The sequence below is a fragment of the Cryptomeria japonica genome, chromosome 3 (genome assembly GCF_030272615.1).
Source record: "Cryptomeria japonica chromosome 3, Sugi_1.0, whole genome shotgun sequence".
Lineage (NCBI taxonomy): Eukaryota > Viridiplantae > Streptophyta > Pinopsida > Cupressales > Cupressaceae > Cryptomeria > Cryptomeria japonica.
Window position 1 is genome coordinate 601,775,281 of NC_081407.1, and position 72,089 is coordinate 601,847,369.

Sequence of the window (72,089 nt, forward strand, 5' to 3'; positions counted from 1 at the left end):
TCTGAGTTTGGAAGATTAAGTGATTTGAGAAGGGATCACTTTGTCTTTTTCCACAAGCACACAAAAACAAGGTTACAATAGAAATTTCTTGAGTTAGTGAGCTCTAATCAGTAATAAATTATTGCCCAAATATATTGGCAATAAGCATGTAAACCTCTTCATCCAAAAACTTGAAAGTAAGAACTACAAAACTAACCCAAATAGGGAACTTAAAGGAGTCATTGATCATTAAAAGGATTAATCCCCAAATACCAGATTTTTAAACAAAGGCCATTTGACCCCATGAACCAAGGACCATCTCGAAGGATTCTAGAGAAATATTTAAGAGAGGAAGAGGAAAACAAGAAAAAAATATTCAACATAGGTAAAACCTCTACCTGATCCTTAAGTTCCTAAATTTAAGAAACTCATCTTTGAATAATATCAATGTTGATTCAATTATTGCAAAATCTCCCAACCAATGAGTTTTAAAATTGCACAATTGTATTAACCAAGAGAGAATCAAGGAAAAAAAGGATATTCCCCTCTTCCATGGTTTTGGCAGGGGAAGCAATTCCAAGTCTACTAAAACTCTCATGCTAGAAGCTCTTGAATTTGTCTGAATATTAACAAACCCATTAGAAGGAGGATTATTAGGATCCAAACGAACCCTTGGAGCCTGATCAAGAGTAGAAAAAACAAGGAATGAAGCCTCCATATTGGGCACTAAAGGACAACCAGGGGTGGGATGCAAATATGCATTACCCATTTATAATAGAAGCCTCAAACACACTAACCTCAACAACAACCCTTAAACAAAATGCCACATTAGGAATCGATGTCACATCATTAGAAAGACTAACATGTAAGAAGGATCACCAAGATTATAACTAGAAAGATGAGATTATTCTCTTTGACATTACTCCTCATGCAAACATTTAACATCCACATCACAAGAAGAACACAGGATGGTGTTGTAAACAAGGGAAGAACCAAGGGCATCTACCATTGTCATAGGAGAACTAGGGGAATTCATATGGAAAACCATCTTAAGAAAAAGTCCTAACTCACCATTTCTAGACCTACAAAGAAATGTCTTGTCCAACAACTTGTGTACCATAGAGCTTAAACTAGTAGCAATGAAGATACCTTCCCAATGCCCCTCTTACATGCTAGAGAAACATTTCTTTGTGCCTCCCTCCACGAATCAAGGAGACAAACATCTTCCTTATTAGAATTTGAGAAGAACCTCTAAGTTGAATCATCCTCCTCAAAAGCACAAGACCATTCCCTAATAGGTTCTCCATCACGATTTTCTCTTCCCTAGGTTCCTCTAAACTAGGATCACCTTCACCTACTCTTCATCCATCACATTCATCCCTACAACCTACCCTACACACATCATATTCATTACCATCTATTGCACTCTGCATCATTATTTCTTTAAATTGTTTAACCTTGGTTGTTTTGATTATCTCTTTAGGCAAGAAGTCCCACTATTTCACCATGAGTCAAGGTAAGAAACTCTCCATTGTTGACATGATAGAGAGTAAACTTGTGAGGTTTAAACCTTGGTTGTCATCTCTATAGGCAAGAAAACCCACCATTTAACCAAGGGGTATCACCTTACACTTTTGAACCTTGGTTGTTAACTCTACATAAAAGAAGCCTCACTGTTTCACCAAGGGTCCAGGTAAGCAACTCTCATTGTTGACATGATAGAGACCGATCCCATGAGGTTTGAACCTTGGTTGTTGGATCTACATGCAAGAAGCTCCAACATTTCACCAAGAGGTCTCCCCTAAATGTAATTAACTTGTTAGTAGAAGCTAGAATATGAATTAGTTTATAATTATTTGGTTTTTATTAAGAGAAATCAAATTTAGAAAAGTTTACACTTAATTTGTTGCAAGTTATGTTTTGAGAATGCAATTTTGTTTGTAAATGGTTATATATTTCTATATTATTGCTTCAAGTATTAAAGATGGTGATTTATGTTTGGACATTAGTTTTATTTTTATTTAAAAAATAGTTAAGTCCCTTACAATTATATGTGGCAGCCCCATTTTTGTACACTTACACCGTACTATTTACTTGACCCTCTTCACAAATGATTTTTTATTCTATGTATATCCTCCACAACATCTCAAAACTACAATTAGGTTGGCCCTAAGATGTTCTTTTAGATGAAACGTGTGACACCACATAGGTTGGCTTCAAACATATAATCCATGAAGTAAAGTGAGTTCCAAATCAACCCAAGACATAACTAGGCCTGAAAATCACAACACTGTTCGGTTAACCAGTGAACAACTAAGAGGGGGGGTGAATCAGTTGTTAACAGATTATAACTTTTTGTCCACAATACAACCTTAAAAAAATCAAGTACCGGTAAAACACATACAGATGCAAGTAGGAACAAATACCGGTAAACAATACAACTTAACAATTAACCAAATAATCAATGCAAAGAAACCATACCACATAACACCATTATTTGTATGTGGAAAACCCAAAAAGGGAAAAACCACGGTGGGAAGCCTACCCACAGTCAGATGATAATTCTGGAAAAAGTAAGTGATACAATGAGAGGCCTATACATGCAGGAAGGCACATTGCTTAGAGCGTACTACTCATTAAAAAAGAGTCTCACTGACTACAAAGAGGCTACAACCATCTCAAGATAAATGGACAACAGTTCAATAGAGTGAACTGCCAGAAATAACATCTACCATGCCTGACTATAGTCCTAGTTTAGCTCAGTGCTAGAGGACTAAATCCTGTTTTGAATCCAATCCAATCACCAATGATCGACCAAATCCTCTTCCTGAATGATAGAACAATATTCGCACATTACATTCCTTGACCATGACCTTTTCATAACCATGATACATTACAAAGAGTTTCTACCTCTTATTTACACAAACCCTAAGGCTTAAACCAATTAGGTTGGCCACCTAAAAGATAATAAGATCATTATATAATTCCATACTACAATGATATGCCATGTCAGAATAATAACAAATCCATAAATCCTCCTGAAACATCCTGATAACGTGTAGAATACATGTTAGCATGATACCAGTCCATAACCTAGATAGGTACCAAACTTATTCTGGGTCTACCACACCAAAGCAATATCTTCAAGCAGCTGAAGCACGATCAAAGAATATCTTCAACATCCTAAAATCCATGAATAAACTACACCAACACCAATTATGTATCTTGTCACGATTCCTAAATGAAAGCTCTGTCAGTAAAGCCTTAAACCAGTGCCGGTAAGGGTTTACCAGAGTGTATGATAGCATCTCATTACCAAGCCAATATCAACTGACCAAAAAATGCTCATGGAGCATATAACACATGAAATCAAACATGCTTCACTAATCCAAACATGTCAGAAGTGTTCAACAAATAGTCTCGTCTGCCGGTAACACTAGATCATCTACCGGTAACCCAAACTTGTTTGTTGGTAATCAACCATAACAACTAGTGTTGACATCAATGACAAAACATCAATGCAACACATAATCAATTCATCCATAATGCCAATAATCTCCCCCTTTGGCATTGATGACAACACTAGATGTGAAAAACAACTAAGTACTAAGAAGTCCCAAACAAGTCTCCCCTTGTGGAAGACAACCAACAATCTCCTGAGTATCAATAGCTCTCCCCATGTGAATGATATCTCTGTAAGGTTCTGAATGGTTTTTCACATTACTATCACTCCCCTTTTGACATCAATGCCAGAAATCTTACAAAAATATCAAAGAAATAATGTAAACCTCTGAATCTCAAAGCTGACTACTCCCTCTAAGTAGTAGCATCACTCATCAATGCCGAAATGAATAATGTCTCTAATAATGCATGTCAAACTGGTGACAAACTTCATCAATCAAGTCTCTTCCAGAGGGGCAAAAACCCCTAACCTGTCTCTCAAATACTCAAATGATTCCTTAGACAGTGGTTTAGTGAATATATATGCAATCTTTTCTTTAGTGTTCACATAAACCAATTTGACTTCCTTTGCTTCTACCTTGTGATGAGTTGAGACATTAGCATATTTTTATCCCTAGAACTCTTAAGGTTTTCTAATATTTTGATTTACATAATAGTAATGATGTATCAAAAAGTTGACTATATGTATTTCAGACGTTAGCCTGAACCTATTAAAACATGTTTTGCCTTTGCCAATTTGTTCCTACAACCATGTTATTAATTCCTATTGCCATGCAGATTGCCTTAGGCAATATCATGTTTGAAATTAATAGATGTTTTGATTAAATAAAGTAGTTGTATATGTTCTTGTATGTTCTTTCTTTTTGAAATTACAGGAATAAATTGATGTTGTTGGGAAGGCTCTCTTGTCACGCCAGTTGCAGTAGGAGATATTTAAGGAAGAGACTAAAAGATCAAATCAGCAAAAATGGTGATGAGCGTAAGGAACGCCAAAGAGAAAGTAATTGCTCAATGCTTACTGATGTCTTACTCAAGTAGACATTAGTGTTGAAAATACTGCCATGATGTGTTATGACTATGGTTGGGTTTAGATCCACATTATCAGTGACTTAACTCTGGTTGTTTCCTTTCTTGATTAGTTATCCGCCTCTTCTTATCAGCATGATCTGTGTACTAGGAATTAATTGTTTTCTTTTAAATAAAGGTCTTTATCTCTTTTTGTAGGTTAGATAGAAAAGAGAAGAAGCAAAGAAAAGGATTTTAGAAATAAAGTTACAAGTGTTTTGAGTCTCTTTTGATTCTGAATCATGTAATGAGTTCCAAAGAACAATGAATAAAGACATGTTATTCTGAGCACTTAGAGTTGTTTTTGGGAAGCCTGGAATCACTCATCTAAGGGGGCTCACTTGGTGAGTGTTCCTGTGCCTTTGTTAAAATTAGTTTTCTTCTTTAGCTACAGTAGACATTCTTGCATTGACTATTCCTGTAGTCATTGGAAACAGATCCATTGACTGTTCCTACAACCAAACCAAAATAGAGTAATTCCAGTTTGGCAACATTGAATTTAGCTAGTATTGCTTGAATGAATTTATGTTAATGCAAAAGTTTTTCCTATACCCTTTCAATAGTTTCAATTCTTACTTATCTTTTCCGCATAGATGTTAGTTGTTGCAGTAATGTAGGGTAGCTATTGCAGGAACTTAGTGCATATATAGTGCAAACCCATTTCAAGTATTACGTCCCTGGGTTGACAATCAAATGAACACTAGCTATGGAAATAGTGACTTTACAAAGTGAATGCCCAAACTTCAGGTTGAAACTTCAACTAGAGTTGTTATTCTTATTGTTGGGTTGAACATTTTTGGTGCCGTTGCCAGAGATGGTGTCAAACTAAGAACCTGTTATGGTTATTATCTCTTCATTTTTCAGTTAATTGTTTTTTTGGCATAGCTGATTGTTTGAAAAAAAACTATGAACCTACATGCATAGGCGAAGAAGAGATTTTCTAGGTATATTTCTACCCAGTCATCCTAATCATGCAGAAATTGATTCCCCAGATATAAATCCTTTTGCTAAACTTTATCAAACCCTAGAGAACTTGAACCACCCTAAATCTGAATTTCCTAAAGACAACCTTCATTTCCTTTTTGGACCACTAGAAGAAGAATTTCATTTCGTAACTCCCCTCATGAGTCCAATGCAAGGAAATCCACCTCCTGGTGGGAATAATCCACCCCCACCTTTGGACCCAACATTTGAGTTTCTCATATCTGATCAGCATGATAATGCTAATCTCAAGAACATTCCAGCTTCTTCCCTCCCTAAATTCTTGGATTAGAGATGGAGGATCCAGACACATTCCTGTTTGAGTTTGATGTTCTGTGTAGGATTTTTTTATTATACTACAGATGCCCATAGACTCAAAATATTTCCTACCACTTTGAAAGAATCATCTTTAAGATGGTTTATGAGCTTGGGTAGTAGCATGATCAATACATGGGATGAGATGAAACGATTGTTTCTTGCAAATTATAAAGACTATTGTAGAGGCACTGATCGCCATGGGGATGATACTTTTAGGATGACACAAAAAGAAGATGAGAGTCTTGAGGATTACCTAGAAAGGTTTATGTTTAGTGTCAAAAAGTACAAGCATAGCACTCTAAATTAAGATTCCCTCAAGCTGATATTTTTAGGGGGAATCAGTGATGAATGCACTGATGCTTTGGATCTTATGGGAGGAGGTGACATTACACATTCTACATGGAATGAAATAGGATAAATTTGTAAGAATTATTCTAGGTCATCTTCTAAAAAAATAGTCATTTGAAGCTAGGAGTTCCTTCATCAACATCTAGTACTGGAGTTTCTAGAATGGAACTTAGCCATTTGTTGAAGGACTTTAAGGAGGATATCATAAAAAATATGGCTACTCAGTTGGATACACTCTCAGCTAAGAAGAAGCATGAAGAAGCTGATGCATTTCTTGCAAAATTTTGCCCTCATTGTAGACAAAGAAAAAAGGACTGCAGATGTAAAATGATTGCAAATCTTGAGGTTCCTTACTTCAAGCCAATACAAGGTGAGGATGAACAAGTTTTCTATGTTTCTCAAAGAAGGACAAATTTCCAAAGAAAAGGTATGCCACCAAATCCACTTTCTTTTTTTGGTTATAGTGGAAATTCTTATGTACCAAATGATCAATGGCAATCACCATAGCTCAAAATTTTGGTAGTTATCCAAACTAGTATGGTCCTCAAGGCCAAAGGTAGTATTTTGCTAGTCAAATTCCACAATGGAAGCAGCCACAAGGAAATTGGTCTCCATCTCAAGAACAAGGGCACCAATTTCAAGGGAATTGGCAACCTACTCCTCAATGGAGGGGGAGTCAACCATGGACTAATCAATCTTCTAGATATCAATAGCCTAGTCAATAACCACAACCACCTGCAATAATGCCTCCCCCTGTAGCCACTGTTGTTCCACCTAAACCTACACAGTTACCCACTTAGCCAATGCCAAATCCTAGTATTAAATCTTAGCAACAACAACAAGTTTATTCAGCTGATCCTAATCAATACACAACCTATTCTTTATCTATAAGTGATATTCACCTCAAATCTGGGACAACTTTGTTGGTATTTTGGTATGGTTTTGTCATTGATGTCAACACCTACTAAACACTTATAAACTCTGGCACTTTGGAGAATCAGCAACATTCACCGGCAAGTGACTTATGCATAGTTACCGGTATCTAGTACACCGGTAGGATATAATGATCACCGGCACTTGAAAGGGCATGGAAAACACTTGGTTATGTTGAAGACATTGTGTGGACACCTTGTCTTGGAGTTTTGTTAATTGGCATATTCGTATTTGCATATTTGTTGTTACCGGCAAATAGGTCCAAATTACACTGGCAGGTTTATCTTTTCCAGATCAGCATGGCACACTATGGAGATGACTTATTATTGTTGTAAATGCATTGAGCTAACATATTGAATCAGTTATTGCATCGAATATTGTTTTGTTTATAAAATGATTTTATTGTAATATATCTTGTAGAGCCGACCTACTAAAATTGGTCCTAGGTTATGGTATAAATGTAAGATCTTATTTGTAAGATCATGTGTGGAATGCGAAAAAGGATTGTGTGAAGGTATATGCGAAAATAAGCATAGCTATACATGCAGACATCATTTGAAGATTGAAGGAAGGTTTTTTGTGAAGACAATCAGAACTACACTAACTCTGAATCCAGCATATGAAGATGCTATTTTGAGCAGTACATTCTTATTAGATTTAACCATCCAATTGTAATTAGTGTGACTCCCATTTTGTGTTTGAGCAGTGAGCTCTAGGCACTTGGCCTTTCTGCATGTGCAGACCCCATTTGTATACACTTACTATCTGCAGTAGTATAATCTGATTGTGGGTAAGGTTTCCCACCATGGTTTTTCCCCTTATAGGGTTTCCACGTACAAATATTGGTGTTATGTGTTTTGGATGAATTTGTCTTTTTGTTTCATACATTAATCCTTACCAGTATTGCAATTATCTAATTAAACTGTCCACCGGTATAATAGACTGTTTCACTGGTATTAAGTAGAAATTTGTTTAAGTTGTTTTTGGTTTAAATTCATTTGTCAACTGATTCATCCCCCCCTCTCAGTTGTCTCCAGGACCTAACAATTGGTATCAGAGCTTAGTCCTCTTTCGCAGAAGTTTAATAGCTTGAGGAGATCCAATGTCTACTAACTATTTTAGGAAGGATAGTCCTAAACTTGATGGAACCAACTATGGCATATGGAAGATCAAAATGGAGACACATCTAAATTGCATTGGAAAGGACATCTAGGATTTTACAAAGAATGGTTATACTTCTCCTACTCCTGGTCAGCCTAATCCACCTACCTTGGGAAAGGATGAAGAAAATGATTGCAAAGCAAGAGAAGCACTTTTGAGAGCATTATCAGATCAACAAATCATGGGATTATCAGATAGGTCTACTACTAAAGCTATCTGGGATCATTTGGAAACACTGAATGAAGGAGATTCCACAGTCAAAATTGCAAAACTTGAAAGCTTTCGGGTCAGGTATGTCATGCCCAAAATTTAGGGCAAGAACGGGATAATTTTTTTTTTAAAACATAACTTTAAAACATTAAATCAACAAATATAAAATATTATAACATGTTTCATCTTAACTATGTGTATAGTTAATCTTTTCTACTAGCTTCAAGTACACAAATTTTTAATTAAATTAAATACAGAATCCTAAAATAAACAAATGCTATTTTAACTTTTCAATTTATCCCCAAAGATTATTCCGAATCCAAAAATCTAAATTCGGTAGACAAGGATACTATTAATTTCCAATAGTTCTTATTTGCTTTTAAGAAGCAATTATATTAGTCTTGGCACTTAGATTTTTAAGTGTATTTATTTTTCCTAACAATAATTAAGTATTAGGCTGAGCTAAAATAACTACATTTATTTAATTAAAATTTAAATGTCACTTCATTGATCTTTAAACTCGAAAATAACACAATCTATTCAAATTTAAAAATTAAATATGAACTTCATTAAAATATAATTATGTAAACGTCTCAATCCATTTAACATAAATAATACTTCATTAATAATTAAATTCGTAAAGAAAATATGTTCTATAAAGTAAATACCTATACTTAGGTTCATCTTCAACTAAAATTAAATGATTTAATCTAAGGTTTGTTTTTTTCTTAATATCCTCAACTCTTTATATAGATATATTCTTATACATATCTATATAATTATATATATATATATATATATATATATATATATATATATATATATATATATATATATATATATATATATATATATATATATATATATATATATATATATATATATATATATATATATATATATATATATATATATATATATATAAAACTATATTTCTAATTAATATAACGATTTTTTTTTTTTTCCAAATTATAAGAGTAAAATCATGCAAACCCTAACTAGGAATTCACATTATAAAATACCCTTATTTTATAATTTCACCATTTTTTTATTATTGCCCTAGCCCTACTGGGCTAGGGTTTCATATTTTATTTTTTTGAGTTAGGTTTTTTTGTGTGCAGGGCCGAATGGATAGACCCAGCGGCGGCCATGGTAGGAGGGCGAAGCACTTGTTTGGGGGACGACATGGCCGAGGCTCCCACTATGCAATGCACAGTGGTTTCGCCCACGTCGTCCAATGTGCATTTGCATAGTGGGCTCGGCTCCACCGGCCACTATGCAATGCATAGTGGGCGGCATCGTCAGCCACTGTGCAGTGCACAGTGGGCTCGACTGCCGACAACTGCGCAGGGCACAGTGGGTTTGGCCCTGGCCGATCCCCCCTGCCCCCGATAAAGCATGCCAATATAATTTTTTTTTTTTAAGTTTATTTAATTATTATTATTATTATTATTTATTTATAATACTATATATATATATATACACATCTATATATATATATTATTATCAGATAGGTCTACTACTAAAGCTATTTGGGATCATTTGGAAACACTAAATGAAGGAGATTCCACAGTCAAAATTGCAAAACTTGAAAGCTTCTAGGTCAAGTATGAACATCTGAAAATGGAAGAAGATGAAAGGATTTCTGTTTTTATGGAAAGAGTAAATGAGATTGTTTTGGGTATTAAATGTTGTGGAGGAACCTTAAGTGAGGATGAAATTATTTCAAAAGTCTTAAGAGGATTGCCACCAGAAAATAAAATGAAATTCACTGCTATAAATGAGTTAAGAACAATGCCTAATACATCAGTAACTAGGGATACATTGATTTGAAAACTTTTAGCTTTTGAAATTGAAGAATTTGGTCATGTTGCTACTATAAAGACATATTTAGCTTTTAAAGCATCAACATCTGCACCATCATTTGATAAATTAGATTGGAAAGCCTTTTATGCAAGAGAAATTGAAGAAAGCAGGAAAGAAAATGAAGAACTTGAAGAACTTGAAGCACTATTTGCAAGGAAAATGTCTAAAGGTCTAGTTGGAAGTAAGTATGAAGGTAAAGCACCCTTTAAATGTTTTAGCTACAATAAGATTGGTCATATGGCTTCAAGATGCCCTGATAGACACGCTACACTAAGAGAAGAAGCTAGAAGAACATATAAGCCTAACCCTGAATATCAAAGATACAGATTTAAAAGAATAAAGACAAATCTTGTTACATTGCTGATGAAGGTGTGACTGATGATTCTGAGGAGGATCTGATAGACAATGGATGGGTTTTTGTTGCTATAACAGAAGATTAACTGGCACCTACTACTCAACTGATAGAACATGCCTTGGCAGCTAAAGTTGAAGTAAAGGATGAGTGGATCATTGATTCAGGATGCTCACATCATATGACAGGAGATAAAGGTAAATTCTTGAACTTTCAAGAATACAATGGAGGCTTAGTAAGATTTGGAGATGATAAAGCTTGTTTGATAAAAGGTAAGGGTACAATATCTCTTGATGGTAAGCATAATACTAACAATGTTTACTATGTTGAAGTTTTAAAGCATAATCTTTTGAGTGTTGGTCAATTAGTTGAGAAAGGATTTCAGTTACAATTCAAAAATGGAAAATGCAAAATCATGAATAGAACTGGTTTGGAAATTGCAACCGATAATCAGACTAGAGGTAATATATTTAATTTGAATAACAATGAAAAGACATTCTTAATTGCACATATTGATGAAAGTTGGCTATGGCATAAGAGACTCTGTTATGTAAACTTTGATTGCATGGTGAAAATCAGTACTACTAAGGTAGTTAGAGATTTACCTAAAATTGTCAAACCTTACAATACAATATGTAAGGAATGTCAATTTAGAAAACAAGTTAGAGCTAGTTCCAAAAGTATTCCAAAAAAATCCAATAATGCTCTTGATTTAATTCATACTGATTTATGTGGTCTAGCTAGAACTAAAAGCTTACAAGGTGATAGATATTTCATGCTAATCATTGCTGACTATTCTAGAATGTGTTGGGTTACTTTTCTTAGAGAAAAATCAAAAGCACTTGGAAAGTTCAAACTATTCAAAGCTATGGTAGAAAATAAAACTAGTAAGAAAATCAAATGTCTAAGATCAGATCAAGGAGGAGAATTTACATCTAAGGAATTTAATACATTCTGTGAAGTAAATGGAATCACAAGACAACTATCAGCACCTTGGACACCACACCAGAATGGAGTTGTTGAAAGGAAAAATAGAACTATCTTGGATGCAGCAAGAAGTATGTTATCAGAAGAAAACCTACCACATGCATATTGGAGAGAGGTAGTCAGTACAATGGTCTATACATTCAATAAAATTCACATCAAAGGTGAAACCAGTAAGAACCCTCATGAACTATGGTTTGGTATTACTCCTACTCTTAAATATTTCAGAATATTTGGAAGAAAATATTATATCAAAAAAGATGAGTATATTGGCAAATTTGATCCTAGAAGTGATGAAGGAATATTTCTTGGTTATTCATCTAAGAGCAAGGCATATAGATGTTTTAACAAAAGATTGCAGAAAATTGTTCAAAGTATAAATGTAAAGATTGATGAACAATTTAGAGGAACTTCAAGGTATATAGACTCTAAACCGGCAACAAAATTTTTGACAAATGAACCTACACTGAATCCACCGGTACAGAATGAAGATCCAGTTACACCGGTATCATCTAAAAATTCCACACTAATTGAAGAATAGCAGCAAACAAAGACACCCCGATATGTAAGACTAAATCATTCTGAAGATAAGATAATTGGAAACAAGTATAAAGGAGTTATGACAAGAGGAATATTGGCAAATGAAGAGGTATGTCTTATTTCTCAAATTGAACCATCATCTGTTAATGAGGCATGTGAAGATAAATATTGGACTAAAGCTATGGAAGAAGAATTGGAACAAATTGAGAAAAATAACACTTAGACATTAGTTCCCCAGCCTAAAGATAAAAATGTAATTGGAACCAAATGGGTATTTAGAAACAAACTTAATGAAGATGGTAAGGTTATTAGAAATAAAGAAAGACTGGTGTGTAAGGGATATTCTCAGAAAGAAGGAATTGATTACAATGAAACCTTTGCACCGGTAGCTAGAATTGAGGCAGTTAGATTATTTTTGGCTTTAACAACGCATAAGAACTACAAAGTATATCAAATAGATATTAAATGTGCATTTTTTAATGAAGATCTTGAAGAAGAAGTTTACATTGAACAACTTGATGCATTTTCTTTGACAGATAACAAAGATATGGTTTGCAGGTTAAGAAAAGCTTTGTATGGATTGAAGCAAGCTCCAAGAGCTTGGTATGCAAGATTGGATAAGTATCTTTTAAAGATTGGTTTTTCTAAAGGTAATACTGACAGCAACTTATACTATAAAGTGACTAATGATGACATCTTGGTTATAAAAATTTTTGTTGATGATATAATCTTTGGAGGAGAAGATGGATTATGTAAAGAATTTTCTATTAAAATGCAGCAAGAATTTGAAATGTCTATGATTGGAGAAATAAAATTCTTTTTAGGATTACAGATTTCATAGACTGATCAAGGTATATTCTTGAGTCAATCCAAGTACTTAAAAGACTTACTAAAGAAATTTGGGATGGAGAACTCTAAACCGGTAAGCACACCTATGACTACAAATGACAAACTATCACTAAGGGATGAATCTACACCTATAAATCCAACTAGATACAAATCTATGATAGGAGGTTTACTGTATTTGACACAAACCAGACCTGATATTATGAATGCAGTATGTATTGTTTCAAGATTTCAGAGTAATCCTAGAGAAAATCATGAATCAACAGTAAAAAGGATTTTCCAGTACTTACAAGGCACTATAAATCTTGGATTATGGTATCCTAGAGATGAAAACTTTGAATTATCTGCATACACAGATGCAAATTGGGCAAGAGATGTGGATGATAGAAAAAGAACCACCAGAGGAGCATTCTTTCTTGGAAACAGACTAGTTTCTTGGTTGAGTAAGAAACAAAGTTGTACATCTTTATCAACAACAGAATCAGAATATGTTGCAGTAGCAACTAATTGTACACAGGTACTATGGCTTAAGCAAATGTTGAAAGACATAAAGGTAAAATGAAAGGAACCTATTACTATCTATTGTGATAACATTGTAGGAATTGATATATCTAATAATTCGGTATTTCATTCTAAAACCAAACATGTTTCTATCAAACTAAATTTTGTAAGGGAAAATGTTGAAGCAAAGGAAATAAAACTGGTTTATGTGAATACTAAAGAGCAGATTGTAGATGTCTTCACTAAACCTCTGCCTAAGGAGACTTTTGAATATCTCAGAGACTAGCTTGGGGTCATACCCCCATCGGTAGAGACTTAGGAAGTTGATGTTTGTCATCAACCAACAGTTAATAGAGAAATCTTTTACTCTAGCTTTGATGAGGAAGCTACTTCTCAGGGGGAGTAGTTGGTATACTAAATTGGTTGGTATTTTGTATATGAACTTGGTTTTGTAATAAATTTGGCATTTGATGTCAAAGGGGGAGAGATTGGTATGGAAAAACACAAGGAAAACACATGTTGCTCCCAGGGGGAGAGATTGTTATCTGGGAGAGATTATTACTCTCTGTATCTGTATTTTGATTTTTGGTTATGATCTCTTTTTGGAAAATTGTTGGCTTTTGGTATTTGGCATTTCTGTTTTGGCACTTTGATGGTTTTTCCATCTTGTGTTGCCATCAATGCCAAAGGGGGAGATTGTTGGTATTTTGGTATGGTTTTGTCATTGATGTCAACACCTACTAAACACTTATCAACTATGGCACTTTGGAGAATCAGCAACATTCACCGACAAACAAGTGACTTATGCACAGTCACTGGTATCTGGTACACTGGCAGGATATAATGATCACCAGCACTAGAAAGGGCATGGAAAACACTTGGTTATGTCAAAGACATCATGTGGACACCTTGTCTTGGAGTTTTGTTAATTGGCATATTCGTATTTACATATTTGCTGTTATCGACAAATAGGTCCAGATTACGCCGACAGATTTATCTTTTCCAGATCAACATGGCACGCTATGGAGATGACTTATTATTGTTGTAAATGCATTGAGCTGACATATTGAATCAGTTACTGCATTGGATATTATTTTTTTTATAAAATGATTTTATTGTAATATATCTTGTAGAGTCGACCTACTAAAATTGGTCCTAGGTTATGGTATAAATGTAAGATCTTATTTGTAAGATCATATGTGGAATGCGAAAAAGGATTGTGTGAAGGTATATACAAAAATAAGCATAGCTATACATGCAGACATCATTTGAAGATTGAAGGAAGGTTTTTTGTGAAGACAATCAAAACTACACTAACTCTGAATCTAGCATATGAAGATGCTATTTTGAGCAGTACATTCTTATTGGATTTAACCATCCAATTGTAATTAGTGTGACTCCCATTTTGTGTTTGAGCAGTGAGCTCTAGGCACTTGGCCTTTCTGCATGTGCAGACCCCATTTGTATACACTTACTATCTATAGTAGTATCATCTGATTGTGGGTAAGGTTTCCCACCGTGGTTTTTCCCCTTACAGGGTTTCCACGTACAAATATTGGTGTTATGTGTTTTGGATGACTTTGTCTTTTTGTTTCATACATTAATCCTTACCGGTATTGCAATTATCTAATAAAACTATCCACTGGTATAACAAACTGTTTCACCAGTATTAAGCAAAAAGTTGTTTAAGTTGTTTTTGGTTTAAATTCATTTGACAACTGATTCACCCCCCCCTCTCAATTGTCTCCGGGACCTAACAAACTCTGCCTAATCCATCTCCTCTAGTTATAACTGAAATGCCCGAAGAACAAGAAATCTCTAGCCCAATAACCACAATACCTTAGAAATAGAGACTACCCCCATTTCCTCACAGATTGCAAGAAAAAGAAGTTCTTACAGAACAGGAGCAAGGTTTTGATATCATAGATCAACTGAAACATGTATGTATTGAAATCCTAATGTTACAAGCAATAAAAGATGTGCCTATGTATAGTAAGGCACTTTGGGAAGCATGTCTAAACAAGCCTTGCAGGAAGAAGAAAGATCCACAAATAGTGCATGTGATGGGTCAACTGGCAGATATTATGCTAGGAAAAGTTTCAATTCCTAAGTATTTTGATCTTGGTAGTCCTGTTGTGAATATAGTCATTAATGGCACTCAAATAAAGAATGTTTTGGTTGATTTAGGGGTAGCCATTAATGTGATGACAAGAGAAGTAATGCAGGGGCTTGAAAACAATAGTCTTAGACCTACACATATAGTCCTACAGCTTGCTGAGAACTCTACAAGTCGACCTGATGGTATGATTGAAGATGTGGTTGTTAATTTGGATTCCTGGGAATATCCTGCAGACATTATGATCTTGTCTCCAAAGGTGACATTAGGAGGATATCCAGTGACTTTGGGAAGACCTTGGCTTGCCATGGTTGATGCATATATTGGATGTAGATCAGGGGATATGACTATTTCAGATGGGAACTCTACAAAAACATTACCTTTGTATTCTCCTGCTCAGCCCCAGTTTGAACAACAACAAACTGTTTGGCCTACTTTGGGAGAATAATTTGAAGGAGTTGACTCTATTAATCACTTTATGATGATTAATAGAGGATCATTCATGCAATTCCATGATGAAGACTCAATTATTTATAAAATTCTGACAATGAGTTAAAACAAGAACAACAAATGCAAGAGTTGGTACCAAATATTGCAGATTTAGACTTTCCCGTAGCCACTAATATATTGCATACTCTGTTGCTGCAGGAAGTTTGTACTTCTCATTTTTCTGATATATCCCAGATTGATCTTACTATCAAAATAGAAGTTGATTTGAATAAATATTTGAATATCAACAATGATCCTATAAATACTCATAAAGTAGCACTCATGGACTTGCTTAAATGTCATAAACATGCCTTTGCATGGGATTACAAGGATATGCATGGAATCGATCCAATAGTTTCTACCCACTGTATCTACATAAAAGAAGATTGTAGCCCACTTAGATAGCCACAAAGAAAAATCAATCATGTATTAAAAGAAATAGTTAAAGATGAATTGCAAAAGTTGTTAAAAGCTGGGTTTATCTATCCTATCTCTAGTAGTCAATGGGTATCATCTTTGGTAATAGTTCCTAAGAAAGGAGGAAAATGGAGAGTATGTGTTGATTATAGAGATTTGAACTTAGCAACCAGAAAAAATCATTTTTCATTGCCATTTGTGGATCAGGTATTGGACTCTTTGGCTAGGAAGAGATACTTTTCTTTTCTTGATGGATTCAGTGGCTACAACCAGATTCAAATTGCCCTAGAGGATCAAGAGAAGACCACATTTACTTGTCCTTGGGGAACATATGCATATTCTATTCTTCCTTTTGGATTATGTAATACTCTAGCCACTTTTCAAAGAGCAGTGATAAGCATATTTTCAGATATTTCCCAAGACACCATGGAAATTTATATGGATGACTTTACAACTTATGATTCTGAATTTGAAGAAGCATTAGAGAACTTGAAGAAAGTTTTGCAATGGTGTGAAGACTATAGTTTGTCATTAAACAGTGAGAAGTACTTCATTATGATGCAGGAAGGTATAGTCCTTGGTCATCATATCTCTATAAAAGGAATACAGGTTGACCCAACAAAAATTGAAGTTATTCAAAATATCAATGCACCGGTAAAGAAAAAAGATGGTAAAAGTTTTCTTGGTCATGCTAGATATTATAGAAGGTTTATCAAAGATTTCAGCAAAATTGCAAGTCCCTTATATTCTCTACTTACCAAGGATATGGAATTTAAATGGACTTCTGCATGCAATGAAGCTTTCTTAAAGCTCAAGCATGCTTTAACCCAAGCACCCATTCTTAAAGGTCCAAATTGGTCTTTACCATTTCAAATTCATACAGATGCATCTAATCATGCAATAGAAGCAGTCTTAGGACAAAAGGTTGATAACTTGGAGAGTGCAATATATTATATTAGCAAGAATTTGTAGGGGCCTGTGTTAAATTAAAGTCACTAAAAAAGAAATGTTAGCAGTCATCTATGCACTCAACAAATTCAAGTACTATATAACAAGATATCCCATATTTGTGCATACTAATCATACTGCAATTAGATATCGGATGAATAAGCCTTCAATTACCATTAGATTAGCTCGCTGGTTATTGTTGATGCAGGAATTTGATATCATAGTTATTGGTAAACTAGGAAAGTCCAATGTGGTTGCAGATTATCTTTCAAGGCTTTAGTTGCAGGAAGATCCTACAACCATAGATGATGCTTTTCCAAATGAACATCTATTCCTTATACAAGCCCACACTCCCTGGCATGCTGATGTTGCTAATTATTTAGCGAATGCTAAAATTCCAATTCATTTCTCTCCTAAAGAAAGAAGGTTGCTAGTTGAAAAAAGCTTTAACTTATCATGGATTGTTGATTGTTTGTTTTATACTGGACCTGACCAAGTCATGAGAAGATGTGTAAGAGAAGATGAAACATATGATATCCTGCATACATGTCATGATGAGCCGTGTGGAGGATATTTTGCTACTAAAAGAACCACACTCAAAATACTGAACACGGGATATTATTGGCCAATAGTAGATAAGGATGCAACACAATATACAAGGAAATGTGACAGATGCCAATGCATGGGGAGACCTACTAAGTCTGATGAGATGCCATTGTATCTACAAATATTGGTTGCATCATTTGATAAACAGGAATTGGATTTTGTTGGCCCAATTGATCCCCCTTCTAATGGAAAATCTTACATTTTGGTATGTACTAATTATGTAACCAAATGGGTGGAAGCTCATGCCATGACACATGCAAGAGATAATAAGGTGGTTGAGTTCCTTTATGAGGAGATATTTACAATATATGGAATACCAAGGGAAATAGTATCAGACCAAGGACCGCAATTTACTTCAACATTGATTGTAGCCTTGGTCAATGAATACAATATAAGGCACATGAAATCTACTCCATATCATCCACAAACTAATGGATAAGTAGAGGTCACAAATAGGGAGCTAGAGGCTATTCTTACCAAGACAGTGACTGTTCATAAAAAAGACTGGTCTCACAAACTTTCAGAAGCAATTTGGGCATACAAAACAACTTGGAAGACACTGATTGGTTTTAAACCTTTTGAGATAGTGTATGGAAAAGTAGTAATGATGCCTATTGAGTTTGAGCATAAAACTCTAAGGATAGCTTTGCAATTAAATATTACACTTTCTGAAGCACAAAAAGATCATATTCAACAATTGAATGTTTTGGATGAAGGAGAAAAATGGTCGTCCAATAGACAAAATTGATTCAAAATCAGAGAGCCAAGTAGCATGATAAATACATCAAAGAGAAAAAGTTCAAAGCAGGTGACTGGGCACTATTATATGACTCAAGATATAAAGATACTATGGGAAAGCTACAAACCAGATGGTTAGGTCCATATGAGATAGAGGAAGTTTTCAACAATGGAGTTGTTCGTTTGACCATAATTGACCCAACTTGGTTCAAGCTTTTAGTAAATGGTCACAAATTGTATCTTTATCATAAGCTTGCCAGCAAAGCGGAGTTCCTGCAGCAATTTTATAAAAAGGATCAAACACAAGTTCCTACAGCAACTGGGCAAGCTCCTTCTGCAATTGAACAAAGTATTAGAGGTAAGGTTCCTGCAGCCTCTGCAATGAACATACCTGCCACTTCATAATTATCCACGTGTCATTTCACAATAGTATTTCCATGTCTTATGAAAATATTATTCTCCATAAATAAATTTTTCCATCCACGTCATCCCATCTCATTTCTTTATCTGTCATTTCATTTTATTTTGCCATTCTTTTCGCATGACTACAGCATGTGTGAACATGTGCCAAAATAAGTTGGGGCGGTGTTTTATGGTCAGGTTTCCAAAATTAGTAATTACTCATCCTTTTTGGTACCTTGATTTTATTGCTTGCCATCATTCCTTTAATGAGATATTCTTTGGCATAAGAAAGTAATGAATTCTACTACTAAATTTGGAAATAGGTAAGGAAGTTTCAATTTTCAATCTATAGAGTATTTTGGTTCTTCATTTCTTAGTTGCAGAGATTGTTACATTAACAGATTAAGAAATGGGTGGAGATCCTATCCGCCATGAACCAATAATCTATGACGCGTTGTGTAGACACCTAAAAATGTCTCATTGATCATGTACTAATTATTCCTCTAATTGATTAAATAATCTTTATTATTTAATTGATTTAATTAATCTATTTCTTCTAAATTCATATTTCCTCATCATCTTATTAATTATTCTATTTTCCTATTCTATCATCATTTTAATCATTTTCTAAATATTAATTAAATATTTATTATTTAATTAATTATGGTTAACTCCCCAATTTAAATAATCTTTATTATTTAAATAAGTTACTAATTATTCAATTTCTATCTCCAATCATCTAATCATTCAACCCTCTTCTAAATATTAATTAAATATTTATTATTTAATTAATTGTGATTTAATCCTTTAAATTAAATAATCTTTATTATTTAATTAAATTCCATTTTTAAATAATTAAATAGTTTCTTTAAATTATTTAATTAACTAATTAATTCTTCAATTCCAAATCCCCAAATTCTAATTTCATTTAATTTCATATTCTTCTAATTTCTTCCAAATTCAATTACATGTGCATGATTTCAAAAACCAAATTGAAAATCAAAGTTAAGTTCTAAATATATTCAAATACTAAATTGAATTAATAAATTCAATTATTTGAATTAATATCTCATGCAAAGATTAAATTAAAAATCTAAATCTAAATGCAAGCACATGCTAAATTAATTAATTCAATCAATTAATTAATTAAATCATTTATCTCTCCAATCTCTATTTCCATCTTTCGGTTAGCTTTTTCTAAATTAAGCTCTCTATGTCATCTTCTTTATTTCCTCCGATCATTCTTTTTCTTCTTTCAGTCAACTTTTTCTCAATTAGTTAACTCAATTAATCTATTCAATCTATTGAGTTTTACTCCTACAATCAGCAGTTCAACTATCAATTTTTATTTGAGCTCACCTGAGTTCACACCTCTTGATCAATTCGTTCCACCTTTCAATCAATCTTCTCCGATTTTCTATAAATTGAGCATCCAATCTCCATTTTCAATAATCACGAACTTTGAATCTTTGTGTCACTTGCAGGTTACCAGCGCAATATCTGAGAGCCATCATACCATGAAGAGGAGAAGATCAATGGAAGTTCTACGCAGTCACGAAATAGAGAGTTTTTATTGATTATTTGATTTATAATTCCTATTTCTTAATTGCGTTATTCCATTGTATTGTTTGTTAAATTCTGATTAGGACAGGGATTCGTGATTTCCCTTGTTTCTAATTGATTACTTTGTTAATAAAAGATGAATTTTGCATCCCACATTTTAGTGAACCCAACGTGAACTAATAACAATTTAACTTTTTCTGTGTTCTGTGTGATTTTTGTAAATTGTGCGGATTTTTCATTTTTTTCAGATTGCACGAATTTCAAGAAAATATTTTCCGTCACGTAATCGAGCTTACATCGTCATGCAATCACATAGATGGGATCACACATTCGTTCAGACAGGGTCACACAATCACCCTTTTGGGATCACGCATTCACAGGAATTTGTTCTGTTTAATTTTTTTTCTTCCATCTGTTATCTATTCTATTTAATTCTGTCTTAAAATCGGTTAATTTGGGATCAAATTGATTTTTATTTCATAATTTTATTAACACTATTTATGGCAAGAAAAGTTCAGTTCAAGATTTCAGGTGCAAGAAGGACGAAACAACAAAGGAGAGAAGCCAAACAATATCAAAAAGTTCTCGAGGCAGAAAAATTGATATAGGATTCAAAGGAACAACTGGCCATAGATAGATATAATAGCCTAGTTCTTTCTTATATAGTTAAATATTATCTAATCAATATTGAATGGATGATGAGGGATTTGGCTAGGGCTTCACAATTGGTTTCGCAGGTTCCTGATCGGGTTTAGTTTTTCTTATTTTTTTTGTTGTCTCCATTTTGTCATGCAATTGAGTTGTTAGTGCTACGCAATCGACCAGATAATGTCACACATTCAGTCTGTTAGATTTATGCATTCAGTCTGTAAGTATCACACAATTGCTCAGGTAGTATTACGCAATTGCCTCTGTCAAGTTTTGAGTTTCTATTTTTTGTTAGTTTAATTTTACTACTAATCTTCTGTTTATAGCCTGTGGTGGATTCAGAGAGAGGATTAGATTAGTAATTTTGCATGTACACTTCACACTTTAATTTTTAGTGCTTAAAATCAATAACAGTTAAAATGGACATGCATGGATAATCTCACACTTCAATTTTTCAGTGCTTAAAATCAACAACAATTAAAAAGGACATGCATGAATAATCTCACACTTCGTTGTTGGTGTTTAAAATGAACATGGGCTAAAATTGACATGCGTGTATCTCACACTTGGTTTTTAGTGCTTAAAAATCAAACAAATGGTTAAAATTGACATGTATGCCTTCATTCTTGGATTTGGTGTTTAAAATTGACATGCACATGCAGATCTAACACCTAAATTTGGGCTATAAAATGAACGTGAATCAGGCTGCATTAGATTAAATCATTTTCTATTTTTTTAAGGTAAAGAACTTTTCATTGTGTCTGGGGTGGACCTACAATTGCACTAACTGACTTTCTACCCGCCATCGGGCTCTTGGGAGAAAGAAGGAAGGTGACAACGACATCCAAATTTTCTTTTGTTCTACATAGTGAGGGGTATCTTTGACTAGGGATTTCATCACCCCACAGAGGTACTTCTAATTGGGATGCGTTGGGGATATCATCTCTCCCAACATACTCTCGAGTGGGTTTTCTGAGCCGCTATATAAATATACTGGTCAGGCGGCTAGAGTGTTGAGTGAATTTGATGTATGTGGGGGCCTTTCCTACACCGATAAGCTCAACTAAAGCCTTAAGTGGCTTTCTCGTTGGATCGGGACCCCTCGAAACCTAATACTAAGAACCAATTTAGTTGCTAAAAATCCTACATTCAGTGGTTTCGGGAGTACGGATCGTACCCCATAGATACCCTTAATGTACCTTACATTATGATATAGGAATCCCTTAGTTAAAAGATCCTCAGATCTTCAGGGTAAGAGAGACTAGCATGCCCGAGAAGTGTGTGCCGTGGAGTGGAGCCAGTGCTACCAGACTCTCTATCTATTCATTTTCTCTCGGTATTTCGTAAGGGCCTCACTGAATGGTGTCCACTATCCAGCCTAAGATTGTATTGCATTCTTTTTTATGTATCATTGTGCTACACCATTATTGAGTCAGTCCCTTGGGCTATTTTAGGCCCTATCCCATGTATCTCCAAATTTTCTAAGATTGTTTGAAAATTGAGTCAGTCAGCTATACATACCTACTAGCAATTGTTCTCAGATTTGGAAAACTACAAAACATTATCCTACACACAAAGTTATAGAAAACAAAGTCTATTTTGAAACTGATTCTCAAAGTCCTTTCATACTCGTGACCCTAGGTAGTCTTTTACATAGTCCTTGCATAGTCCCACTTATGTCCTCATTATCGTCCTACATCTTTTGCATGGTCACAATTACATCCTCATTATCGTCCTAAGTCTTTTTGCATTATCATCCATATTAGTTACATTATCATATACGTCTTCATCTAGACCTCATATACATCTAAGTCTATTGTCAGTTATAGGTTCATAGCATGTGCATTCATGGGTCTCCCAAGTGATGGTTTGATCCCCTTTGAGCAACCTAATCTAGTTCCAAATGGTGGTCAACGAGAAATCATTGATGGTCTAGCTAACTTAGCTTGGGATTTAAGAAGAAGTGCACCTCAATATATAGGAGTCATACACGAGATAAACATTGAGTCTAGGATTTCCCATATAATTGATAGAGAGATTGAGGCTGAACAACTTCGTCAACAAATGGAAAGACTTGCATTAGAGAAAACTAGAAATGCTAAAAGGTCACACATCAACCTCCTCAATAGAGTCTAGTATAGTCTTTCATACCTCATATTTACGTCTACAGTCTAGTGTTAGGCCATCGTCTTGCATAGAACTACCTTCATATAGGCAATTTTAGATGCCCGTCACAAGGTCCCAAAAAGGTTAAGGAATAATGGACCCAAACAACACAAAGTCTATAAACCCTACTTGGAACATGGACATGTCAATAGTTCAACACTCAGGTACACAGACAATGTCCACCATAAATGAATTACAACAACATTTGAAAAAGGAAGAAATTGAGTCTGCACAACAAGACCCACATGTCCTCATGATCCTAGATGCACTTATACATAACGATAGGGACAAGTATCATTCGCTGTTAATACAAAATGGGGCAAAACTACCTGAGGATTTTGATGTCACAAAGATTTTACCACTAGGAAAAACTTTAGGTCAAGATAATAGTCAAACACCACCCTTGACACAAATACAAGCAACAACCTCTAGTTTTCCTCAAAACGTACCTATCCAAACAAATGTCAACACAAATACAAACTTTCAAACAAGTCTGTCATCCTCAGTGATCAATGCTAGTATACCATCACAGAGCATACCAATAATATCAAGTGCCTCAGTACCTAGTGCAACCCAACCTCCAGTTTCTTATTCTATGGGATCCACATATAGTCAACAAAATGCAAATCTAGGTATTGCCAATACAACAAATACAACTCAACCAAACATGGGTTCGCATATCAGCTATTTCACAGTACCTAGTGGAATGCACAACACACAAAGTTATAATCTTGGTACCTTCCAACAACCTCCTAGTTATGCAACCACGAATCCTTTTGTGGGACATACACAAACACAAGGTATACCTTTGACACAAACAGATATTCTGACACAACAAATACATAATTTGCAACAACAAATGATGACAATGCAAACTGGTAATGATAAAAAGAGATACATAATGTAGGACCTACGTCCTTATCCATTCGATCACACATTATACATGCCACCTTTCCCACAACATTTTGAAACACCCAAATTTGATAGATATCAAGGGAAGGGTGATCCTAGAGACCATATCAGAGAATTTTTTATGGCATGTATAGAAGTTGCCTCAGAAGATACTTATCTAATGAGACTATTTCCTAAAAGTCTGGGAGATCTGACTTTAGAGTGGTTTTCACATTTACCACCAACCATCACATCATGGGGAGAATTAGATGAACAATTTATAGAAAACTTCTTGCACAACATTGACACCCTAGTTACTTTGATGGACTTATGTGCCGCTAAACAATACGAGAATGAAACATTTGCATCCTTCATACAATGATGGAGGGCTCTCTATAGGAGGTGCAAGACCGTTATCCCAGAAACATAGCAAGTGGATATGTTTACAAAAAAATTGATTCCTAAGATTAAATATCTGATACAAATGCAATGTCTAACCACATTCAAACAAATCATAGAAAAGGCTCTCAAATGTGAGAAGGGATTAGTAGAACAAGGTCTTATTAAGTATGGCAACACCAACAACAATGACAAATCTAAGTTTTGGTCGAAAAACAAAAATGTGACCAATGATGGTATTGTAGACGCGAGAACGATAAATAGAACTCAACCCGTTTTATCTTTGGGAACGAGTCAGTCAACAAATCCATATATAGGGAATGACACAACATCAGCAAATGTAAATGCTATGCAAAACACGAACACAAGATACCCCAGGGTAAACGCTCCAAGAAGAAATTACACACCTTTAGGAGAACCAATTGAGTCAACACTCAAAAAGTTAATATAGACAAACATGATCACTTTACCTGAAGTAAGAGTGTATGAACCAGGTCCTTTCAAACCCACATGGTGGAATGATAATGAATTATGTGATTATCATAGGACTAAAGGTCACAAAATGGCAAGTTGCTACAAATTGAAAAACTTGGTCCAAGATATGATAGACCAAGGGGACATCACAATTGATACCGATAAGACCTCAGCAAACACAAATCATATGATTTTTAAGGATCCTTTATTAAGTATGACAAGGGAAAAGCTACCACATCAGGTACCCAAGACAATATGACTAACTACACAAAGGTCTCATATGACTACACTATTCATGCCATTAGCTCAGGAGATACAACAAACAATTATTCACAAGAAACAGCTGATCAAGAGGACCAATATCAAGATACTCATAGAGATGATCACCAAATTTTCATGATATCTGAAGCACCAAAGTATGATGATGATACAAATATTTGTCTCAGAGATTGGGGGCATGATCAACCATCTCACTCAGGTTGGTTTGAAGATGAATTCATTGGACATATTATGGATGTCAAACATACACATCAAAACTATGAAGAGAGATTTAACATAAATCTTGATAAAATAGCCTATGATATAAATGATACAATTGCTACAATCACAATTACTCCCAAAGAGAGAGACTGTGCAGTAGTTACTCATAGGTCAAAGGTAACTTTACAAGGGATACCACAAAATCAACCACCAGCAGTAGGGACTTACAATGTAGTTGAGCAACTTAAGAAAACTTTGGCACATATATCATTATTTGAACTATTGCATATTTCACCCAATCATAGAGCTATACTAGACAAAGCACTTCAAGATTCAATAGTGGAAAAAGATATAGATGAAAATGCCTTCCAGTCTATGGTAGGAAATCTGACACAAGGCACACGTATTGCATTCACAGAACAAGATATTTCTAGTGATAAATTGCTTCATAATGACCCACTACATCTGGAAGCTTACATTCATAAGAAAAGAATCAGAAGAGTACTCATAGATGGGGGAGCCGGTCTCAACATTTGTACTTTAAAGCTAGTCAAAGCACTGGGATATTCTAAACTTCACATTGATTCTTCCAAAAGGATAAATATCAAGGCTTACGATGATGAAGAACATCCATCTAAAGGCATTGTAACATTACCTTTACAAGTAGGACCAATAACAACAGAGGTCACTTTTCAAGTCTTTGAGAGAGAATTGGGATACAACATGTTATTAGGTCGCCCATGGATCCACACCATGCAAGCAGTACCATCCACATTTCATCAGTGTGTCAAATTCCCATACAATGGTATTGAAATCACCATAAAGGGCGATCCAAATCCATTCCAACATTGCAATTATCTGAAAAGGTAGTGTGGAAAATCAGATACCTATCAATTAGGTTGCACCTCTCACTACATAGTTGGAAGCATTAAAGGTCATAGAAACAAAAAAAGATATGCCTACAATGTCCTCCTTACAAATAAAGGATATGGGTTGTGGAGAATACTTTATTGCAAATACTTTAAGTGGGAAATTGTTGTCTCTTTCTCCTGAGTCCTTTGGGAAACCTCACACTACAGTGCAAAAGCGAGACAAAGGAAAATAAATTGTCAGATACACAGATTCATGCTCTTTCATTAGATGGGGTGACTTACAAGAAGAATCCCTGAATGAAGATGTTAACCATTGGATATATAGAGAAGAAGATCATATAACAATACCCAGAATACACATAGATTAGTATGGCAATGGATTCAAAATACTCCAAAGATGTGGATATGATGGTACCACAGGCCTGGGGTTACAGAAACAAGGAAGACTAGAACCTATTATTCCTAATGATAATCTAGGGAATCAAGGATTGGGATACAAGCATGTACAACATATTACCAAAGCAAGACAACATACTCTTGATATACTAAATCGACCAAGCAAAACAACAGATTACATATCACAGAGGAATTTGTCCACACAAGTGCTTCCATCTTCATCTCAAATGCATAATCAAGTACCTACATCACCAAGTGCAGAATCAGATGGGGAAGACATGAGACAACTCTTGCAAGAACCTATCACTAAGTTACAAAATGATGTAGTTATTGACACAACAATACAGGCTAATGCAGCAATAGACGTAGGATTACCCCCACCACTTGAATCCCACCCATGGTTATTGTCGCTACTTTTACCATGAGAAGCAACTTAGGCTCAACCTAACAAAATAGATGAAGAAAGATTGCAAAGGTTTATACCAGGCTTAAGAAGGGTCACTAATGTACAAAGAAGACTAGTCAATCTACAATAGAATCAGGAACAAGAACAAGAAGAAATAAGTGATGATAACTCATATGATGAAACATATATTTAAAGTCTAACAAACTCTCATGATTATGAATTCTTATCACTCCATGATTCTAGCCCACTAGAAAGTGTAATATTAAGGAGTCAAATAAGGCTTATACAGGATGAAGATACACAAAGCCAATCAAACGATCAAGTCTTCATGTTATCTAAGTCTACTAAAGATGGGAGTAATGATTTACCCCTAGTACATTCACACTTGACTGATTGGGGGCAAGAAGGAATACCAATGCTGAATTGGTTTGAAAATGACAAAGCAATTTCAGAATTTCTAGGAGTCAGAGAGGGATTTTCACAAGGTGATCATAAAGTAGGGTTTGTTATAGACCTAAATAGAATGCCATACTTTGGAGAAGAAAGTATGTCTCCAACAGAAGATAAGGATCAAACTACCCATAATGACAAAAGTGACTTGGGTAATCTTCCTATGGAAAGAGAAAGTTTAGCATTAATTATAGAGGAAACAGAAGAAGTAAACATAGTAGAAGGGGAGGTTGTACATAACATCCATTTGGAAAAATCACTGAGCAAAGAAGAAAAAGACAGATTCATTCATTTTTTCAAGCAACAACCTATCAACTTTGCTTGGTCCTATTCAGACATGTTGGGGTTAGACTATGAATTAGTGTTACATCACTTACCATTGATACCAGGAGTTAAACCGTACAAGCAAAAATTGAGAAAAATGCATCCAAGTATCGCATTATTGGTTAAAATAGAACTACAAAAATTGTTGGATGTAGGTTTTATTAGACCTATTGACTACGTAGAATGGATATCCAACCTCGTACTCGTGACTAAACCCAAGGGAGGCATAAGAATCTGTACTGATTTTTGAGATCTAAATAAAGCTTGTCCTAAGGATGACTTCCCACTACCCAATATCGACATGATAGTTGACCTAACAGCTGGAAATGAGATGCTATCCTTAATGGATGGTTTTTCAGGATACAATCAGATTAAAATTGCACCAGAAGATCAACATAAAATGACCTTTACATGCCCATGGGGAACGTACTATTGGAATGTGATGCCATTTGGTCTTAAAAATGTCGGAGCAACATACCAAAGAGCCATGACAACGTTGTTTCATGACATGATCCATAACATAATGGAAGATTACGTGGATGACATATTGGCTAAATCACAAACCAGGGAAAGTCACCTTGCAGTTCTTACACATATATTTGATTGGTTGGAAGAGTATAATGTTAGATTAAACCCAAAGAAATGTGCGTTTGGTGTAATGGCAGGTAAACTGTTAGGGTTTATAGTATCAAATAGAGGAATTGAAATAGACCTTGCCAAGGTCAAGGCAATCATTGATAGGCAACCTCCATCAACACTTAAATAGATCAGAGGGTTACAAGGAAGATTGCAATCCATAAGGAGATTCATAGCACAATTGGCAGATAAGTGTCATCCATTCCAGCATTTACTGAGGAAAGGAGTTACTTTTAAATGGACAGAACAATGCCAGGAAGCTTTCCAAGCTCTGAAAGATTATCTTTTGAACACACCAGTAGTAATATCTCCTACTCTAGGACAACCTCTATTGTTATACATATCAACAATGAACTTAGCTCTAGGATCTCTATTGGCACAACATGACAAAAATGGAAAAGAAAGAGCCATTTACTATATAAGAAGGACTTTGATCAACTATGAGCTTAATTATACCCCCATAGAGAGAGCATGCTTAGCAATAGTCTTTGCATCAAAAAAGCTCAGACATTACATGTTGAGTCATAAGGTACAACTCATTGCACGCTTTGACCCACTCAAGTATCTATTGAGCAGAGCAACATTGATCGGGCGATTGGCTATGTGGGTTATGATCTTGAGCGAGTTTGATATAGAATACATAGACAAAAAATCCATCAAAGGACAAATCATAGCAGATCAATTAGCAGAGGCTCCTATACAGGACAATCATCTGTTACTGATAGACTTTCCAAACAAATCCATGTTTACATTAACTGCCTCAGTGATGTGGAAATTATACTTTAATGGGTTATATACAAATCATGGATTTGGAGCAGGCATTCTCTTCATTACTCCTCAGGGGGATGTTATACCTAAGTCATTTAGGATCAATTTCCCATGCACCAACAATATGGTTGAATATGAAGCTCTCCTCATAGGGCTTTGTACAGCTATATAATGGAAAATACAAGAGTTACAGGTCTATGGTGATTCGCAGTTGATTGTAAACCATGTCAATGATGATTACAATATGAAGGATGACAAAATCATGCCTTATAAGGAGTTGGTCAAAGATTACAAGGAACACTTTAGCAAAATTACCTTTGAACAAATCCCAAGAATACAAAACAAGGCAGCAGATACAATGGTTACAGAACATCATATTAGAGGAAGACTACAGGGTAGCAAGGTTACAAGAACTAGAAACCCTTGATGAAAAAAGATAAACAACATTTATCCATCTACAAGGATATCAAAATAGACTAAGACAAAGTTATAATAAATGGGTCCGCCCATGAAATTTTCAAGTGGGAGATCTAGTACTTAAAGAGAATCAAAGGAACCTAGCGAAATGAGAAAGGCCAGGGAAATTTGAACCTAACTGGCTAGGTCCTTTCATTATAACAAGGGTCATAGGCAATGGAGCCTATAATTTGGCTACCATGGAGGGAGATCCAATCTCTGACCCTATGAACAGCATGCACCTTAAGCGATATTATACCTAAGGGCTATTTAGTTTAGGTTTTATTTTCTGCATTGCATATCATATCATTTAAAACACAACATTACATGTAGTTTCTTTTTTAGATGCATCGCATTCTTAAATTTTTTCATATTTTCATATAGAAGCATCAATAAAACAAGGCAACTATTCAAATTTATCATCTTATTGCATCTAAGGAAAACAAGGGTCATCTTCTTTCAGAGATATTCAGACATGAAGTCTTTGAGGTTCTAAGGTCATTCATTCTCAACATTACCTATGACGACGCTTTACTTATGGTTGGATAGCAATTTCACTATTTGAGACTTGTTAACCCACAATCTATCAATTGTTATATCTCAAACACAATAAATCTCTAATTCATTCTAGACACCTAGTTGATCATATGACTAGTGAAAAATCTAAACTTCTACTTTAACGCCACTATAATTGTCACACCCAAGTAGGTTTTCATTGCTTACAAGTGAAGAAAAGAAAAGAAAAAAGAGAAAAAGAGCTATGCCAAATATCCATCTAAAGGCAAAAAGAGAAATGATATATAATTGAAATATCATGTATACAAATGCGATAAAAAGCTTGACTATGGGAACATGCAAGTAACTCCATCAAGGCTATGAACGTCTACTGGCAATGGAGCAATATTTGAGAAATTACAGTCTATAACCTCGTCGGAGCTCTCAAGGCTTGCTGGCAGTGAGGCTCTATTCGGGATGCTTTTGAAGTTAGAAAAATCATGTAGCTAGTCATATAATATGCTAAGGATCTTTAGTGAACATAAGAGCGAGAATTAACGCATTTTGCACACACATGGGCAAAAGAAGATCAAAGTTTCAAGAACCAAAGGGGGAGTTTTCTGCATCTCCATTTGTAAATCCTAGTCACTAAGTGTGTTGAGATGAATGTTCTGAAGGGCCTTAGAGATCGATTGACTGCTTATCTATGAAATGTTTTGCACCTCCATTTCAATTGGTGTATTCAAATGCAAAAACAAACACAATCAACCTTGTTCGAATAGGAAATGCATCTTCATCCTGCACGTTGCATTCACATAAGTCATGTCAAAAATTCATTTGTCTCCATATACATTTTGCAGATCATCATGTCATACAGGTCTGCACATTGGGGGCATAACTGAAAAAATCCAAAAAATCAGATAATGTCCTGAAAAAATCCAAAAAATCAGATAAAGTCCTGAAAAAATCCAAAAAATTAGATAAAGTCCTAAAAAAAATCCAAAAAATCAAATCAAGTCCCAAAAAAATCCAAAAAAATATATAAAGTCCTGAAAAAATCCAAAAAATCATATAAAGTCCTGAAAAAATCCAAAAAAAATCAGATAAAGTCCTGAAAAAATCCAAAAAATCATATAAAGTCCTAAAAAAATCCAAAAAATCAGATAAAGTCCTAAAAAAATCCAAAAAAATCAGATAAAGTCCTGAAAAAATATCCAAAAACATTGAAAAACTCAAAATTCAAAAACAATGAAAAACTCAAAATTCAAAAACATTGGAAAACTTAAAATTCAAAAACAATGAAAAACTCAAAATTCAAAAACATTGAAAAACTCAAAATCCACAAAAATCAAAAACCACAAAATCCAAAAACATTGGAAAACTAAAAAACCCAAAAACATCCATATAATGTCTTGAAAAAATACCAAAAACATTCATATACGATCCTGAAAAAAATCAACCAAAAACATTCAAATATCGATCTACATAACCCAAAAACATCGCAAAAGCTCTTGGAAAAGAACTAAAAATCGAAAATCAATCAATCAGAAAAACTTGTAATAAAATGTTTTGTGAGAAACAAATACCCTATTAGATATCTAGCAAACACTTCGCATGAAGTTAACAAAGGATATGACTATCCAGTCAAACATCTGCAACCAACTGATCAAACTGTCTTATCAATCGTATCATATCCATATCAAGGTGATCATTATCTTGTCTTAAACAGAAGAGGATACACTCGAAATTAGACAAGTCAGTCTTAAACGGGGTCCGCAACTTTCTGAGATCAAACATTATCAACCATCACATCAAACAACTGAGAATGAAGGCACAAGGTCAGTATAGCTACTGAATTTTGTCTGGGTCAGTCTTTATCTTTTATCATTTGGCAACAGATTATGTTCCTATAATACTCAAGGATGTCCACAAGTGACTAGAGGAGCCAAGATGGGCAATATCTTTTTCTTTGTTTGCTGCTTGCCTGCTATGTGTTTGTTTCTTCAATGAGATATCTTTACATCTTGGTTCCTTATCCCCTAATGTGCTAAGCTTCATTGTTCAATAATAAGGCTCAGTGATGAATATATATTGACACAATAAAATATGTGACACAGGTTCGTGATTCATTCAATTTCATTCTCATTTCATCTCATTTGCTTATTGCTAGTTTGTTGATTCTTTTATCATTGTCTCTTTCTAAACCATATCAATCATCTTCAATTGCTTCTAATTCTCATCTAACATTACTCTATTTCATCAATCTATTCTCTCATATTCTATCTCAATATCATCTTCACATCACCTATCTCTATCTCTAATCAACTAACTATTCTTTCATCTCACATTCATTTTTTTTTCTAGAGATCATTCATGTCTTTAATGCACAAACAATCTCTCAAGGGGGCATTACACCCTAAGTATCACCAAGGCATACTGGGGTAGAATTTTTCATTTTCTTTGAAACAATGTTGTTCCGACTTTGTCTCAAAGAGGGGCAAATGTAGACACCTAAAAATGTCTCATTGATCATGTACTAATTATTCCTCTAATTGATTAAATAATTTTTATTATTTAATTAATTTAATTAATCGATTTCTTCTAAATTCATATTTCCTCATCATCTTATTAATTATTCTATTTTCCTATTCTATCATCATTTCATCATTTTAATCATTTTCTAAATATTAATTAAATATTTATTATTTAATTAATTATGGTTAATTCCCCAATTTAAATAATCTTTATTATTTAAATAAGTTACTAATTATTCAATTTCTATCTCCAATCATCTAATCATTCAACCCTCTTCTAAATATTAATTAAATATTTATTATTTAATTAATTGTGATTTAATCCTTTAAATTAAATAATCTTTATTATTTAATTAAATTCCATTTCTAAATAATTAAATAGTTTCTTTAAATTATTTAATTAACTAATTGATTCTTCAATTCTAAATCCCCAAATTCTAATTTCATATTCTTCTAATTTCCTCCAAATTCAATTATATGTGCATGATTTCAAAAACCAAATTGAAAATCATAGTTAAGTTCTAAATATATTCAAATACTAAATTGAATTAATAAATTCAATTATTTGAATTAATATCTCATGCAAAGATTAAATTAAAAATCTAAATCTAAATGCAAGCACATGCTAAATTAATTAATTCAATCAATTAATTAATTAAATCATTTATCTCTCCAATCTCTATTTCCATCGTTCGGTTAGCTTTTTCTAAATTAAGCTCTCCGTGTCATCTTCTTTATTTTCCCCAATCATTCTTTTTCTTCTTTCAGTCAGCGTTTTCTCAATCAGTTAACTCAATTAATCTATTCAATCTATTGAGTTTCACTCCTACAATCAGCAGTTCAACTATCAATTTTCATTTGAGCTCACTTGAGTTCACACCTCTTGATCAATCTGTTCCACCTTTCAATCAATCTTCTCTAATTTTCTACAAATTGAGTATCCAATCTCCATTTTCAACAATCATGAACTTTGAATCTTTGTGTCACTTGTAGGTTACTAGCACAATATCTAAGAGTCATCATACCATGAAGAGGAGAAGAGTAATGGAAGTTCTACGTAGTCACGGAATAGGGAGTTTTTATTGATTATTTGATTTATAATTCCTATTTCTTAATTGTGTTATTCCATTGTATTATTTGTTAAATTCTGATTAGGATAGGGATTCATGATTTCCCTTGTTTCTAATTGATTACTTTGTTAATAGAAGATGAATTTTGTATCCCACACGTTGCTATAGGATGCACTTTGTGAGCATTATTTCTGGCAGCATAGTTGGATTGTCTACTTTCTGAAAATAATGGATTATAATGAAGAAATTGCCTCTAAGTTTATGCATTCATTCAACAAAGGGGAGGCTATTGTTAAAGGATTAAGGGTCATTGCTACATAGAAGCGGATAGCTAAGGTTATAGTGTTGGTGTAGGATGGAGAATTGTTTCCAAAATCAAAAGATGCTAGAAGCGCTAGAGCAAAATTTACATGCCCCACAAATGGACCTCTAATAGTGGACAAGTAAGGAACTAGAGGGGTATCCCTTCTAGTAGAGTGGCCCCAGGTGGCCTTATATGTAATGAAGTACATTACTTGCAAAGGGAGGTATTCAAATTTACATTCACCCCATTTCTAATTGCTTAGTCATTTACGGCATGGCCGAAGAGTGAATGTTCCAAATTTTTTATATCATCTCATTTCTACAAGTGCCAAAGAAACACAGAAGAATGGAAATCGTTATATCAACCATCATGGTTTGATAAAATTGTTGGTAGAACATTCTCTTAGGGATGTTTCACAAATGGAATGGGGGGTATTTGAAGACATATTGCAGTTTAGGGTTGAGGATGCTCCTATAGCAGATGAGTTAGCAGTTGAAAGGGAGGAAATGGGAGAACCCTCTTCTCCTATAATTTCTATAGAGAATGAATTTCTCATTGCTGAAGGAGCTATGATTGTTGCGAAGGAAGAGATGGTTGAGACAAACATGGAGCAGCCCTCCACTTCTTTTCAAAGAGAAGTGACATCTTCTAAAAGAAAAGGGAGGGAATTAGAAGTAATTAATGCAGAAGATGAACCTATGGTTCAGCTACAGGCAACTCAAGTTTCTCCTACAGCCAAGAGGCATATACTGAAGAGAAATACTCTTGTAGAAAAGCTGCAAGTAGAAACCGTTCTTGCAGTCACTCCAAAGGTTTATACAAGAAGAACTCAGAGTACTACCCAAAATGTCCATCCAGCAGGTGATGCAACAGAGGTTATTTCAGTGGAAGCATCAGAAGAAGAGAGCCCAACAGAGGTTGAAATTCAAAAGGAGGATGATGTTGATAGACTTTCACGTCTGGCATACATGGCATAATAGCTCGAGGAACTTGTTGAAGAAATTCCACGTCCTAAGGTAACAACTATTAGACCTCCATCATCCCTCAACAGTTTATCTATTGCATTAACATTTTATAGGCAGTGGGAGATAGAAAGGGCTAGATTATAGGGGATTATTGACAAACAACAGAAGGAAATTGAAAAAAGGGATAATAAAATTGAAGAATTAGAAGCCAAAGTTGATACAATCACTAGTATGGTCCATGAGTTAATGCAATGTAGGGCACCGCCAAGAGTTTATGCTCTGCATTTGAAAGAGTGATATTTAAATTTTAAATTAAACTGCATTGTCAGGGACCTTATCCCTTCTTTAGAAACCCCTAAGGAATTTTATGATGCCTCTCAGACTTCCCCAGCAGTTGTGAAAAATTTATTGTGTGAGCTTTACTTGCATAACTATGATGTAACTTTTGATAGTGAGTGGAATCCCTTGTTATACATTGGTGATATCCACATAAAAGCCTTAATGTCATGGATTCAAAATGAGATCAACATGGGAGAATAGGCCAAAACACATAGGGATGTTGAATTTGATTGTCCATTACCACTGAGGAAGGAAGCAAAAGAGCCAAGAGTTGTCTATTATGAATGGTAGAATCTATTGGTAAGGCAAGATGTGAGGAATCAAGTGTTTCCAATGAGGGAAGAAATATTCCAAGCATATGAGCATTTAGTTCAAAATGAAGTGCAACTGCAATTGAAGGCTTAACTCAGAGCTGGAATAATTTTCTAGAAGAATTGAAACAAGGAGAATCTCATTCACTGCCAAATTTTCATGTAGCTATGCAAAGAGCCCCTAAATATATCCAACTAGGCAGGATGAAAACAAATAACTGGTTACCTTTGATCTTTCAGTCCCCTATACTTATGTGGCCATTATTGGGATGTAAGGTTACAGATCATCCCTATGAAGCAACTATAGAGGAGGCCAAATGGTATAGATTAGAAAAGATGAAAGGGTTTTATTGGAATTTACCTTCAGGAGGAACAGGTCAAGGAACCGTTGGTGACTTAAGAGTTAGTACTAGAATCATGAATTTTCCTCTTGCTAGAGGATCAACAAGACCTTAAATTTGGGGGGCATGATGAGTTGAGACATTAGCATATTTTTATCCCCAGAACTCTTAAATTTTTCTCATATTTTGATTTACATAATAGTAATGATGTATCGAAAAGTTGACTATATGTATTTTAGATGTTAGCCTGAACCTATTAAAACATGTTTTGTTTTTGCCAGTTTGTTCCTACAACCATGTTATCCATTCTTGTTGCCATGCGGATTGTCTTAGGCAATATCATGTGTGAAATTAATAGATGTTTTGATTAAATAAAGTAGATGTGTATGTTCTTGTATGTTCTTTCTTTTTAAAATTGCAGGAATAAATTGATGTTGTTGGGAAGGCTCTCCTGTCATGCCAGTTGCGGTAGGAAATATTCAAGGAAGAGACTGAAAGATCGAATCAACATAAATGTTGATGAGCATAAGGAATGGAAAAGGAAAAGTAATTGCACAATGCTTATTGATATCTTACTCAAGTAGACATTAGTGTTAAAAATACCGCCATGATGTGTCATGACTGTGGTTCGGTTTAGATCCACATTATCAGTGACTTAACTCTGATTGTTTCCTTTCTTGATTAGTTATCCACCTCTTCTTATTGGCGTGATCTGTGTAGTAGGAAGTAATTGTTTTCTTTTAAATAAAGGTCTTTATCTCTTTTCGTAGGTTAGATAGAAAAGAGAAGAAGCAAAGTAGAGGATTTTAGAAATAAAGTTACAAGTGTTTTGAGTTTCTTTTGATTCTGAATCATGTAATGACTTCCGAAGAACAATGAATAAAGATATGTTATTCTGAGCACTTAGAGTTGTTTTTGGGAAGCCTGGAATCACTCATCCAAGGGGGCCCACTTGGTGAGTGTTCATGTGCCTTTGTTAAAATTAGTTTTCTTCTTCAGCTACAGTAGATGTTCTTGCATTGACTGTTCCTGCAGCCATTGGTAACAGATCCATTAACTGTTCCTACAGCCAAACCAAAATAGAGTAATTCCAATTTGGCAGCATTGAATTTAGCTAGTTTTGCTTGAATGAATTTATGTTAATGTAGAATTTTTTCCTGTAACCTTTCAATAGTTTCAATTCTTGCTTATGTTTTCTGCATAGATGTTAGTTGTTGTAGTAATGCACGGTAGCTATTGCAGGAACTTAGTGCATATATAGTGCAGACCCATTTCAAGTGTTACGTCCCTGGGTTTACAATCAAATGAACACTAGCTATGGAAATAGTGACTTTACAAAGTGAATGTCAAAACTATGGGTTGAGACTTCAACTAGAGTTATTATTCTTATTGTTGGGTTGAACACCTTGTCCTTCAGAAAGCTATATTTTATTAAAATATGCTTAGTCTTAGAGTGAAATACCGGATTCTTAGACATGTCAATAGCTACAAAGTTATCACAATAGATAAATACTGGTTCACTATAATTTACCCTGATATCCTTCAACATTTTCTTCATCGACAAGACTTGAGTGCAATTAGTTGTTGCTATAACATACTCAGCTTCTGCAGTAGATAAAGAAATGCATGACTATTTTTTGCTGATCCATGAAACCAGTTTCTTTCCAAGAAAGAAAGCTCCACCAGAAGTGCTCTTCCTATCATCAGTATCTCCTGCCCAATCTGAGTCAGTATATGCACATAAAGTGAAATCATCATTTTTAAAATACCATAAACCATATTTTGTTGTTCCTTGCAAAGACCAGAATATCCTTTTTACTGCACATTCATGATTTTCTTTAGGATTACTTTGATATCTTAAAACAATACTTATTGCATTCACAATAACAGGTCTAGTTTGAGTTAGATATAACAGACCACCAATCATAGACTTAGACCTCGTCAGATTTATCAGTGTAGAAGTATCCTTGATAGATAGTTTCTCACTTGTCGCCATAGGAGTACTTAACAGTTTCAAATTTTCCATACCAAACTTCTTTAACAATTCCCTCAGATACTTAGTTTGACAGATAAAAATGCCTTTGTCAGTTTGAGTAATCTCCAAACCTAAGAAAAATTTCATCTCACCAATCATGGACATTTTAAATTCATTCTACATGTTGTTAGCAAATTCCATGCACAATTTATCTTCTCCTCCAAAAATGATATCATCAACAAATACTTCAATAATCAGAATATCATTGTCAGTGATCTTATAATATAAATTACTCTCAACATTTCCTTTAGTAAAACCAAGCTTCAAAATACATTTAACCAATCTTGCATACCAAGCTCTAGGAGCCTGTTTCAAACCATATAAAGATTTCTTCAATATGAAAACCATATCTTTATCATCTGTCAGTGAAAATCCATCAGGTTTCTTAATGTAAACTTCTTCCTCAAACTCACCATTCAAAAATGCACATTTAACATCCATTTGATAAACCTTATAGTTCTTATAAGTTGCATAGGTAAGAAGTAGTCTAACAACTTCAATTCTAGCTATAAGTGCAAATATCTCACCCTAAACAATTCCTTCCATTTGAGAATATGCTTTACAAACCAATCTAGCCTTGTTCCTTACAACTTGACCATCCTCATTCAGTTTATTCCTAAAAACCCATTTAGTTCCAATAACATTCTTATTTTTAGGTCGGGGAACTAAAGACCAAGTCTCATTTTTCTCTATCTGATCTAATTCATCTTTCATAGCCTTTAACCAATGTTTATCCTTACAATCTTCAATAACAGTTGTCAGTTCAACTTGAGAAATAAGACATACCTCTTCATTTGCCAGTTTTCTTCTTGTCATAACTCCCTTGTTCCTATCTCCAATAATTTGATCTTCAGAATGATTTAATCTTACATACCTTGGTGTCTTTTTAACTTTAGGTTCACTCCTCTGATCATCAGTCATAGTTGAATTTTCTTATTGTGCCGATGTGACTATCTAAGCTTCCTATACCAGTTGAGGCATTGTCAGTTCAGTTATGATCATTTCCACTATTGGTTCCCTATCATATGATATAAAATGATTTATGTAGTGTTCATCTTCTTTCACATTAGCACTCTCCACAATTCTCTATAATCTTTTGTTATAACATCTATATGCTTTTCTTTGAATTGAATAACCAAGAAATATCCCTTCATCACATCTAGGATCAAACTTTCAAATTGAATCATCTCTTTTAATATATCATTTACTTCCAAAAATTCAGAAATATTTAAGAGTAGGTGTATGTCCAAACCATAGTTCATAAGGGGTCTTACTGGTTTCACCTTTGATGTGAACTCTGTTGAATGTGTAGACTATTGTACTTGTTGCTTCTCTCTCGTAGATATGAGGCATTTTGGCTTTCCATAATCATAGATCTAGCTGCATCCAAAATGGTTTTGTTCTTTCTTTCCACTACTCCATTTTGCTGACGAGTCCTAGGTGCAGAAAGTTGTCTCCTGATTCCATTTGTCTTACAATAACTATTAAATTCATGAGAAGTAAACTCACCTCTATGATTTGGTCTTAGACATTTGATTCTCAATCCAGTTTTAGTTTCAACCTTTGCTTTAAAGATCTTGGATTTCTCAAAAGCTTTAGACTTCTCCCGTAGAAAAGTCACCCACATCATTCTAGAATAGTCATTAATAATCAACATGAAATACCTATCACCTTGAAAGCTTATAGTCCTTGCTGGACCACATAAGTCAGTGTGAATCAAATCAAGTAAATAATTAGATTTATCATGTATGCTTGTAAAAGAACTTCTAACTTGCTTACCCAATTGACATTCCTTACATATCGGATTATGAGGCTTCATTATCTTAGGTATATCTCTAACTGCCTTAGTTGAACTGATCTTAACAATACAATCAAAATTAACATGACACAACCTCTTATGCCATAACCAACTCTCATCAATATGAGCAATTAAACATGTCTTATTACCAGTGTTCAAGTGGAATATATTACTTCCTGTCTGAATATTGGTCGCAATCTCCAAACCAATCTTGTTTAATGATTTTGCACTTTCTATCTTTAAACAGAAGTTGAAAACCCTTATCAACCATTTGTCTAACACTCAAAAGATTATACATTAAACCTTCTACATAATATACATTATCAGTATTTTTCTTGTCATCCAAAGAAATAATACCTCTACCTTTGATCATACATGCTTTGTCATCTCCAAATCTGACTTGACCGTCATTATATTCTTGCAGAGACAAAAATTTCCCTTTATCTCTAGTCATATGATGTGAGCATCCACTATCAATTACCCATTCATCCTTATCTTCAACTTTTGTTGCCAAGGCCTTTTCTTCATTTTTGATAGCCAGTTCCGATTCATCTTCCTTCAAAGCATAGAACACCTATTCTTTTCCTTTGCCAGATCCACTAGTAGAGTCTTTTGCCGGTTCATCTCTAGAGTCATCAATTACTCCTTCCTCATCTCCTATTTAGCATTGTTTACTTTTCTTGAATCTATATTTGTTCTCGTTAGGCTTAAAATATTTCTTAATTCTTTCCTCAAACCTTGCATTCATTTTAGGACATCTATATGCAAAATTACCAATCTTAATACATGCAAAACATTTAAAAGGTGCTTTTCCATCATACTTACTTCTAACTGGTCCTTTAGGTACTCTTCTAGCAAATAAGGCTTCAAGTTGCTCAAGTTATTCATCTTCTTTCCTCATGTCTTCCAATTCTTTTGCATATAGGGCTCTTCAATCACTTTTGTTGGTAGATGTTGATGATGATGCATGAAAAGCAAGTTCAGACTTAATAGCTCCAGAAGATCCAAATTTTTCAAGCTCAAAAGTAGATGATTTCCCAATCAAGATGTCTGTGTTAACTGAAGTGTTTGCCATTGTTCTTATCTCATTAATTGTAGTTGCCTTCATCTTGTAAGCCAGTGGAAGGGCTCTCAATACTTTGGAAACTATTTCATCTTCACTTAGAAATAGTCCACAACATTGAATTCCCATAACAATCTCATTTACTCTTTCCATAAATACAACAATTCTTTCATTATCTTCCATTTTCAAGTTTTCATATCTTACCCGATAACCATCAAGTTTAGCAATTTTGACAGTAGGGTCACCTTCATTCAAAGTTTTCATTTTGTTCCACATAACCTTAGCCGATGATTTATCAGTCAATCCCATGATCTGTTGTTCAGTAAGTGCACACAAGAGGGCTTCTCTAGCTCTACAATCATTTTCAATATTCTTATCCAAGTCTGTAGGAGCAGGATTGCCAGATGCTAGATCATAAGTTGTATATCCTTTCTTAGTGATCTCCCAAATATCCTTACCAAGACATCTAAGATGAGTCTACATTCAAATTTTCCATATCCCATAATTTTTTCTATCAAGCTTAGGGATTTGTCTTCTGAAAATAGTTTCCGGTGGATTAGAAGTGTTAGTTGCCATAGGATCTACCTCAAGTGGTTAAGCTTCTGCAAAAGAGGACCAAAGATCCGATACAAATTGTTAGGTTAACTGGTGAACAACTGAGAGGGGGGGGGGGGGTGAATCAACTGTTAACAGATTATAACTTTTAATCCACAATACAACCTTAAACAAATCAAGTACTAGTAAAGCACATACAAATGCTAGTAGGAACAGATGCTGGTAAACAATACAACTTAACAATTAACCAGATAATCAATGCAGAGAAATCATACCACATAAGACCATGATTTGTACATGGAAAACCCGAAAAGGGAAAAACCACGGTGAGAAGCTTACCCACAGTCAGATGATACTTCTACAGAAAGTATGTGATATAATTAGGGGCCTACACATGCAGGAAGGCACACTGCCTAGAGCGTACTTCTCATTACAAAAGAGTCTCATTGACTACAGAGAGGCTACAACCATCTCAAGATGAATGGACAACAACCTAATAGAGTGAACTGCCAGAAATAGCATCTACCATGCCTGATTATAGGCCCGATTAAGCTCAGTGTCAGAGGACTAAATCCTCTTTTGAATCCAATCCGATCACCAATGATCGACCAACTCCTCTTCCTAAATGATATTACAATATTTGCACATTACATTCCTTAACCATGACCTTTTCATAACCATGATACATTACAAAAAGTTTCTACCTCTTATTTATACAAACCCTAAGGCCTAAACCAATTAGGTCAGCCACCTAAAAGATAATAAGATCATTATATAATTCCATATTACAATGATATGCCATGTCAACTTAATAACAAATCCATAAATCCTCTTGGAACATCCCACTAACATGTAAAGTACACGTTAGCATGAAACTGGTCCATAACCTAGATAGGTACCGAACTTATTCTATGTCCACCACACCAAAGAAATGTCTTCAAGAAGTTGAAGCACGATCATAGAAAATCTTCAATACTTTGAAATCCATGAAGAAAATGCACCAACACCAATTATGCTTCTTGTAACGATTCCTCAATAAAAGCTTTGCTTGTAAAGCCTTAAACTAGTGTCGGTAAGGGTTTACCAGAGTGTATGATAGTATTCGATTACCAAGCCAATATAAACTGACCAAAACATGCTCATGGAGCATATAACACATGAAATCAAACATGTTTCACTAATCCAAACATGCTAGAAGTGTCCAACAGATAGTCTCTTCTGTCGGTAACACTAGATTGTCTACTGGTAACCAAAACCTATCTGCTGGTAATCAACCATAATAGCTAGTGTTGACATCAATGAGAACACATCAATGTAACACATAATAAATTTATCCATAATTCCAACAAACACATCCTCTAAAGAAATTGTAAGAGGTTGGGATTAAACTACAAATGTTGGCCCAATCAACATTAACACCACAAAAACTACCAACTTTACACCTATATTCCATTGAGGAGAAACCAAAAACAATATGAAAACAAAAATGTGAGAAATATAGACAATCCACAACATCCCTACAACCTTGTCTTGAAGTATTTGATCAGTGTATGCTAGTGTAAGTAGAGAAACCCCTTTAAATGATGACAACAATGCATCATGAATAGATTGTAACACTTCAACACTAAGAATGATGCATTGTGGTACACCAAAGCATCTGAAACTCACATAGATGAACCCTTATACTCCTTAAATCATATCTCAAAGTCTACACAACTATATCTACTCATTTGAAGAAGTGTGGAGAATTTTGATAAACTTCTAAGACATATAGCTCAGTTATAATGCAATCCAGAGAATTACTAATTCTAACTCTTACTATAGAAAAGTTAATGACATGAAAACCTAGAATTACCACATGAAAACCTAGAATTACCCTCCTTGGTGACTAGAAAAATTAACTCTAGAACCACAAGGATAAGTATTGTGATGTGGTGGAATGCAAACCAAAATATAGAGAAATAGTCATAAGGATGTGTATTCTTTAACCCTTAGACAACTTTCCTCAATAATACACTTGTAAAAGAAGAAACAATTAAGAGGTTCATCTAACTCATTGAAACATGGAGAAGATAGTCAAAGTGATCACATTCCTCATCCAAAGAATAAAAAATGTGAAACTATCTTAACCAAGTATATACCATGCTTCTGGATGATCATATTATCATGGATACATCAGCTAGTCTTCTGGACTAACTTGTATATACTGAATCAGGTTGGTCCAATGTCACTAGCTATGTCAAACCATCTATCTAAAACATGGTAATAATTTCTCAACCTCTTCAACTATATCAATCCATTTGTATAAAAGTATGATAGGTCATCATGTTGACATCTATGTAGGGTGAAAATAGAATCAGGTAAAGTAAGAGATGATCCCACTCTCATTCACACATTGGAATATGAAAGAGCCTAAAGAGATGATTCACTTTGACTAATTCTCATGGGATAGAGAGAGAGAGGGAGAGTTAAGGAATATCTTTAGGATTCCTATTCCTTTGCTGATATGAAGAGGAGATGTGCAAAATGTCATGATATGATCAACTAAGCTAGGGAGATGACCAAAAGTTCTTATATAAATTGAAATATAGAAAAATGCAGATCTAAAACTAAGGTACAAAATATAGAACTAGAAATGAAACTCAGATATAAACTTGTCACCCGAAATTGAGTCTGATTGAGCTAGACCGGGGTGCTAGGCACCTTGGTCCCTATTACCAAACTGAGATGTACTTCTAAAAACTGCCAACTAAGACTCTGAACTGTTGAATTACCATAAAAAGACATAAAAATTAGAGGAATATTGGGGTGATGAGCTCCTTGGTCCTAGAAGAATGAGACCTATTTCAGAATCTAGATTTGCACCTATGAGCTTTGTCTTTCCAGAAGATTGTGCATCTGTCAAATTCCTGTACCTACACCTGCAACTTAGAAAATGGTGTTTGGGTGGCTATATAGGGTTTTGCCTTCATCAAACCCCTTGTTTTGGTGATTTCCACCTCCACAAATAGCCAATAATGTATTGAAATATGTGTTTTCTAAAATCTTATGTGCTTAAAATATTACGTGCTTATAAGATCCTAAATGAGCTAAAATGCAAGAATTAGAGTTCTACCCTTTGATTTGAGTATAAACCCTAAATGAACATAATGTAAATGAAAATACTTCAAATCACAAATGCAATAATGGATCTAAAGAAATAATGTAAATCTAAAAATAAGTGTTGTGAAACTCATATAAAGATATGAAAATAACATGAAACCATACCAAACCCTAAGGGAGAGATACAAGACAATCAAAAGTCGGTGATATCCTATTATTCTTCAATATCTTCAAGCATTCAATTGATGATGAAAATGGTTGATGTAGACTTGATGAATGCTTAATTTTCTGATTGAAGACTTCACATAAACTTGAACTTTCACTTCACAAGAGGCTCCTTCAATTGCTAGAGAATCAGATCCTTCAAATGAGGAAAGGAAAGGCTATATGTATGAAACCCTGATTTTTTTTTTTTATAAAAGGCCAACCTAGAATTGATATTTTTTGCACAAAGTTGGATTTAAATATTATAATACCACCAAAACATGATCCCAAAATTTGGGGAGAAAAAGTAGGGACCGATGTGAATCACATCGGTCCAACCAACTTTTTCCCAAATTTTTAGGGATGCAAGGTATCATGGTTATAAGGTGATTCCCAAGTTGGTGCGGCAATTTATGGTATTTATATATGCGAAATCAGGCCTTGAAGGTTGAATTAGGACTTAATTATGGTTTTTGATAAATTAATTAATTTAAAGGATAAAATAAAAAAGGCCACACTTAAGATTAAGGGTCCAATTTTATGATGTCTATAGTGATAAAAGAAGACTTTAGATTTATTTAAATTAATTAATTAAATTATTAATGGGAACTTAAAAATACAAAATGCAACACACTAAGGTGGGTGCTAACCTAAGTGTGGAATTGTACCACCTAATCAAGGGTGTATAATTTATGATGCTACATTTATCCCCCAATTTAGTGATCATATGACACTATGTGCATATGTAATCTAAAGTAAAAAATGTAAACATTCATGAAAAATAATATATCCATAAGGTGTCGAACAAAGCCCCTAATGGTATTTGTAGTATACTATTAGGAACCACATCTTACATAACAATATTGTTAGATAAAATTACAAAATAACCTAAATTCTTACTAAGGAATGATGAAATTCAAGGGTATCTATATGCCCCCTTGTTTCGGCTTGTTTATTAGTGAGTTGAAATAGGGTATCATGTTTACCACATCAAATTGTAAAAAGAGGTCATGAAAAATGCTCTCGATGAACCTCAATTCAAGATAAAAGGACATCATGGAACATTTTGGTAAGAAGGAGAACTGAAACATGATTCCAATGCAACCAATAGTATGAGAATCAGAGTTCTCTAGCTCAAGATATGGATGTTTATGTAGAAAAAGCAGAATTAGGGTTTAGAAAAGTATATACCTTTAAATAGTGAAAATGACACTTTCATTTGTCACTTTTAGCTTTTATCTCATAGTGCAAGAGAGGAGCCCATATAGCACAAAAAATTCCTTGACAACAACCCAAGATGCCCACATGGATGGAGATTCTATGATAGTGTGTGATTGAGGATCACTCGCTTGACGAGGCAGGTCCACTCAATTGCATGTTTACTCTCCGTTGACCTTTCATTTCACTTAGTTGATGTTTTTTGGTAGATAGAAAACCCTAATTCCACATATGCCCCCAATAGGACACCAGGGTCCCCCTAGGGTGCCATGGTCCCTATAGGGTGCCATGGTCCCTATAGGGTGCCTTGGTCCTCCTAGTGTGCCATGGTCCCACTCGGGTGCCCTCATCCTTCTAGAGTGCCTTGGTCCACCTATGGCACCTTGGTCCCTTGACAAGGTGACCAGAGGCATGCATGGGATCAAGTTGTAGGTGATAAGTTGATTGATTTTAATTGTGGATAGAATATTGACTCTTGATTGTTGATTTTTCATAGATTGTCGTACATGTGGGATCATACTACCGAACTCACATACCGAAATCTGAGGAGCCAAATTCCATGACTGTCATGGGAGGATAGACAACTACTTGAGGAAATGGGTATGTGGTATATATGCAATGCTTATTAGTAAAATTCACCATAGCTAACTAGAATAAAATAGGGAATTAGGAATCCTATCTAGTTAATGGATTCTAATAAATATCAATGAAAGTATGCAGACATGATAACAAGGTTATAAAATAAATCAAGTAAAAACCCATGTTTCACAAATGCAAATCACTTCCGTTGTTCTTCTCTTCTTTTAGTAATGTTGGCTCTTAGATATTGTGCTTCTAACCTACAAAATGCCACGAAGATTCAAAGTTTGTGATTGTTGAAAATGAAGAATTGATGTTGAATTTATAGATTTTTGGAGGAGATCGATTGAGAGGTGGAACTCAAGTGAGCTCACATGTTGATTGGTAGTTGAACTGTTGATTGGGAGGTGGAACTCAATTGATTGAATTGATGACTAAATAGATTGAATAGATAATCGAGTTAACTATGTTGGAATCCAAGAACACTGAGAGGGGGGGTGAATCAGTGTTATACCTAAATGATTAATTTTAACCTTATTAAAACATGTATACACCAACCAGTATACTAATACATATAGATTTGAAAGAAGTAAAGCAACCAATAAGCCAATCACACAAATGAATATCATAACACATAAAATTATGCATGGAAAACCTCAAAGAGGAAAAACCACAGTGGGATTTGTAACCCACAATATCAATTCACTGGCCATATGAAGAGATATTATTAAATATAGGGGCCTACACTTGCAGGAAGGCTTACAGCCTAGAGCACACTGCTCATTCACAAAATGAGCCTCACTGACTACATACAAATCTAGACTACAATTCGAAGAAATTATTGAACTGCAAAGATAGCATCTTCTATGCCTGAATACAATTCTGGTTAAGCTTTGTTTGTTCCGGTCTAAAACCCTAAACCCTTACCAGAATACCCCTTACATAAATATCCTCACATACATGATCTCTCTCATATGTTATTGGAGTTGAGGAAAAATAAACTCTACAGCTCCCAAAGATCACCTGCATGCAAACCTGTCACAGAAGGAGAGAAGCAAAAAAGCTATGGAGGCCAGAATTTAGAGATCCAAAAAATAGGAGTCATATTGATTGTGCAATAAGAATGCAATTAAATAATTACAGTTGTTGTGAAAATACAAAGAGAGAATCCTTATAAGAGGATACTCGAAACCCTAAAGAATTATAAGATTCCTAAGTTTAGCTTAAGCATAGAGTATAATAGACTAATAAATAAATAAATAATTATTAGATAGTAAAAGATTACTCTAACACCCCCCCTTAAGATGAACTTAGGGAGTAGCTAAAAACCAACCAAGGACTAAAAAAACATGTAAAAAATGCAAGAAAGCAATAATGCATCCCGATAACTAGGCCTGATGAGGTACCCAAGTACAATAAAATCTTTGTAAAGTGGAGAAAAATATGAGAAAACCTTGTGGGAACAAAACTCATCTCCAAGAAGAGATGAAATCTCAAGTGAAGGACTAAGAAGCCTCCAAACAAGAGTGTTCCAGAAGATAGGAACAAAAAGAAGAGAATGAAGAACACCACTTAAGCATGAAATAGCTACAAACAATGTCGAAGAGTAACTACTGATTTGAAGAAGCTCCACTAAAATAGAACATACCAGGTAGAGAAGACTATAATCTGCATGAGTGCCCTCAAATGACACTACTTGAATCAGATGACAAACAAAGATAAACAACTGAACTCGAAGATACAGATGACATGAAACACCAAAGCTTGAAGAGCTAATCAATCAAACCAAGGAAGCATTAGAACAATAGGATGAACCTCCCCATAATGCTGAAAAGGGAGAGGGATAGGTACACTAAAAAGAATGGCCAACAAGAACTGCATGACAAAGATCCAAGAACATTGAAGGTGCAGAGAAAGCATATAGTGTCATGGAAGGAACACTCATTTGGCACACATCATGAGGCTAATGTCATGGAGGGAACACTCACTTGAAAAAGGTAGATGACAAACAAAAGGAAAAGATCAATCCCCCCATAGCACTTTATAAGTAGTGCATGTACAATAAGGCACAAGATGTGCAAGATCCCAAGTATACAATACATGGTGGCACTTTATCTCAGTGTATTTGCATAAATAAAATGCTACAATGAAAAGAAGAGATAGAAGATTGGAAACATAAAGAACAACCAAAGACGAGACATCCTACTCAAAGAAAGAGATCCCAGGATCTGAAACATCCAAGATATTCACCAGAGTGCTGAAAAACAAAAAACTGAATAAAATATACTTGGAGCAAAATCTAGAAAAAAAAAATTATATGAATGGAAAGAACACAAAACAAGATTTCCAACAAAATAAAGTTTTCAAAAAAATGGAGTCTGGATGCTCAAGCTATGTCTTCCGGAGTGCAAAAAAGAGCCTCTATCTTTGACAGCAAAAAATGCCATCAAAAAAGAAAAATCAAAAGTTCAAACCTCTAGATCTAGATAGACCTTAGAAAGAGCTTTTTGACAATACAAGATTTGTTGAAAAATGCCTCTGTATGACCAAGTTAAAATCAAAAGAAAAAAAAAACCCTCTTTAAGGGCATAAAAAGGGTAAAAAAATTAAAATATTTTTTTTTTTGACGAAAATTTTCTGACGCATTTGTGGGTACAACTGTATGGATTTTCGTGTGTCAAAAAACGTGCCAATAAAAAATCATGTCCCAGATGCCCTTGTCACCAAAATAGGTCAAATTATATATCAAAATTCATGGAATCAGTCTTCTGAATCCAACTATGAGGTCCTTTTGGCACCAAAATGTACCAAAAAATAAAGTACCCCCAGAAATAGAAAAAACAACTGCACAAACCCCTGAATACATAGATTTGAAGAACAAGGCCCAAAATCTCTCATGAAGAGAATAGGGGCATGCAGATCTAGACCTCTAATACCATATTGGAGTTGAGGAAAAATCAACTCTACAGCTCCCAAAGATCACCTGCATGCAAACCTGTCACAGAAGGAGAGAAGAAAAAAAGCTATGTAGGCTAGAATTCAGAGATCCAAAAAAAGGGAGTCATATTGATTGTGCAACAAGAATGCAATTCAATAATTACAGTTGTTATGAATATACAAAGAGAGAATCCTTATAAGAGAATACTCGAAACCCTAAAGGTGAAAATGCTAAAGAATTATAAGATTCTTAAGTTTAGCTTAAGCATAGAGTATAATAGACTAATAATTAAATAAATAATTATTAGCTAATAAAAGATTACTCTAACATATGTTTCATATCTCCTTTACATTCCATAACCTTACATTCTATCCTATATATCTCAAAATGATCTAATCAACTGACCTATATGTTACTATTTACTAAGTTGTCATTAGTTTTATGTCCAAAGTCATTCTATATACTCTAGTCGGTTATTACTACCGAAATATTAAGTCGGTAAGCACAGAGCAGTTGATTATAGAAGAAAGGAGTCACAAAGTTTAGTATACATCGAGTTGTCTACCGAGTAACATTCTATGACTACCGAGTAGCAAAGATGGTATACCGAGTTGATACACACCGAGTAAAACATGTTACCAGATTCATTGAACCTAGACATATATGGAAATGTGTTACAAAGATCAGGGAACAAGGAACCGTTAACACATTGGAAATTGCAATTAAGATTTTGTATGATTTTGAGGACATCTGTCCAATGAAATAATTTTGTATGGTTATTCATTTATTGAATCATGTTTGTAAGATCAAAGCACGAACAAGATAACCATTACAAGAGATCTATTTATACAACACGAATTGAGGATCAAACATGTGTGTGAAGCAAGACATATGTGAAAAGAAAAATCATGAGAAAGAATTGAGTGTTATGACTGTTATGATTGACAGAGATACACAGAGGGCACCAAGAAGGATTTTAGAGAACAGTCAAGGAACAGAGTAAACAAAAAGGTTTACCGAGTAAATTTATGGGTTACTGAGGTATGCTATAAGAAAGGTAATTTCATTTTGAGCACATAGAATCTACTATAACATTTCAAATGTGAAGTTGGAGATATTTTGTAAGATTTTGATTGTACTATTTTGAGTTGTAAGAGAAACCTTTAACAGGGTAAAAGACTCTAACAAAGTCTATAAATTGTAAAGCCTTTAACCAAGTGCAACATTTTTAGAATAAGTGTTGTAAAATCCTTTAGCAAGGTAGATCTAAAGATCTTGATACTCCTAACAGGGTAAGCTATCAGAAATAGCTAAACATGTAGCTCTAACCGAGCAACCTTTATTATTGCAGTAGTGAAGTTGTGGGTGTCATCTGTAGAGCCCCTCCCTGATCAAGCTATGGTTAACTCAGTTGACCATGGTTGACCTTACTAATAAATGCTATAATTCAATAGGATGAGCTATGTTAGATGGATAGATTGGTGAGAAAAGTAATCGAACCAGGTTATGGGATCATTTCACCTTGCAGTGTACTTTTTGATGTGTTATGGATACATAGCTTTATATGATTCTAGAATAGGATAACTTTAAGATGATGTATGTCATTATTGGATTTGCAAGACTTTACTATGATGATAGAAATAGGATGCATGTTTTATGTATGGATCAGAATTATGTGGATTTATTTGGATATAAGATATATCGATTTGTTTAAATGTAAATTGTATGCAGAGTGTTTGATGTGTATTCTTATTCATGTGTTTAATATTATATGAGGTTATTGGAATTAATAATGTGTAATTGATATGCATAGGAAAATTATCCATATGACCATGAAAATATTATGGAGAACCAAACCTAGACCTATGTATGTTCATAAAGCCAGGGGTTTTCTATTTGGAGAGACAACACCCTGTATGTATCGTATTTTATTTGTAATAGTAAATGATGCATGTGTGTTAAATTTTATTTATTGATTTATTTAAATGCAACAAGAGACAATTTCCATGTGAAGTTTTGTAATGTATTTTATTGTGTCATTTGACACGTGTTGATTTATGTCTTGATTTTTTACTTGTCTCTTGGAGGGAGTTGTTTCAACCATAGCTTTTTCAAACATTTGAATGTATTTCTAAATTTTCCTTGGGTAGAGAATCTTTGGAGTGGTCAACTCAAGTTTGACCCGAAAATAAACTTCAGATGGGTTTATAAGGGGTCAAATGAACTCCTATGGGTAGTTTAAAGGTGTTTCCTAAAGCCCATAAGGTATACCTATGGGTTATGAGTGTTTTTAGGCATGTGACTACTCCCATGTGACTGTTTAGTCATCCTAAAAAGTGAGTTTTCTAAGATGTGTGAAAATTGAATTTAGAAGGCATCATCTAGGTTAGTTAACTTTCCTTTTTGATGAGAGATCTCTTTTGATCTTTTTCAGAATTTTTCCTTTTTCAATTTTAGAAACCTGTGAGAACTCTCACTGAGGTCTTCTTAGGCAAGAATGAGAGATTTTGCGGGTAATCACCCACTCTCCATTTTTGGAGACTAGGCATTTTGAAAAGTTTGGTTTTTGGATTCCAAATTTTGGCTAAGTGTGGAAGGAAGATTTGTGGATTTGGGCTGCTCATCCTCAAACTATTTCTAGCATACCTTTTGATAGATGGAAGGTTGGATTCATCTCCTTGTTTTTATGTTGCATGCTTATGTTGAAAAGATTGCTTGTATGTAGAGGTTGGTTTCTTATATTTTCCTTTGTGAAATTATTTTGTGTTCTATCTTTTATTTCCTTGTATGCATTTTCTGTGTATTGGGAGTAACCAAGGCCTTCTACTCTTGGGAGAGTAGGATGGCCTTGCGGGTGGTAGAAGTTTGACAACCCTCAAGTGAGAGACTCTCTTTATGAGAGCGAGCTCAAGGGGTGTATTTGTGACCCTTGCTGCATGGCCTGGTTTGTGCATTTGGGGGTCATAAGGGGAGAAAGTATGGCATAGAATGCCTTGGGGGGCATAAGGAATGTGGGGTTTATGATTTTATGAAATAACTTTGTTTGCCATGAGGTGGCATTGTGTTCTACCATTCTTGCAGTCTCCTCAGGGTACTTGGTCCACTACCACCCATGTAAAATCATCACATGTTGTGATGAAGTGTAGCCTTGGTTGGGAAAGTGATTGTTATGTGATTTTCCCTTGCTTGTTGTGTTTGCATGTTTATAACCTGTCTAGGGCTTAGTTCTCCAAGCTCAGGGGTGGCTTCTAGTAATCCTAGGCTGGGAGGTGAGCACTGCATGATCATAGCCTATAATTTGTTTGTAGGTTGTTTGGAAGAAAAAGGAAAGGACAAGTAGAAGTTGCTGGATTTATTTGTTGCAGAAAAAGATTTGGAAATGGAATATTTTATATTTTAAGTTGCAGAAATGTAAAGGGAAAACTATATGTTGTATTTATTTAGAAAGGAAATGTATCTATTATTTTTAAGGTCCTCATTTAATAGAAATGAGAGATCCATATGTAAGGTTGACTATATTACATTTTTTTAAAAAGTACTTTAAGGAAATACATGTTTTTTTTATTAAGTATTATTTTGTTGTAAAATGAAATATTTATGTTGAGTTTAAGTTCTGTAATGTTCTTGAAATAAAGTTGGTTGTATACATGTTAGTTCTGAAAATGAAAGTTTATTTTGCATATTATTCCTGAAAATAAAAGGATCAGTTTGTTTCCTTATGCATATCTCTAAGGTTAAATTTAAATAATATCATATTTATATAGTTGCTATTAAAATTACCGTATTCTATCATTTACTTAATTGCAGAAAATAAAATCTAGAGTTAAATAGTCTATTTAATTTAAATAATTTCATATTTCTATAGTGGATGTTTAATTGTATTGGATTATGTCAATCATATATTGCAGAAAATAAATCTAAACTAATTAGTCTATCTCTGAATTAAGCAGCAAGGTTATCAAAAAAAATAAAATAATACATTGATCTAAATTTGAATAATTTAATTAATCTGTTCAAGGGATTAAAATAATAGTATATTTTGGCATGATAAAATCAGCCCTAGAAACCTAGTGCATCTAATATATATATAGGAAAGAAAAATATATATATTAGTATATATTAAATTATTTTTAAAACACAAAAAATATATATTAAAAAAAAAAGAAAAAAAAAAACGAAGGAGTGGGGTTACGGGCCGAACCCACTGTGTTAATCACAGTGGTCGGCGCGGCCAGGGGGCTGCCACTATGGGCGATGCCAACCATTGTGGTTAACCATAGTGGGGAGACTCTAGGCTGCCACTGTAGTTTCCCACAGTGGGCGACACCCGACACACCACAGTAGCGTCCCGGGATACCCACCCTGGTGCCATTAGCAATCCCTTCCCCTAAAACCCTCCACCAAGTTCACCATGGCCTCCGTCGCTCCCCCCTGCGTGAACCACTACCCTGCACAAAAAAAAGAGGAATAAAACCCTAGCCCGGGTAGGGTTAGGATAGTTTAAAAAGAAAGAAGAGATTATAAAATGTAGGGCATTTTATAATATATATATTTTTAGTTAGGGTTTTGCATGGATAATTTATAATAATGTGAAAACATATTTATATATATATATATATATATAGAGAGAGAGAGAGAGAGAGAGAGAGAGAGAGAGAGAGAGAGAGAGAGAGAGAGATTAAAAATATGAATGGATAGGGCAAATTGTTGATTAAATATTTTATTAAGTGTTTATAATTTATATATGTTTTTTAATAGATATATGGGTTTATTAAAAAGAAAGTAAAAAATAAAAAAATGTTTAAATTTAAAATACTTATGAAGTTTAATCTTTTAGAAATTTTATAACAAAATGGGTAAGTTATTTTGGCTATAGGGAAATATTTTTGGTCCACCTAAATATAGGTTTTTGATGAGATTAAACTTTATAGGAAAATATTCATGATGAATTTAATTGACCCTTTAGTCGATTTAGTTTAAACACATTTTAATAATTGTTAAAATAAAATATAGACATTGATAAACTAAGTGCTAGGACTAATTTAATTAGATCCTAAAAGCAATTAATGGTTATTGGAGATTACTTTTATCTACGTCAATTAATTGATTAAGTTAACTTATTGATTAAAATCGATGAGATAATAAATAATTCTTTTAGTATTCCACAATTTAATTATAAATTATTGTCGCTTACTTGAGTTATTATGTAGTTCTATAAGCTAGTTTGGAATTTAATGGAAAATATAATGAATTTTTCTACAACATTATCATATTCGGGTAAATATATTTCAGAAGTTTAATTGATTGAACTTAAAGAAAGAGGTAATGTGTATATTGAATACGAAATATTTAATAGTTGATGTTTGGAAGAAGTAATATATAACATCTTGATTTAAATTATATAATTACATTTTAGAGATCTAAATGGGCTATAAAATTAAATAGAATAATTTAATATAGTTAGTTAAATTATATATTTAAGAGGATATTGTAGTGGCGTAATATATTTTCTCTAAAATAAAATTAATGGGCTAAGTATTGCGAACCTTGTTAACCCAAGTGGATACTTTTATCAGATAATTTAATTATCATAATGATGTTTGACACTTTAATTGTATCTGCTCAATTAGATAATATTATTACAACGAAATAGTATTAGTGCTGAATTAATAGAAGCCATATTTAGTTAGGAAACTTGATATTTATTAAATAAATGATATTGAACCAAGTAATTATATTAATGTCTATTTAGTAGCAATTGAGCTAATTAAGTCCTAATAAGCGCAACTGAAATGAAAGTGACTTATGAGTGAATGAAAGATTACCCTTTTTAAAAGTTACTCATTCCACTTGATAATAGGAGCTATCGTATTTGTTATGTTAGTAATTTTCTTAATCCTATCGTCCAGGAGTTTTATCGAGACCTAAGGCCTCTTGTTAAACCTTTTTACTTCGCTCACTTTAGTAACTCATTTTAATATCAATTAAGAATTCATTTGGAACAAATTGATAAGTTGTCACAACTATTTAAGCAATGGTTGCATGTAATTTAGTGTTAAAAAAAAATTTGTTGTTTGTGTTTTTGCCCAAAAGTTTGGGCATGACATCATCCCCATCGCAGTTTTTCTCTCTAACCAAGAGTTTTTGTGTAACCAAAATATATGTGTTATGGAGTGAATCATGTATGATTGTTATTTATTAGTTTTAGCATTATATTATGTTACAACAATTTTTGGTTTATGCTTAACAGTAAAGTTATTGTTGAAGAAAAGATTTGAAGTACTGATTCACCCCTGCCCTCTCAGTACATTAGCTTTCCATATTGGGCCTAACAATTGGTATCAGAGCTTGTATCTTGAAAAAGGGTTTAACTGCCTAAAGATAAAGATCTTATCAATGTAAGGCTATCAAACAATCTCAAAGAATTGTGAATCTTCAAAATGAATTAGATCATGCTAATCAAGTGATTGCAGACATGCAGAAACAAATGCAAAGATCACTAAAAGTTAGAAGAATATTGTCTGATGATTTGTAGGACTCTCAAGAGTTGGTGGAACAAATTAAGATATCATCTGAGAATAGTATATCTAAAGAAACTGAAGAAATGATAGGAGCATTGAAAGAAAAGAACAAAGCACTGACCGATCAGCTAAAAGCAATGAAAAGAGAACATGAAAATTTCAGCACACAGATGACTAGAAATCTTGATGCATTGAGGACAGCTGAGGATAATATAAGAGATATAGAAAGAGAAAAACAACAGCTTGAAGCATTAGTATCTGAAAAGAATGATGAAATCACAAGGATGACTGGAATTCAAAGTAATCTATCTAATTAATTGGGTTATGCACATCATGAAGCAAATCTAAAAGAAAATGAGAATCAAGCATTGAAAATTGAACTATCAAGGTTGACCAATGAACTTGAAATAGAGAAGAAAACCAAAGAAACACTGAAGAAAAGCTATGAAGCATCAAGGATGTTGGATGAGCAACTAACTACAAGAAGACCCAACAAAGATGCAAGACTTGGTTACAAAGGAAAAGACTCTACCGAGAAGGGAATCCACACTACCAAGAGAGGAGAATCATCAAAACAAGCTGGAAACAAGAAGAACATCAAAGGAAATAAGCCTATTTGCAACTACTATGGAAAATAAGGACATACTGCCAATATGTGCCAAATTAGAAAAGGTAAGCAACTGAATGTCACTAGGTCTAATGGTTATTGTAACAATTGCAATAAGTATGGTCATACATCTAATCAATGTATGACTAAGTCTGTTAGCAATTATCAGAAGGCAAAATTCAAAGGGTTTTGTAAAAACTACAATAGATATGGACACAGTACCAAGAAGTGTTGGTTTAAGCAGAAGAACTATATGTGATCTACACACCGAGAAAATACTAGAGGCTATCAAACTTACACAGAACCTAACCGACAATATACTGCAGTACCATGAGATTATAATACAAAGATATGGTGTGAATTTTGTGGAAGATATGGACATATCAGTGCCAACTGCTTTATAAGGTTTGGAATGAACAACCGAAGATCATGGAGAAATCTTGGTATGACATGTTTTCATTGTCACAAAGTTGGACACTTGGCTAGAGATTGCAAAGATCAACCTAGAGAAGATATTGAAGAAATAAAAAGCAAATTCCAGATGATTTGGAAAAAGAAGGAAATTGTGTCAAATGAAGAAAGCACCTTACCTACCGAGTTAGGTGCATCTATTCCAAATTAATCGGTAAAGGTATGAAGGGACTGCATTCTCTCAAGGTCAAATCTTAAACAGTTCCTATTTTATCATGTACTTAATTCCAAAATCTACATAGCTAAGATGCTTTAGCAAGTTTGAAATTTTATCAAGTCTTTTGGAGCACTAGTCAAGTCGGTAAATGCAAGAAGCTTGCCAAGTCAGTAAATGCAGAAAGTCTGGCTACTTGGTAAAAGAAAAAGGTAAATCGGTTTAGTGGAACCGAGTACATTTAATGTTTTTTGACCTAACTGCACGAAGCCCGATAAGGTAAAATGTGTACTTAAATCTTTTGCACAGTCATTTTACACTTACCAAGTTTTCAGAAAGCTAAGCAAAGCGATTCAAAGGTGATCAAAACTCTTCCAAAGTGAAATTCAAGGTATTTATATCAATCACAACGCATTGTCAAGCAAGTTAACCGATCATATCAGCTATGAATATCTATTTTATATTTACTAAGTGGAAAGCGTCTGTTGGTTATAAGTTTTCAAACCCTAAGGCTCTTTCATTAGTGATTATCCAAAGTTGAAAATGGCGCCTAAGAATCAAAAACCCATTGTTGTTGAGAATATTGAGAAGCCCTCACTGAAATACTCTCTACCTCCCAAAGTAGCATCTAAACTGGATGATAAAACTGCATTTTCACTCATTCTGGATAGGGTTTTATTAGTTGAGGATGTCAGATTCTTCACTAAGTGTCATGTTGAGGAACTAGGTCACACAGAGATCAAGGACACATATGACAAATTGTGTACCAATGGAAAACTAGATAACAAGTTTGAACATATTAAAATCAAGGGATTGACCAAAGCCCTAACCTACCCGCGAGTCTTCAAACCCTAATGGGTTAAATTTGTTTTGAGCAGAGTTCATGATGACTTCATGTGGTTAGAGGAGAAACCATTCAAGATCACTAAGGAAATCATCCACTTGATCACCAGTTACCCTATTTTTGACCATGCTCGAGCTCATAAAATGATCTCACAGAAAGAATTGATCACTTTAACCAGAGTTAAATCTAATTGCAGAGGTCTGAAACTGAACAATGTCATAGATGCAGAGCTGAAGTTTGAAATTAGAGTCATAGGTTATTGTTTCTTTCAATCGGCAAGGGAAAATAGTGTACCCTGTGCTGCTGTTGACTTAGCCTATAAAATTGTGAAGAAAGGTATGAAGATTGATCTATGCGAAGTATTGTTGAAAAAATTGTTTGAAAATCTCAACACCATAAGGAATCCAAAGAAGAAGAACTCGGCAAACACACTGAAATTTGGATCACTTTTGGTATGTATGTTTTTCTATTTTGAGAAATTCTTTCCATCAGTCGGTAATGTAGTTTGGGAGCTACACCGACCAATCACCCATCAAATCAATGACTTCATCAAATAGATAGGTGGTAACTTTAATGAGATTATGGATGATTATTTTAGCAAGTTTCAGGAAAAGATGCATAATAGGTACAGGATTCCACCCCAGATAGTGGAGAAATACAAGGATAGTATATGTTTTGAAGTGGATACCGACTATTGCTATGTCAATGCGGTAGAACCAAGAACTCAATCTTTGCCACCTACGGGTTATGAGATTGATTTTGACATTACACAACAATAGATAGATGCTTTTCTTGCACTGCCAAAGCATGCTACCAAGATCAGATACGGTACATATGAAGAAGTTAAAGAAAAATTCAAAATGAGCATTGTAGTACCAAAGGCTACTAGGAAAGCAACAAAAATGATTAAAGCATTAACGGAGAAATTTGGAGAAGGTTCTTCCTCCACTCCTATCAAGAGCATTCAAGTCATCACCGAGGAGGAATCTGAAGCCCAAGAAGTAGCTATTATTTTGAGCACCGAGTTGCCAAAAGGTAAAATATTGAAAAGGAAGAAACATGATACATCACAGGTATCACTGACTCCTCCAGTGAAACGCCCAAACACTAGATCATCTGCAATGTCATTGAGCAAGAAACAAAAAAAATGTTGTCATTCCAAAGGTAACAAAAACTTATAAGAAGTCTACTCGGAGACTCATTTTGAATAAAGAGTCAAGTGACACCAAATCTGAAGACAAAAATAAATTTCAAATTGTCAAAAGCAAAAAGGAAGATGTACATAGTGTTGATAACTTTTGTGCCAATTTGAAACAATATGGTGGATTTGGAGCATTTAGGTATGTCAAATATGACTTTCGGATAGAAGAAGAAAAGAGGCAAATAGAAGAGTCAGTTGTATGCACACTTCTTAAATTTTTATTGGTCCCATTGGAAGTAACCAATTCTCTTCCAAAATCATTGTACTTACACATTGATAATAGGTGGAAATATGCTATGGACTCAGAAAAGAAGATGAGAGAAAGAAGTCTGGTGCATCTATTTCTAGACATGTCGGTAGATGAGATAAGTGAACATCTGAAAAACTACCACACAAACTTCCTGGTCAAGCAAAGAGCCTTGAAACTGATGAATGGCCTTTATCTTGAAGTAGAGAAAGAGACAAAAAAAAATGGCAATAAATTTTTTGAATCAAGAGTGTTGATGAGCAAGGTGAAGTTGAAATAGTAGATATCACCGAAAAAGATCCCGCTAAAACTATCCAGCCTGATGAGGATGTCATGGATACTGAGGAATAGGAATAGGAAATGATAGAAGGGAATGCTTATGCCAAACTGGTATCAAGTGAGTCAGTTTTGGAACAAGTCAAGTCCTATCCTCTGGTAAGTAAACATGTTTCAATTGAGACACCTTAGGATACTGAACAAGGAAAAGAGGGTCACCAGTCTACAAAAGAAGAAGCTACTTCGCAGACCATCAAGGAATAGACTTCTCAAGCCCCTTCAAGTACTAACAATGTTACAACTAAGACCCCAAGCAAGCATTCACCGAAGGATACATCTAAGGCTAAAGAATTGACAAAAGTGTTGCCTCTATTGAGCAACCTACTGAAGGAGAACAAGCCTCCCAAGCCATTGTATTAGTTCAACCAGTGAAATCCTCCTCCTCTAAAGAAAAGAAAATGAAAAAGCATAGTTTCAAGTTAGATTTGTCAAAACCAATTGTGTTGCCAAATGTAGACATATCCAAATTAAAAGGGAAAGCACTTATTGAATTCGGTGAACTATGCAAAGCCAAAGCCAAACAAGAGAAACAAATGGCTATACAAAAGAAAAACATAGTACTTCAGAAGGTCAAAGCACTCTTAATAGAAATGCTACCTGAAGCTATAGTGACAAAAGATGCAACCATCCATATTCAACTGGATGAACTCCTCAATCAAATCGAGACATATAGAGTAGACGCATCTGAATACTTGAGAAAATTGAAGGACAAAGAGCTCACTGCAAAAATGATTGAAGAGGTACAGAAAGCCATTGCTATTGGTAAAGTAAAACTTGTCAAATTTATTGCTGAGTTGTCCCCTCAACTCAAGCACATTCTTTATTTATTTCAGAAACTCTGTATATTCTCTTTATTTATTAAAGATATCAAGAATAAAATAGAAGTGATTGAGAAAGAGATCACTAATCTCTCCAATAAATTGACCACTGAGCCAAGTTCTATTCAAAATTTCTATACCAAGTTACAAACGCTCATGGCTCAACAATTGGAACTTAGGAATGAAGAGCACAAAATAAGGATGGACATTATGACTCTTCAATCCTTATTCATTCCACACTTGTCCTTCGTCCAAGAACAGATCAACAAGGCTACCTCCTTATCCACTCAGCCAGAGGGAAGCACTTTAGATGGACTGATTTCACTATTAGCTGATATTAAAGCTCAGAACTCACTCATGGATAGTGTCAAGGATGCCCTCTCTGCCACTCTCACTGATGCAAGAACAAAGTATAAATCCATTTTTGACCAGTTGCCTCCACTGAATGGTAATTAGTTTTGATGTTTGTCAAAAAGGATAGGTATAGTGTATACAAGAGGATTATACCGAGCAGAACAGCATATTCGAGTATACAGATAATTTTGACAGGGGGAGTAGTGAATCGAGCAATGAATATAGAATATTGATCACAGTGCATGCATAATCAGAGTTATGTATAGTATATTGATAAGGGGAGTATATTTGAGTATACTATTTTATTGACAATTGTATATACTGTTAGTTCAGTCAAATTTTGTAAGTATATAGATTTTTTTTATGACTTTGAAAGAAGTTTTGTCAAACATTTCAAAACTAATGTCAAAAGGGGAGATTGTTACTATTTACTAAGTTGTCATTATTTTTATGTCCAAAGTCATTCTATATACTCTAGTCAATTATTACTACCGAAATATTAAGTCGGTAAGCACAGAGCAGTCGGTTATAGAAGAAAGGAGTCACAAAGTTTAGTATACATCGAGCTATCTACCGAGTAATGTTCTATGACTACCAAGCAACAAAGATGGTATATCGAGTTGATACACACCAAGTAAAACATGTTACTAGATTCATTGAACCTAGACACATATGGAAACATGTTACAAAGATCGAGGAACAAGGAACCGTTAACACATTGAAAATTTCACTTAAGATTTTGTATGATTTTGAGGACATCTGTCCAATGAAATAATTTTGTATGGATATTCATTTAATGAATCATGTTTGTAAGATCGAAGCATGAACAAGATCACTGTTACAAGAGATCTATTTATACAACATGAATTGAGGATCAAACATGTGTGTGAAGCAAGACATATGTGAAAAGAAAAATCATGAGAAAGAACTGAGTGTTATGACTGTTATGATTGACAGAGATACACAGAGGTCACCGAGAAGGATTTCAAAGAACAGTCAAGAAACAGAGTAAACAGAAAGGTTTACCAAGTAAATTTATGGGTTACCGAAGTATGCTATAAGCAAGGTAATTTCATTTTGAGCATATAGAATCTGCTGTAACATTTCAGATGTGAAGTTACAGATATTTTGTAAGATTTTGATTCTAAAATTTTGAGTTGTAAGAGAAACCTTTAATAGGGTAAAAGACTCTAACAAAGTCTATAAATTGTAAATCCTTTAACCTGGTGCAACATTTTTAGAATAAGTGTTGGAAAATCCTTTAGCAAGGTAGATCTAAAGATCTTGATACTCCTAACAGGGTAAGCTATCATAAATAGCTAAACATGTAGCTCTAACCAAGCAACCTTTATTATTGTAGTAGTGAAGTTGTGGGTGTCATCCCCACCGCAGTTTTTCTCTCTAACCAAGAGTTTCTGCATAACCAAAATATATGTGTTATGGATTGAATCATGTATGATTGTTATTTATTTATTTTAGCATTATATTATGTTACAATAGTTTTTGGTTTATGCTTAAGAGTAAAGTTATTGTTGAAGAAAATATTTGAAGTACCAATTCACCTGTCCCCTCTTAGTACATTAGCTTTCCATATTGGGCCTAACATTATATACCCTTTACAATTTATCATGCCTTTGATGATATGATGAATCAATAAGGATCCAAACAACATCTAAGAGTGGGGGGTGAATCAGTAGATAGAGAATTGACTTAACTTTCACCAAACTCAAAAACTATCTCACAAGTCAATCAGTGAACTAACAGGCTCAACACTGAGCTACAAACTGCAATAGCACTGATAGTTTACTGGTTTGACTGGCATATCAAAATAATAGTATAACAACTCTGAAACTCCCAAACGATTTAACCAAAACATCAAAATACTTTACTAACAATAGTAAAAGCATATTTCATATTACTATCGGTCATCTTAACATAACTAAGTGGATTTAACAGTTAAGAAAATTAACCAGTTCAAAACACAACCACAAAAACCATTCACCACTTGATACAATGATTTTTGATGTGGAAACCAAAATGGGAAAAACCACAGTGGGGATGAATACCCACAAGTATTTTGAACTCTTATGAAGTTTACCCTGTTAGGAGCCAAGCCTATTAAAGCTTTACAAAATGTCTTGTTAGGAACATATCATGTTAGGGACCACCCGATTAAGGGATTGACTATAATTCACTGTTAGAAGCAATACCCTATTAGGAGTAACCTCGATAGAGGATTTGAAATCCAAGCTAACAGATCACCTAGTTAGAGGATTTAGAAAGCACTAACCCTATTAAAGCTTACCCGGTTAAAGGATTTAACTATTGTAATTGTTAGAGAACAACAGGGGTTTGTTGATCTAGTAAATAGCACTACTATGCTTGATTAGATAATTCTCATGCTCCTATCTACCTTCACACATACTACATATACTCCTTCTAGTTCAGTAATCAATCACACTAACACTTAACCAAAATTTCCAACACTACAACAAAAAAAATCATCGACCTTATAAGAAAAACAATAGGTCGGTAACACATCACAAACTTAAGATCTCATAGAGATTACAAACAAATTGGTTCAAGTATGACCATTAGATTACATATCAATCATCGCACATTGTCAAAGACAATCTCGATCGCTCCTTGATAACCGCTCATCGATTCCTATAACTCATCACACGGTTTCCTCTTCATGCAATGTATTCGCTCATCCCCAAGATAAAACGGTTATCTCTACACACCAAAAACCACTTGAAACTTATCACATACAACATGCATATTTGGCATAATCATTACCAATCACCATTTGATCATAAATCAATACAACCAATTCACCATGCTCCATCGGTTAGGGTTTGGCACATCAACAGGTAGGGTTACCAATTGATCTCATTTCTTCTAAAGTAATATCAATTTCCTTCACTTGCTCAACTATCGGTTGCAAAACAACATCATAAACACATCATTACTAATTACAATTGACATCAATGACAACACAATAGTTCATCAATGAAATCTTCAATCAAATACCAATAGCCTTATGTCGGCTTACAAAGATAACTTGATTCTAAACCATGTTGGCCTGCATTGTCGGTAACCAAATAAATCTATCCAACCTATCAGTGTCGGTGAAGTGTCTATGAAGTGCTTGTCGATACACAACTAAACCAAAATATGAAGCCGGAACAAGTTGCCATGTTGCCATCAATGACAACATATTGAAACCAACCAATTCAGTGTCAATTGCCAACAATCTCCCCTTTTGGCATTTATGGAAACACTCATGTGAAAAATGATCATGGTTTCCAACATTGGTTTCAACTTGAGCCTGCTCCCTCTGAGCTGAATATTCATCTATGATCATAATAAAAAAATACTCCATATCTCCTGAACGTTTTCACCTATACTCCCCCTAATTTATACCTCTTTTTTTTTTCACATCAATACTCTCCCCCTTTGACATCAATGCCATCAAAAATACCAAAAAGCCAAATACCGGGATGAAGAATGAAAGACTGTACAATGAATATCCTAAAAATACCTTACTGAAGCTGAATATATTTGAAAATTTCCGGATAGGCCTTCTCCAAAATCTCTAGAAAAGTATCCCAATCAAATTTGAAAGTGCTGAAAATAGATACAAGTCCATGTAGCATATGAGAAAATTACTCTTTCTCATTTGACTTTGCTGGTGTGGGCTTGCCAACCATATCTATACACTCCTTCTTATGTACACTTAATGAATCCAACCGGGGACTCACCAAACCTCTAAGACTTCTGGCTCTTCTTATATTTTTTTCTTTTTCCCTCTCAAGAGAAAAGACTTGGGCTTCCAAAACCAAAATATAACCATCAATGAATGTAGTCAATAAATTTAATCCATCAAAATAATTGGTTATACCTATAATCTCATCTTGAATTTCCTTAATCTTTTTATCTGACTTGGCTGTGAGCAGAGCTATGTTACAACATACTCTATAGATATTTGTAAACCGCCTACAAGAATTATCTATCAATTTCAACTTATCATTGATTTCCTTTATTTCAGACTCAATCATTTGATCAAATGTAGCTCTCTTTTCCTGTGCGAATCTCTCCAATGCTTGCCGGTTTGATATGTGTTGCAAAGACTAAAAATCCTTTGAAATGTGTTCACTGATTATCTTAAGCTTGCCGGATGGGCTCTCTTCATTATCAAATTTACACTCTGGTGCAGGAGAACCTAAGACAAAGGCACAAAAGGAGTCTATAAGAGGATAAAAATCAATTCATAAGTATATTCAATTAAATTTTCATTTGTAATGTCATTTTGAGTCAATATGAATCAATATGTAAGGCTAAAAGAGCCCATTGTAATGAGTTATCCAAGTTGTCCTAATAAGGTCTTGAATTAGTCATTTGGTAAAATTTGTATAAAATAACTTTTGAGGGGTAAAATGGTGACAAAAATACATTATTATTCCATCCTAATATGTTTTGAAGGTTATTTTGAAGGTTTAAAGTCATTTGAGTCAAAAGTTGTAAAAGTTGTAAAATGCAACTTTTCAAAAGTTGTAAAAAGACCAAAATGGGAAGTTGTATGGTCATAAGAGGAAGTTGGGTAGTTGTAACTTCCATGTGAAGATGAAAAGGCTATAAAACATCTGTAATGGTCATTCATAAGTGTGTGTAAAATTTGGAGAAGGAATTGGAAAGCATTGGAAACATTTTGGTATCATATTTTCATTGTTTCAATCTCTTGTTTTGTGGTCTTGAAAGTTTTTCCTCTTGTTCCCAAGCCTTGTGCAGCCATGTACAGCCTAGAAACAAGTATATTTATATCATTATAGTGTATTATATTGAATAATATTTCCATTACTTTTGGTTTGAGTTAATTTCATGCATTTTTGAGAAAGTTATGAGAGTTTTGGTGAAAACCGTTTGGAACTACCTAAAACCCTAATTCACGGCAACCAGTTTTAGAAAAATCATCATAACTTTGGATTTAACCATTGGATCTTTCTATAACTTGGAGTTAAGTTTTTTAACTAGCATTTCTAGAATTAGACCAGAGAGATTGTCTTGGTGATTAATATTTTAATAATTATTAATGACTATTCATGACTGTAATTTCATGACCAGAATAGAGTCAATTTCATAGTTTGGGAAAAAAATTTATTCATATTTAGTACATAATATATGGATCTACAATCATGATGGATTGATATCTATGGAGAATATTTGATAATTATTATTTGATTGATGATTTTGTTGGGAATTATATAACAATGCCTCTAACATGTTGGAAGATTTGTGTTGATGATTGAACTTCACGAATGATTTGAGGTTCTTGGTTGGATTATCATGATGCTCTGCATCAAACTCTAGGAAAAGTCTATGCAAAATAGTGATAGACTGATCAATAACACCTTTATCCATAGATCCTTCCTTCATCATTTTTTGTGCAGCCATCATCATGAGTTCAGTAGAACTCATCTCAATTATGCTTTTGTTTTCAACTTGCAAGGTGTCAATTGACAAAAATGATGGACTCACTACCGATTCCCTTCCAGATTCCTCTTTCTTCTCCTTTGATGATTTAACCTTTATAGCTTCCTCACTTGCACTGGTGGCTTTGCCACTTGCTGCAGTATCAGTTATTGCTAGTTCCTCCCTAGGAACTTTATCCTCATCCTATACAATCTGAACCGGAGGAATATTGTCCTCAACATTAGTAACCTATTCATTATCAATCTTTACACTCTTTGTATTTTTCAGTATCTCAACATTTGTCTGTACATTTGTATCTATCGGGGGCTCAATTTCCACTATCTTAATGTTTTTCAAAATTGAGGGTGAAGTACCCATAATACCTTTACCCTTCCCTTCAACTAGGATGTCTGCAGTATCTGTCTTAGATTCTAATGAAATATAAAAACCATAGTTCTCTTCAAATAACTTAACCCATGCCTTGTGGGTCTCCTTGATTATCTCATTGACCCTTACTAACATAAGACTGATTATTCTATGCTTGTTGTTAAAGATTTTCCTAACTGCAAATTCAAGTGTCCTATCCATCTCCTCTGGAGAAATAGAAACACAAATAGATAACAACTCTTCAATCTTTATATACTTTGTTAGACACAATGCACCACTGAGAGGGGGGTGACTCAGTGGTTCTCAAACTTTTCCCTTTCACTATCCTTATGTGAGTATACCAATTAACAAACCTAACTAAATGTAGACTTACCAGTTAGAGAGGAGACTAAACACAAATGCATTCACACAAAAGGGACAAAACATGACACCATCATATACGAGGAAAACCCAAGATGGGAAAAACCTTGGTGAGAAATGTTGTTGAAGTCTATTGCTCCAATCCGGCCTCACAATAAAATCTATTACAAAGTTTATGGCACCAATCCAAGGAGTGATAACCCCTAACTGATTTATGGGCTACAACCCAAAGAAGCTACAACCCCTGACTTGTTTATGGGCTACAACCCATAGGAGCTACAACCCCTGCACCAAGCTATAAATCAGTGATCACAATGATAGCATCAAATACAAAATTAGTCATACAGTTACAAGTGAATCTTGTAACCATTGCATATACTTCACTCTATCGGTGAGACACCTTCTCTGCTACACCAGTTTACTCTTCTACTTCTCTCATCTGTTGCTGAATTATCGATAACCTCTACCGGTTCCCTTTCTCTCCATCTGCTTTTTCAGATCTCTCCTACACTGCTCTTCACTTCATCACTTTATTTTGTCTTCCTACTGATACTAGCACCTATTGGTTGTCTTCTTTGATGCACTCTTGCTACTAATCGGTTGCTTTATCCTTATGGTTAAACCCTCTATTAAAACCTTTCACCGAGTTAACCCTCACTCACTCAGTCGCTATATTCCTATGCTATTTTTTACTCTAACTGATCTACCTTTTCTATAAAACATTCAATCACTTCGCAACAGCTATATCATCTCCCATTCAACAACTCTTAACAATGTCTTTTGATTGCATATTTATAGCCTAGTCTTCCCACCAAAACCATATTCAAACTTGGTGCCTTAGGATTTTCTTCATAGATCACGAGACACAAAGAATACAATCAGATCTTAACTGGATCTTGACTCACTAATGGCAAGCCTACATATTTTTGCCATCTTCACACCTTTCAGAATACACCTTCCTTTTTTAGCAATCATGCAATCAATCTGTCGAATCACCTCTTGGTCAATCACCATTAATGACTCGATGGATTGATTCAACAAATTCGATCTACATCCAGACAATTTGCATTGATTAGTGCATGCCATGGATATGGTCAAATTCATCCTACCTCAAGCCACAACCCCTTTGCAAACATTCCTCAAGCTTCACAGTCACCATTAATGTTGGACCAACTACCAACTACCTCATCGTCACTCTACACCTACCTATGCAAGTTCACCACTTCACCTCCATTGGCATTACTGTCGGTATCCACCTTAGCACACTTCTCTATCGGTTTAGCTTAGTCACCGACCACCCACATAACCGGTACACACATACTAGCTCACTGAACCTAGTGGCACAAATCACCTTGTTGGTTATCCTTCCTACCATCACCTTTTCTATCATGCTAGTGTATAACCTTATGTCAGCACTTCACTACTCGGCCGGTAAAACACCTTTATGAATATGTTCACTTGTTGGCAACATAGCTACTCCGACAACTCTCCTTAACCTTCAGTTTGCTGCACTTCTCTTTATTAGGTGAGAACCTTATCTATTTGCATAATGGATGAATTGATTATGTATATTGATGTTTTTTCATTGATGTCAACACTAGATGTTATGGTTGGTTACCGATAGACAAGTTTTGGTTACCGGTAGAAGATCTAGTGTTACCGATAGAAGAGACTATCTGTTGGACACTTCTGGCATATTTGGATCAGTGAAGTATATTTGATTTCATGTGTTATATGCTCCATGAGCATGTTTTGGTCAGTTGGTATTGGCTTGGTAATCGGATGCTATCATACACTTTGGTAAACCCTTACCAGCACTGGTTTAAGGCTTTACCGATAGAGCTTTCATTGAGGAATTGTGATAGGATGCATAATTGGTATTGGTGCACCTTCTTCATGGATTTTAGGATGTTGAAGATGTTCTTTTATCATGCTTCAACTTCTTGAAGACATTGCTTTGGCATGGTGGAATCAAAATAGGTCTGGTACCTATCTAGGTTATGGACCAATATCATGCTATAGTGTAATCTACACGTTACTGGGATGTATCGAGATGATTTATGGATTTTTAATTATTGTTTTGGTCTTAACCCAATATGGCATATCATTGCAAATGGAATTATGTAATGATCTTATTGTAATATCTTTAGGTGGCCAACCTAATTGGTTTAGGCCTTAGGGTTTGTATAAATAAGAGGTAGAAACTCTTTGTAAAGTATCATGTTTATTAGAATGGTCATGGTCAAGGAATGTAATGTGTGAATATTGTAATATCATTCAGGCAAAGGAGTTGGTCGATCATTGGTGATCGAACTGGATTTAGAAGAGGATTTAGTCCTCCGGCACTGAGCTTAACCGAGACTGTAATTAGGCATGGTAGATGCTATTTCTAGCAATTCACTCTATTGGATTGTTGTCCATTTATCTTGAGATGGTTGTATCCTCTTTGTAGTGAGTGAGACTCTTTTATAATGATCAGTATGCTCTAGGCAGTGTGCCTTCCTGCAAGTGCAAGCCCCTCATTGTAACACATACTTTCTGCAGAAGTATCATCTAACTATAGGTAGGCTTCCCACCGTGGTTTTTCCCTTTCTAGTTTTTCAATGTACAAATCATGGTGTTATGTGGTATGGTTGTTTTGCATTGATTATCTTGTTAATTGTTAAGTTGTATTGTTTACCAATATATTTCCATACCATCATTTGTTTGTGCTTTACCGATACTTGTTTTGTTTAAGGTTGTATTATGTATTTAAAGTTATAGTTTCTTAATAATTGATTCACCCCCCCCCCTCGTAGCTGTTCACCGGTTATCCTAACAATTGGTATCAGAGTTTTGGTCCTCTTTTGTGGAAGCTTAACAACTTGAGGTAGATCCTATGGAAACTAACACTTCTAATCCTCCGGCAACTATTTTTCAGAAGACAAATCCCTAAGCTTGATAGAACAAATTATGAGATATGGAAAATTTGAATGGAAACTCATCTTAGATGTCTTGGCAAGGATATTTGGGAGATCACTGAGAAAGGATACACACCTTATGATTAGGCATCTGGCAATCCTGCTCCTACAGACTTGGATAAGAATATTGAAAATGATTGCAGAGCTAGAGAAGCCCTCTTGTGTGCACTTACTGATCAACAAATTATGGGATTGACTGACAAATCATCGGCTAAGGTTATGTGGGATAAATTGAAAACTCTGAATGAAGGTGATCCTACTATCAAAATTGCTAAACTTGATGGTTACTGGGTAAGATATGAAAACTTGAAATGGAAGATAATGCAAGAATTTTTGTGTTTATGGAAAGAGTAAATGAGATTGTTATGGGAATTCAATGTTGTGGAGGATTTCTAAGTGAAGATGAAATAATTTCCAAAGTCTTGAGAGCCCTTCCACCAGCTTACAAGATAAAGGCAACTACAATTAATGAGTTAAGAACAATGGCAAACACCTTAGTTAACAGAGACATTCCGATTGAGAAATTATCTACTTTTGAGCTTGAAGAATTTGGATCTTCTAGAGCCGTAAAGTCTAAACTTGCTTTTCATGCATCATCATCATCATCTACTAGCAAAAGTGACTGGAAAGCCCTATATGCAAAAGAATTGGAGGACATGAGGAAAGAAGATGAAGAACTTGAGCAACTTGAAGCCTTATTTGCTAGAAGAGTACCTAAATGACCAACTAGAAGTAAGTATGAAGGAAAAGAACCTTTTAAATGTTTTGCATGTAATAAGATTGGCCATTTTGCATCTAGATGTCCTGAAAGGAATGCAAGATTTGAGGAAAGAGTTAAGAAATCTTTTAAGCCTAACCCCAACAGATATAGATTCAAGAAAAGAAAAAAATGCTACATAGTAGATGAGGAAGGAGTAACTGATAACTCTGGAGATGAACTGATAGAAGACTCTACTAGTGTATCTGGAAATGGAAAGGAATGGGTGTTCTATTCTTTGAAGGAAGATGAACCAGAACCAGCTATGAAGAATGAAGAAAAGGCCCTAACAACAAAAGTTTAAGATAAGGATGAATGGGTAATTGATAGTGGATTCTCACATCATATGACTGGAGATAAAGGGAAATTTATATCCTTGCAAGAATACAATGGTGGTCAAGTCAGATTTGGAGATGACAAGGCATGTATGATCAAAGGTAGAGGTATTATTTCTTTGGATGGCAAGCATAACACTGATAATGTATATTACGTAGAAGGTTTAATGAATAATATTTTGAGTGTTGGTCAATTGGTTGATAAGGTTTTTCAACTTCAGTT